The 71,462-nt window shown below is 40.7% G+C and overlaps 2 protein-coding genes across 6 annotated transcripts; one reads left to right on the plus strand and one right to left on the minus strand.

Annotated features, from left to right (window-relative positions):
• The first annotated feature begins 14,968 nt into the window (after nucleotides 1–14,968).
• Nucleotides 14,969–26,723, plus strand: RUNDC3A (RUN domain containing 3A). Of its 2 annotated transcripts, XM_051994831.1 has the most exons (11): nucleotides 14,972–15,174; nucleotides 22,706–22,821; nucleotides 23,233–23,366; nucleotides 23,610–23,695; nucleotides 24,308–24,397; nucleotides 24,498–24,578; nucleotides 24,747–24,912; nucleotides 25,005–25,162; nucleotides 25,563–25,691; nucleotides 25,888–25,994; nucleotides 26,096–26,723. In XM_051994831.1, exons 1-11 carry the CDS (start codon nucleotides 15,068–15,070, stop codon nucleotides 26,236–26,238), a joined length of 1,317 nt encoding a protein of 438 aa, XP_051850791.1. In that variant the 5' UTR covers nucleotides 14,972–15,067; the 3' UTR covers nucleotides 26,239–26,723. The 2 variants fall into 2 exon arrangements, with proteins under 2 accessions (XP_051850793.1, XP_051850791.1); XM_051994833.1 differs by lacking the exon at nucleotides 25,888–25,994 and having other exon boundaries at nucleotides 14,969–15,174.
• A 204-nt stretch (nucleotides 26,724–26,927) lies between these two features.
• Nucleotides 26,928–58,775, minus strand: SLC25A39 (solute carrier family 25 member 39). Of its 4 annotated transcripts, none has more exons than XM_051994837.1 (12): nucleotides 58,757–58,775; nucleotides 30,557–30,656; nucleotides 30,412–30,471; nucleotides 30,172–30,216; nucleotides 29,593–29,702; nucleotides 29,332–29,399; nucleotides 29,017–29,141; nucleotides 28,591–28,764; nucleotides 28,239–28,348; nucleotides 27,907–27,988; nucleotides 27,617–27,697; nucleotides 26,928–27,472 (listed from the first exon to the last, which is right to left on the minus strand). In XM_051994837.1, the coding sequence occupies exons 2-12, from the start codon at nucleotides 30,639–30,641 to the stop codon at nucleotides 27,354–27,356; spliced, it is 1,059 nt and encodes a 352-aa protein (XP_051850797.1). In that variant the 5' UTR covers nucleotides 30,642–30,656; nucleotides 58,757–58,775; the 3' UTR covers nucleotides 26,928–27,353. The 4 variants fall into 4 exon arrangements, with proteins under 4 accessions (XP_051850797.1, XP_051850795.1, XP_051850794.1 ...); XM_051994835.1 differs by lacking the exon at nucleotides 58,757–58,775 and adding an exon at nucleotides 32,517–32,663; XM_051994834.1 differs by lacking the exon at nucleotides 58,757–58,775 and adding an exon at nucleotides 32,209–32,357.
• Nucleotides 58,776–71,462: the final 12,687 nt, after the last annotated feature.

Raw genomic sequence — 71,462 nt, forward strand, 5'->3', positions numbered from 1 at the left:
AAAGTATATGATAAGTCCCACAAGTTGTTTTTAAGTTATTTGGATTGTATTTCCTTCTGAATGCCCTTCTGTTCTTTTCTATGTACTAAAAAAAAATTTCAGTAGTTTTAATTTTTGTGGCATTCATTCAACAAGTATTTATTCATAACTTCAGAAAAATTGCGGATATAAAATAAGCCTGCACAAGTCTTTAACATTTCTGTATATTACTAACAAAACCCAGCAGGAGGAGATAAAAGGAGAAATTCCATTTAAAATAACAACAGACAGCATAAAATATTTAGGAGTCAACCTGCCAAGACCCACATAGCAACTATAAGAACACAATTACATAACACTTCAACAAATAAAGACATTAAATAATTGAAGAAATATTATTTGTTCATGAATAGGCTGCATCAATGTAATAAAAATGACAGAACTACTTAAATAAATTTAATTATTTAATGCCATACCAAACATTGCTTTATAGAGCTAGCAAAACAAAACAAAACCAAAAACCAAAAAACAAAGCATGACAATTCATCTGGAGGAACAAAAGATCAAGAATACCAAGGGAATCAATGGGAAAAAATGTAAAGGAAAGATGTTTAGCAGTGTAGATCTCATATTGTATTACAAAGCAATAATCATTAATATAATCTTGTACTGGCTAAGAAAGAGTGGAGGATCAATGGAATAGAGTATTTTTATATTACATATACATAGTAATCTAATGTTTGACAAACCAAGATTTAGGAACAAGAAGTTATTATTTGACCCCCCCCAAAAAATGCTGGGGAAAACTGTAAAGTTTGGCAGGAATTAGGTTTAGACCACTATCTCACCCTGTTTTCAAAAATAAGATTTAAATGAATAGAGAGCTATCTATGGTAATATGAAAGAATGTTCTAAGTCATTATTGATTAGAGAAATGCAAATAAAAACAATTCTGAGGTACTACCTCACACCTATCATATTGACTAATATGACAAGAAAAATGACAAATGCTGGAAGGGACACTTCCAGCACTATTAGCACTATTAGCAAAGCTCTGAACTAATCCAGTTTATTCTGTAAAGTAATTTGGAACTATGCCCAAAAGGCTGCTAAACTACGCATACCCTTTGGACCAGTATATGAGGTATTCAAGAAAGGCTAGTACCTCTACAGCAAGGGCTTTCTGAGCTTTTTCAGCGCTGGTCAACCATTTTTGGTATTCATCACCTTTGGTATTCACCTTTACCGAAATCTCAACTATGGTTCCAAGAAGCTATAATATGCACAGTGGCCATACCCCAGCAAATCTATCTGAGCAAATGGGCTAAATCAAATTGAGGGTATCTAATAGGGCTCAAACCTGTATATGAGTTAGGGGGATGTGAAGACTTGCCCATGTGAAATGGATGTATGAAAACAATTTCTTACAATGGCCATGAAGGTGAATGAAGCAAGTTTTGTGGAGTGCTTAGAATTTGGTTAGAAGATGCCAAGGTCATCCACTATATCCTGAACCATCACCAGTAGTTCTGATTTTTGTCTTGCTACTGGGACTTTGATTTCCCTGGAAGAGAAAGTGAGGCTTAGTGACTTTATAACTCTAACTCACTTGAATTCTAATCACCCTCCAGAGAAGATATCACCTCATCGTGTTACTGGTCCTCTTCAAAACAAAGGACAAACAAGAACTCTTTGAAACAGCAATATTGGTACTCAGTTTATACTCCAAGAAGATAAAAGAAAGGGAATAAAAACTCATATGTACAAAAATATTTAAGTAACTTTTTTTGGTGGTGGAAATAAATTGGAAACTGAAAGGATGCCCATAAATTGGAGAATAGCTGAAGAAGTTATGGTACCTAAATGTAATAGAATATTATTATAAGAAATTATGAAGAATGATGAAGAAAAATATAGAAAGACATATGAACTGATGCAAAGTGAAAAGAATCAGTACTACAATGTACACAGAACAGTAATATTGTAAAGCTAATCAACCATGAAAGTTAGTAACTCTAATTAACACAATGACCAGTCACATTTCCAAAGAATTCATAATGTAGTAGATAAAAAACTGATGGACTCAGAATGCAAATTGAAGCAATTTTTTTCTCTGTCTTTTTCTTGCATTTGGGATGGGGTGATAGTGATATGGCTAATGCAGAAATTTATTTTGCAGGATGACATATTTATCATAGGTCTTGTTTTTCTTGCCTTCTCATTGAGTAAGGAAGGAGATTTTGAGAGAGGAAGAGAATCTGGAATTGAAAAAAGAATGACTCTATTCTTAAAGACAAACAAGCAAGAGTTTATTCGACAAGTGCTAACTATGCTGATATTCTTTCTCCCCACAAACCCCTCAATTAAAAATCAAGAGGGGAAAAAACATATAACAAATAAGCATAGCCAGCAAAAAGGGTCTAATATGTATGGATATTAGAGTCCATTCCCTCTTTCAAGGAGTAAGATTTTTCATCAGAAGTCTTCTGGAGGCATGGTTAATTACTGCATTCATCAGAGTTCTTAAGTCTTTATATTGTTATTGTCCTTGTCTAAAATGTTCTTTGTACTCTTCTCATTTTATTCTGTATCTGTTCACACCACCTACTATTCTGTGAAGTTAACTCTATCATTTCTTGCAATACAATATTCTATTATATCCATATGCTGAAATTTGCCCAGCTAATCCCCAATTGGTAGGTATTCTCTTTGATTTTTTTCTTTAGTTCTCTTCTCTTGTTTCTTTTCCTTCCTTTTCTTTTATTGCCATTGCAAGTTCAGAAAGTTTATTTTGCTTATGACTGTTCTCTTTCTGGTATTATCCTTCCTCTTCATCCTGCACCTCCACCCTTGCTTGTTTCCCTGTTGAAATTCATACCATCAAACTGTATATATCCATTTCAAATGAGTGGTATTCATCTGAAGCTCACTCTGTTTGTCTCTTTCTCCATGTATTCTTCCCTCACCCCCATGAAACCTAATTATGAGATTGGCTAGTCTTATCTTTTCTCTCCTCTTTCCTATATTTGTGTATTTTGTAACCTGAGTTTTTCTTTCCCCTTTTAAAATCTCATAAGAAAATCCAATCCCAGGTTCTCTGTTTTTCTTCCTTAATTCCTTCAATACTCTATTGAAAATATTAAGGTTTTGAAAGGACATTTGTTTTTTCTTCCCCTATTAGAATGCTTGTACTACATACAATAGTCATTTTCAACCACATCCGAATCTTAAAACGTTCCCCTTTTGGGGTTTTCTTGGCAAAGATTACTGAAGTAATTTGTCATTTCCTTCTTAGTTTATTTTATAGATAAGAAAACTAAAGCTTGGGGTCATTCATGTAGTAAATATCCAAGACTGGATTTGAATTCAGATCTTCTTGATATCGGGTCTGGAACTCAACCCAATGCACCACGAACTTGCCTTCATAATTGCTCAAATTGACCTTTTCAGATTTCTCTTGATTTTCATGTTTATAAGAACGAGATTATAAATAAATTAGAGGAACATAGGATAGTTTATCTCTCAGACTTGTGGAGGAGAAAGAAATTTGTGACCAAAGATGAACTAGAGACCATTACTGATCACAAAATAGAAAATTTTAATTACATCAAATTAAAAAGCCTTTGTACAAATAAAACTAATGCAAACAAGATTAGAAGGGAAGCAACAAACTGGGAAAACATCTTCACAGTTAAAGATTCTGATTTTCATGTTTATATTTCAAACTTCCTGTTCTTATCATTTTATCAGAGATTTTTGAAACTCCTCCATTCTATTAAAAATCTATTTCTCCATCCCTCCCAATCCCATCACCACAGGATTATACTCAGTTTTGCAGGTAAATTATTCCTAATATCACTTGTCTTTTGAAACATTGCATTCCAATATTTCCTTTGATCTTTAGTAGAAGTTGCCAGGTCTTATGTGATCTTGATTGTAATTTCTTGGTACTTGAATTTCTTTTCACTGAATGCTTGCAGCATTTTTTCCTTTAACAAAGCTCTGGATTTTGGCTATGCCATTTCTGGGATTATTCCATTGACGATTTTAGTTTGGAGGTGATTAATAGATCCTTTCTTTCTTTGCCCTCTGGTTCTAATATATCTGGAAAGTTTTCATTAATGATTCCTTGAAATACAGAATATAAGATTTTTTAAATCATAGTTTTAAAAGGAGTCCAATTATTCCTAAATTATTTTTCCTTAGTATCTGCTTGAAACTATCAGTAAGCATTATTTGTAATGGGTATAAGCTAGAAGTCTTCTGAGTAAGACTAGGAGTGAAACAAAGATGCTCGTTATCACCAATATTTATTATTCAGTACTGGATTAGAAATGCTAGCAATAGCAATAAGATAAGAAAAAGAAATTGAAAGAATCAGAATGGACAATGAAGTAATAAAACTATCTCTTTTGTAGACAACATGATAATAATATTTGTAAAATCTTAGATATTCAACTAAAAGACTAATTGACAATTTTAGCAAAATAGCATGTTTACATATCACCACAAAATCCTGCAAGAAGGAATAGTATTGCATTTAAAATAACTACATAAAATATCTGGGAGTATACCTGCTAAGACAAATCTAGGAGCTACATAAACATAATTGTAAAGCACTTTTTATACAAATACAGTCAGACTTAAATAATTGGAGAAATATTAATGAATGAATAGGCAGAGTCAATATAATAAATACATTTATATTTATTATATGTACATATCATATATGGAATATATATAGATATACATATGTATTAGAAATATAAATAAATATCAATATAATAAAAATGACAATCTACTTATTCAATGTCAGTTCAACTAAATTACAAAAAATTATTTTATTCAGCTAGAAAAAATTAGCGAAGTTCATTTAGAACCAAAGATCAAGAATATTAAAGGAATTAACCAAAAAAATTATAAAGGAAGGAATTATAGCAGTACCAGATTTAAACTATATTAGAAGGCAGCAACCACAAAACTATCTGGTACTGGCTAAGAAATAAAAAGATGGATCAGTGGAACAGTAAAAACATACATATAATAGACTGCAATGGTAGTAAATGATTATAGTAACTTTGGTTTTGACAAACATAAAGATTTAAACTTTTGGGAAAATAATTTTCTATTTGGTGCAAATTACTGGGAAAACTGGAAAGCCGTCTAGCAGAAGCTGGATATAGACAAAGAGGCTAGCACTATTTGCCAAGATAAGACCAAAATGACCTAAATATAAAGAGAAATATCACAAGTATATTAGAAAAAACATGGTACACTTTACTTGTCAAACTTATGTTTAGGAGAAGAATTTATGAATAAACAAGAGATAGAGACCATTGTGAAATATAAAATGGATAATTCTAATTGCATTAAAATTAAAATAAAATTTTAAAGGTTTTAAATGAAATCAATGTGGCCAATATTAGAAGGAAAGAGGAAAACTGGAGGAAATTTTTTATAGTTACTCAGATAAAGGTCTCATATCTAAAGTACATAGAAAACTTTTGTCAAATTTATAAAAAGTAATTCTCAATTGATAAATGGTGAAAGGATACTATTACAAACTGATAATTTTTCAATGAAATTAAAGCCAGATATAATATGAAAAATGCTCTAAATTATTATTAGTTAGAGAAACACAAATTAAAACAATTTTGAGATAATAGAAAAGGAAGGGGAAAATGACATGTTGAAGAGGATGTAGAAAAGTTGCGACATTAATATCTATTGGTGGAACTGTGAACTCCAACCATTTTGGAGAGCTGAAAATAAGCTCAAATAGTTATAAAACTGTGTATATGTTTTTCAATATCACTATTAAATCTCTTTCTCAAGGTGATCAAGGAAAAGGGAAAAGAACTTATATGTTCCAAAATATTTATAGCAGCTTTCTTCATGGTGACAAAGAACTAAAAATTGGAGGATGCCCATCAATTGGGTAATGGCTAAACAAATTATGATAGTTGGTTATCATGGAATACTACTATGTTATAAGAAATAATGAGTAGGATGACTTTAGAAAAACATGGACACATTTACATGAAATAACAAAGATTGAAATGAACAGAATCAAGATACAGTAAGGTCTCATATAATATTCAAACAATATTCTTTGAAGAATAACTGTGAATGACTAAGTATACTGAGTATTATACTCAACTCAACTACAAAGGACCTCTGAAGACAGATGCAATTCACCTCCGGAGAAATAACTGATAAACAGAAGTGTGTGTATTGAGGAGTAGAGAGGGAGTAGAGAAGAGTAGGAGAGACAGTTTGGAACATAAAACATAACAGTAAATTAAAAAAAAAACTGTCTTTCCTTGCCACATTTTCTAAGTCACTTATATCACAAATATAGTTCTTTCTTTTTTTTAGATTTTTAATTTTTTTTAATATTTCTGGCTATCTCATGGAATCATTGATTTATGTTTGGTCTGTTTCTAGCTTTCAGGGAGTCTGTTCCTTAGGTAAGGTTTACCACTTTTCCCACTAAGGTAATATTTTTTTTCTTTCTATCAGTGTTTTTATTTCTTTTTGAATCTTTTGTTTAATTTCTTCTAGACATTCATGTGGTAATTATGTAATATCCCTTGCTTCCCCCTTCTCATTTTCTCCTTGCAGTTGTTATGGAGTTAGTCTTTCCTTCTAGACTGGATTTCAGTATTATAGTGAACAACATCATCCTCACAGTCCCTCAAACTTACAATGTAGGAGTTAACCTTGTTTGATTCTTCACTATCTCTCATCCCCATATCCAATCTTGCCTAGTCCTGCTGATGATTTCAGCTTTGCAATATCTCTCAAATATTTCCTTTTCTCTCCTCAGACATTGTCACCACTGTGATACGGACCTTTATCACTTCATTCACGGGCTATTGGAATAGTCTGCTGTTGGGTCTTTCTGCCTCATGTCTCTCCCCACTCCAATCCATCCTCCATTCAGCCACCAAAGTGATTTGCCTAAAGTGCAGGTGTAACTGTGTCACATACTCCCTACTTGATAAATTCTAGTAGTTCCCAATCACCTCAAATACAAATAATAACTTAAATACAAACTTCTCTGCTTAACATTCAAAGCCCTTCATAATCTAGCTCCCTTGTACCTTTCCTGTCTTCTTATACCTTCCTCATCACCATATTCTCTTTGATCCAGGGATATTGGCTTCCTGGCTGTTCCAAGAAGAGCATAAACCTATCTCTCCGCTCCAGGTATTTTCTCTGACTGTTCTCCATACCTCTCCCTTCCCAACTCTGCTTATAACTTTCCTGGTTTCCTTTAAGTGCCAATTAAAATGTCATCTTTTATAGAAAATCTTTCTCAACTCCTCTTAATTCTAGTATCTTTCTGTCTTTTATTGTCCTTTACATACATAGCTTATTTGTATATATTTGCATGTTGTCTCTCCTATTAGATTGTGAGTGTGAGATCCCTGAAGGCAGGGACTGGTTTTTTGCCACTTTCTGAAACACTAGCATTTAGCACAATGTTTGTCACATTTTGGGCAATTAATCATTATTTACTGATTGATTGATGAGTTGGGGGCAACTCACCAATTGATGAGCTTTAGAACTACAAAAATTTTGGTATTGATTGGCATTTTCTTTACCTTTCTTATCTCTTCTGCTTTAGTTCCCAAACTAAGGCTTTGTGCCAGGTGTTAGACTTGTGTTAGACTTTCTTAGTTGTCTGTTGTACTTCTGTCTTCTTATTCTTGTAATTCTTCTTTTCTAGTCCTCCTTCTCCTCCTCCTTTTCTCTCTCTTTCTTCTTGTACTTGTAATTCTCTTTGTTCTCCTTCTCTTCCTACTCCTTTTCTGTTCCTTCTTTTCTTTTCTTTTCCTTCTTTTCTTCTTCTCTTTTCCTCCTCCTTTTTCTTCTTTTTCTTCTTCTCTTCTCTTTTCTTTTCCTTCTTTCCTTCTTCTCTTTTCCTCCCTTTTTTTCTTCTCTTTTTCTCCTCCTCCTCCTCCTTCTCTCACCTGGTTTTTGTACTGACCTTCATCCCCTGGAATTGGGTGCAACAGATCTTTAAAATTCAGAATATTGTTTCTTCTATGGCTTTCTATGACAACTCAGAATAGAGCTCTAAATACCTTGGTGACCTTAAGCTATCGAATTTCCTTACCATAGTGCACTGGGTGTTGCTGCTCCTCACTATGGCTTTCCAACTACCCTGGGGATTTCTCAGGGAAGCCTTTTGCTCTTGCTGCTTTCAGATAGAGAGCCTCATAAGCTGTATGTGTCTCTTGTCCATCTTTGGTTGTGCTGGGAAACTACCAGGGTTTTTTGTCTGTACCAGCTCCTGCTTTGTTGAAGGACTCCTTGCCTATCACCTCTGAGTTTTTGGAGGACTTTTTATGCATTCCTGAAGTAGGAAAAAAACACAGTAGTTCCTCATTGAATTTCTTGATCATTATTTAGTTTGGTGCAAATTTCAAGTGTGGGAGCTCAGCAATCAGCCTTCTGCGAAATAGCTATCTTGTCTAGAAATCCAACCATGATGTTTCCATAGTTGAGTCAGATTTATTTCTTGTGTAGTAATCAACTCTTTTCTATGCAAATTAGGTTAAATTTCATTAGAAGTATTGAGACCATCCTTGAAACACTTTGGGTCTGATTTGACTCAAGAGTCTCAGGCTGTTGACCCCACTAAACAGCCACTTCCCAGCCAGAGGCAGCTTCTAGAATCCTTTCCTCAGCTGAATCAATTCAAGATGTTCTTAATGCCAAAGTTTGTTGAATATCCTTCTCTAACTGTGGCTAATTAGATTTTATTTTCTTTGTTTGTTTGTTTTTTGAGAAGCAATTGGGATTAAGTGACTTGCCCTAGGTCATTCAGCTAGTAAGTGTTAAGGGCGTGTACTCAGTCCACTGCACCACTTAGCTTTCCCTAGCTCTCCTTTTGTTAACTGTTAAATGACCTACAGGGATCATTATAACTACCCGAGGACTGGTCTGAGTCAAGCCCAACCCAGAACAATTAGAATAGTTCTGCAAGATTGGAAGATTGGAAGAAAACTGGAAGAAATAAAAGAACAAAAGAAAAAATTAGGAAAAATATGAATAAAATCATGATAATTTATATCATGATTGACAACTACAGTATAAAAATACCTTTTTAGAATTATGATCAACACAATGACCATTTATGACTAGATTTGCCAATGATTAAATATGCTACCCACCATAGAGAAGTGAAGGATTTAGAGTGTGAAAAGAGACATATTTTTGTATTAAATTGTTGGGAATATTTATTTTGCTTGACCATGAATATTTATTAAGGAGTAGATAAGTGGAATGGAGTTGAAGCCAGGAAGATTCATCTTCCTAAATGGAAATCTGTCCTCAGATACTTATTGGCTGTGTGACTTTGGGTATGTCACTTAATCCTGTTTGCCTCAGTTTCTTCATCTGTAAAAAAGTGAAGGAGAAAAAAATAGCAAACAACTATAGCATCTTTGCCAAGAAAACCTCTAATGGGGTAATGAAAAGATAGGCACAATGTATACAACTGAAGGACAAATGCATATTTGTCCCAATAAATGTCTTTTTTTTTCTTTCAGTAGGACGAAAAGAAAATAGATTTAAAATAGAGGCTGGGGTGCTATAGATGAGAGATATTGTATGTACTTTCTGATGAGTCATTGTCACTGGTTTTACTTAACTTTCTTACTTTATTATAAAGACCTCTAAGTGGGAATAAAGTGTAAGGAATATGTGATGTGTATGTGTACCAGATATAAAAACAAAACATGACAATGAAACTGATATTGACCAGAAAAAAAATGAAGTGAGGATGGGCAATGGAGAGGAAGATAAGCCTGGATTAACTTTCATATTTTTGGTAGTGCCTTTGGAGATAACAGTTGCTTATCATTTCCAATTCCTGGAAAATTAATGATAAACTGTGTGTGGCCATTCCACAAGGAGAGAATAATTTGGGTATGTTCTGGGTCCTTCAGAATTGCACCTGCACTAAATTGTCTTTTAGGTCCATCAACTGTGTTGTTTTAGATCTACATCTTTTCTAGATATTTCTTCACAACTCAGTTCCATTTTGCCTCTTTCTAGACTCTTTTACATCTTCATCCTTCATCACTTTAGCTCTGGAGCTCATACTTCATAAGGATGCTCTGGCCCTGCAGGCCTTTCTTCCCTTGGATTGGAAGGTGGAGAGATCCTCCCTTAATGTCTACTGAAGCAGGGCATCAGGACATCTCTCCATTTCCCATCAGGCTACACTCTTCTGCACTCATCATGTCTCCCACCAATGTTCCTTCTCCCTGCTTTTCAAGCTTCTTTTTATTAGATTATAAGGTCTTTGAGGACAGGAAATATTTTATTTTGAGAACTTTCAAGTATTCCTTTTTTAATTTTTATTTTTTATTAGAGCTTTTTATTTTCAAAATATATACATAAATAATTTTCAACATTCACCCTTGCAAAATCTTGTGTTCCAAAAAATTTTCCCTCCCTTCCCCCATCTTCTCCCCTAAACTGCAAGTAATCCAATATATATTAAACATGTGCAATTCTTTGTTTTTTTATCCTTTTGGTTTTTTAAATTAAAGTTTTTTATTTTCAAAACATATGGATGGATAATTTTTTAATATTGACTCCTGCATAGCCTTGTTCCAAATTTTCCCCTCTTTCCTCCCAGCCCCTCCCTTAGATGGCAAATAATCCAATATATGTTATACATGCTAAAATATATGTTAAATCCAATATATGTATACATATTTATACAATTCTCTTGCTGCATAAGAAAAATCAAATCAAAAAGGAAAGGAAATGAGTAAGAAACCAAAATCCAAGCAAACAACAACAAAAAGAGTGAGAATGCTATGTTGTGGTCTACACTCAGTTCCCACAATTTTCTCTCTGGGTGTAGATGGCTCTCTTCATCACAAGGTCATTGGAACTGGCCTCAATTATTTGGATGTTGAAAAGAAATACATCCATCAGCACTGATCATTGTATATTCTTGATCAATGATCTCCTGGTTCTATTCACTTCATTCAACATCAGTTCATATAAGTCTCTCCAGGCCTCTCTGAAAACATCTTGCTGATCATTTCTTACAGAACAAGAATATTGACAGAAACTAATTTTTGCTTTTCTTTTCTCCCCAGCACTCAGCACAGTGCTTTTTCTGGGACCTGTGTTTTGATACTACTAAAGGCCAATTGTCACCCAATTGCCTCTTGGGAGTTTCACTGAAAGGGAGCCTCTTCCAACTTTTGTTTGTCATTCAGTTAATTCAGTCCTGTTGGACACTTTGGGGGTTTTCTTGGCAAAGATACTGTACTGGTTTGCCATTTCCTTCTCCAGATGGAACTGAGGCAAAAAGGGTTAATTGATTTGCCAGGGTCACACAGCTGATAAGTGTCTGACCCTGAATTTGAACTTTGGTTTTCCTGATCCCAGATGAAGTACTATTCACTCTATCATTTACCTGCTGATTTGTATTTGTATATGAAGGAAGAAATGACTTTGGTTTTGAATTATATATATATATATATTTTTTTTTTTTTTAAATGACAGAGCAGCTGAACCAACAATCCTTAGTCCTATATTTGTAAATAGCCAGTCTGTTGAGGACTAACATGAAGACTCCAACTGTGAGAGCATGCAAAACAGTCAGTTAACAAGTATTTATTAAGTGTACACATACTATGTGCCAGGTACTATGATAATACTGGATATGCAAAGAAAGGAAAAAGATGATCCCAGATCTTGAGGTCTAGTGAAGCAGTCAACATGCAAAAAATCTAGGTCCAAATAAGCTTTATGCATGATAAATTTGGAATAATTAACAGAGGGAAGGCCCTAGAATTAGCAGGAATCAGGAAAGGCTTTCTGTAAAAAGTGGGATTTTAAATAGGTCTTGAGGGAAACTAGGGAATTCAGGAGGTGGAGATGAAGAGAGAAAGCATTTCAGGCCAAAGAAAAGATCCTGAGCCAGGAGATGTATCTTATTCAAAGAGCAGCAAGACTAGTGTGACTGAATTGAAGAATGTGTGTGAATGTGAGTTAGTGAGTGAGTGAGTGTATGTCTACATGTGCTGTCTAAAAACTGCTGAAGGAACTGTTCGGGTTTTATTTTTTACTTTAGTATTTGAAAGGTCCATCAGAATTTTGCCCCATGGATTCTGTTGTGTTTTTTTAGTGCTAGCCATTGGAGGAAGCACATGGAAGGAAAATATTTTAATTTTTTTGAAGAGCCCAGAGATAATTTGGAACTTGGAGATGTGGACAAATATACCAAGTGCATCCCAGTTTCCTGAGGACAGGCAAGGGTCCTATATCAGTCTAAAATATTTCTACTCTCATCCCAAACTGAATTGTAAATCTCTCTCTGTCTCTCTGTCTCTCTCTCTTTCTCTCTCCCTCTTTCTTTCTGTTCAAAATCTTTTGGAGTTACCTGATTCCTCCATTGTGGTAATTCCTGACTTCATCCATTCAGTAGAACAGCTAGAGGTAATGGCATTCTGGCTTATCTGGATCCAGTGTAAGTGGGCAGAGTCTTGACTACATCCGTAGTACTTCTGCCAAGCACAGGGATTTGTGTTGACCAAAAATACTCCTAATATAATTTAATTGATGGACTAAAAGACCTGAAGGACTCTGCCATCAAGCAATAGATGAGCCTAGTTTTTTTTTTCCCCCTTAATGGTAGTGAGATCATCCTTAAGACTTGTGGGAACTAAAAGCTCAACTATTGATACCATGTCCTTGTTGTCTAAAGGAGCAGGACATGGTACAAAATAGCTAGAGGAAGCTCCTGGAATCCTCTTGGATGCCTGGCTGGTGGATCATAAAGAGGAATTCAGACAAGGGAACTTCTATCAGTTGAATCAACCTGAGATATCTTTCCTTGTTGAATGCCCTTCTCCTACAATGACAAATTAAATTTCCTTTTGTTAATTGGTGAATGAACTACAAATATGTTATTTTGATATTAAATCTAGCCCACCAGTAGGTCTGCTTCTCTTCTTGCCCTCTCTCTCTCTCTCTCTCTCTCTCTCTCTCTCTCTCTCTCTCTCTCTCTCTCTCTCTCTCTCTCACAACTTTACCGGCTTGGGATGCCAAGATTTTGTATATGTGTAGAGAAGCAGGAAAGCAGATTAAAAACTCATTCTTTCCAGTATCTGCTGTTGTCAAAAGAGATAAAGTGAGAGGAAATGGATTTATATTTTGGCAAGAGAGAATTAGGTAAGATATGTCAGGTACTATTGGAACTAGAATGGGAGGTCAGAAGAAATGAGTATATTTAATCTTTAAGAATATGATGATAGGGACAGCTATGTGGTACAGTCCATAGAGCACCAGCCCTGAAATCAGGAGGACCTGAGTTCAAATCTGGTCTCAGACACTTAATACTTCCTAGCTGTGTGACCCTGGGCAAGTCACTTAATCCCAATTGCTTCAGCAATATATAGATAGATAGATAGAGATAGATAGATGTAGATGTAGATATAGATATAGATATAGATAGATATATTAGACTCCAGTTGTAAATCTAAAAGCAGAGGTAATCCCTAGAGTGACTTAAGAATTAAGAAAGGTATAGAGAAGTGAATGCTACAGTTTGGAGGCCAGACAGGACCTTGGATTTGAAGCCTGTTGTTGATAGAAAGTAAAATTTAGAACAGATTTTTTTTTTCTGGCCCTAGTCAGAAAATCTTGTGATTTAGAACTAAAAGGGACAGGGTTAGGGGCAGTGCACAAATTGGAGTAGAAAATTGAGATGGAACAGAGAAACCCCTCACTTCTCCCTCAATCTAGGGAAGCTCCTTGGAGTACTGAAATTCCAGGGCAATCGGTGAGCTAGGGGGAAAAAAAAAGAACAAGGTGGGAGGAGGATGCAGTGTCTGAGCCAGCTGAGAAAGCAGAAAGTCGATGGAAACAAGGGCTGTGTGGAAGTAGTTTAGAAAGAAGGTTATGGGGCATGGAAGGAGTGGGGAGGAGGGAGAAGGAAATCAGGTTTGTGAGGGAGACTATGATCAGCTGGCTAGGCCCCATGTGACAGGAAGGGCCCCAGTGGCTCTGTGCCCGGTCAATGGCCTCATTCAGAGCCGGCAGATGGCACGGGAAGGCACACTCTGACATCGGAAGGGTTAATGGCGTTGCCCATCTGGACTATTGGCCCTGCCTTCCATGGAGGATACTGGGGGTGTGGGTGGGGGGGGGGTGTCAGAGAAGCTGATATCTAGTCTGGTACCCTCTGCAGCTGTCTCAACACATAACTAGCTCAAGAATGACCACGACTTCCTACCCCATGTTTCTCTGGCTTTCTCCTGCCGACTGCAGGGACTTGGATCCAGTGCCTTCCTTCACCCAGAGACCGACAAACAGATCCAGGCTCTGCATTACTTTAGGACACACAGGTAGGGAGTCAGATAGACAGACGTGATGAGCAAAAGGGTGTCAGGTCTTTTGGTCATGGGTCAGAGAGGGAGAGATGCCCACGGCCAGGTGATAGAGATTAGAAACACTATAAATAACAATTCGGAGACTGGAGATCAGCGATCGTCCCAGGGTTAGGGTATGGCTGTGGCTATTAGGCTCCTCCCCTTGTCTGCACCCCCTCCCCCCTTGCCCCGGCCCCCGTGAATTGGCAACGTAGCTTTCCAGTCCTTTCAAGGGCCCCCTAGATGCTCGGTCCTGGTCCTTCCCTCTTCCCTAACACCCAACCCCTGCACCCCTCCTTGGATTGGACCCTAGCCTGTTGGAGGGCGGGACCTGGGGCCCTTACGTCACCGAAGGAAGAGGGAGGGGGAGCGAGAAGAGGGAGGGTGGGGGTGGGGAGGGGGAGAAGAGGGCGCAGGCAGGCTCAGCACCACGGAGAGCTCCCTCCCCGGCCCTTGTTTTGCTGCGGAGCTTCAGCTAGTTGGGGAGGGAGGGGATAGGGGCCGGGGGCTTTGAGTGTGGAATCAGGGGAATGGCCAGGGAGGAGAGGGGGGGTTGGGGCCGGCTGAAAGCCCAACCCTGAGCCGGCAGGGCTGCCAGGGAGCGGGGTAAAGGTAGGGGCGGAGGGCCCAGGGAGCAAAGGGGTGGCGGGCAGCGGCGGCAACACCACATCTGGATGGAATCCAGTTGCGTCCAGTCCACCATGGCTCTAGGACTGTCCTCTAAGAAAGCGTCTTCCCGCAACGTAGCCGTGGAACGGAGGAATCTTATCACCGTTTGCAGGTGAGGAAAGGCGGGGGTGAGGAAGGGTGGGTGGCGGTTAGGGCCTGTGGGGAGAAAATTAGACCTCGAAGGGACAAGACAAATGAAAAGAGCTAGGGTGGAGAGAAGTGGCGATGGTGGAAAGCCGGGCCGTTCTATTCTGGGATTTATTCTGAATACAGGCTGAAGTCGTAGGATCAGGGCCATTGTGGGCATAAAGCATTAGACAGAAAACAAGGTACTTAAAATGAATACCAAGCTTGCTTAAATGGTCACCCAAAGTGAGGCAAGAAATCGAAGAGGCCTGTCCCCCACCCTTTTAGATCTTTCTAGGGCCATACCCAGCTTGGGGACAAAGGGAAATTCCTCATTTGGCACTGAAGCTTCCTGTAAAGGCGAGAAAGTGCCATTATAGCTGGAGTGGGGTGAGAACTGGAGGGGGAGGGATGGGAAGGGCAGGCACCTGGGGGAGGGTGGCTATGAGGAGCAGGTACATACTGAGAGTGTCAGCCTGATGGATGGTGCCTATCACACCCTCAGCACAGTCCTTCTCCTCCTACATGACTTCCTTTCACTTCAAGAACAGAAAAAGAGGGAGACACTTTTCCCTGCTGGCCTAGATATTTGAAGCAGATTCATCTCTGGTGGAAGCATGGATTTGCAAACTCCCTTCACTAATACCTCAAAATATGGGGATGCGCCCCCATCATCCCTGTACATTCTACAATCAGAGTCAACTACTTTGAATGACAAGGGAAACTAGGCATTCAAATCTTTCAAGTCCTTAAGGATGTCAAAGGGCACCAGTAAGAACTGCCTTCCTGTGAGACCTAAGCCTAGGGTGGAAGGAAGGTTAGTGTATGCCCATTCTCAGGTCATGAGGCTCTCTCTCAATCTATTTTATGGTGGAAGGAAGGACGAACAAGCTGGCGATTTTGAAAAAAGTATTTCTTCCAAAGATGCTGGGGTTCTGAATATCAGAAGCCTAAGTTGGGGGTGGAAGGTGAGGAGGAAGAGAATGGAGAGTTGAATGGGGCTGGTTACATGGGAAGAGATCCAGAGACATGAAGGCATAGAGGAAGTGCAGCTAGGATCTGCAAAGATGTTACTTCCTCTCAGAGCTTCCCCTCCTGTCCTAATGTCTAAGGAATGCCCCCTGACCAATCCCAGTATTTCAGTGACTCAACTACTTCTGACTCCATGCTCAAAATAAACCTTGCCACCAGCACCAATTTCACACTTTGGGATCCAGAAATGGCTTAGAGATGAGCCACCTTTCCTATCCTCACATTCTACCCCAGTTTTCCTCCTTGGATCTCTTCTTAGCTGTTTCCCCATGCCACTTATGCCTGCAAGAAGACTCAAGGTACCATTCTGGGGAAAGAAGCATATCTGAGAAGAGATGTGGCTGCCCTAAGGAAAATCTATCACCATGTTCAGGAATCAAGTCTGTCACTTACCACATACACTATGGACACATTCTTTCTAAACACAAGCTTTGTTTCTAGTATCTCCCTCATTAGAACTCATGGCTTACTGGACTTTAGTTTCTGATGACACTGTCCAGGGGCCTTGGAATTTATGCAGATTCACTCATAAGCTCCAAAATATAAGCCCCAACCCAAATACTTTCTGCTTCTCTCATCTGCTTTGTCCCTATATTTCATAGTGTCTTCATCTACTTTCTATGTCCCTTTCTCATTCCTTTCCTCTGTCATTTGTCTCTCCACATTTAATTTTCTTTTCCCCCTACTCTACATCTCAAAACCTGTCTTCACGATTCCATTCTCTTCATTTTTGTGAATGAAGTGGACTTTCTCCTTGCTAAGACCAAAACCTGTACTCTTGCTTTTGATGCCCTATTATGTCCCAAAGGTAGCTCAACACCTCAGACATCCTTCTATCTCTCATCTTTAATTTCTCTATCCACTAGATACTTCTTTCCCACCTACAGACATATCCACTTCTCCCTCTCCTCAAAAATCCTTTACTTGACTGTGTCATCTCTTCAAATCAATGTCTTTTCCATTTCAGAGCCAAACTCCTAGGATTTGCCTACATTCCTGTTTCCACGTTCTCACCTTTTCCTTGCTCCCTTCTTTCCTTCTCCCTGTCTTCTGATTCCACTATTCTCCCAAAGGTTGCCATTGATCTACCACTTCTAAATGACTTTAGACTATTAAATCCCATACTTGACCTCTCTGGAATTTTTAATACTGCCCACCACTCCCTTCTCCTGACTGCTCTTTTCTCTTTGGGTTTTCATGATGCTGTTCACTCATAGTTCTCCTACTTGTTTGATCATATTTTTTCCCCCTCAGTTTCCTTTGCTGGATCATCCTATACCTTTCAAACACTAAACATGGCCATCCCTCAAGGCTATGTTTGGTTCTCTTCTCTCCCTAAACTCTCTCAGTGATCTCATCAGCTCCCAAGGGTTCAATTACTATAGCTGCAAATGACTCAGAAATCTAGGTATCCAGATCTAATCTCCCTCTTGAACCACTCCCTCATTGCTTCCTGGACTTTTTGACCTGGATGTCCCATAGGCATCTCAAATTCAACAGATAGAAAACAACTCAATTTCTATTCCTCTTCCCCAAACCTATCCTTCCTTCAAACTTCCCTGTTTCTATTGAGGGTACCACCATCCTTTCTAGTCACCCATTTTATTCTCCCCTTTCCATTATGGTTCCTACCCAGCTATATCCAATCAGTTGCCAAGGTTTGTAATTTTTACTTTGACAATGTTTTTCACATCAATCTCCTCCTTTCTCTAAACACATCAAACCCTCTGCCCAGTTCAGACGGGCTCTCATCACCTCTCACTTGGACTATTATAACAGACTCCAAATTGACCTGTCTTCTAAACCCCTCTGTTATACTTCTGCCAAATTGATATTCCTAAAACATAGGTCTCTAACCACCTCATTCCTACACTCAAAAATCTTCACTGGCTCCTGACTGCCTCTAAAATAAGATGTAAAATCCTCAGCTTAACATTTGAAACTATCCACAATCTGGCTCCCACCTCTCTTTCCTGTCTCATTTCATATTATACATTCTGTTCTAGTAAAACTAGCCTGCCAACTGTTCTTCTTGCATGAAATTCCAGTTCTCACCTCTACCTTTGCATGGGCTGTCCTCTATTTCTGGAAATTCCTCCCTTCTCATTTTTTCCTTTTAGACTCTGTAATTTTCTTCAAATCATAACTCAAGCGCAACTTCCTGATCCATTTGGTTGCTAGTACTCTTTGCCCAAACCCTCTTCCCCCAAATTATTGCATTTTTATGTTGTTGTTGAGCTGGTTTCAACTATGGCCAACTCTTTGTGACCTCATTTAGGATTTTTGTGGCAAAGATATTGGAGTAGCTTGTCATTTCCTTCTCTAGCTTATTTTACAGATGATGAAACTGGGGCGAGTTAAGTGATAGACCCAGGGTCACACAACTAGCAAATGTCTGAAGCTGGATTTGACTTCCTGATCCTAGGCTCAACATTTAGTTGCCCTCTTTCATCTGTTTATATGTTGTATTTCTCCTCTCCTCTTAAAGAACACAATTTCCTTGAGAGCAACAACTTTTTTCCATTTTTGTTTTTGTATTCTTAGTACTGAGTTGGATGTGGACAAAAATTACAAGAGGTGGGGATTGGGTGGGGTCCTATTAGAATTGAAATTTCTAATCGTCAGAGATAATAAGGATGAAGACTTGGGGAAATGGGGTGGGGAGACTAGTAAATACTGAGTATATGAGTTTGGAAACTAATATGATTTTGAAACTCCAATATTGTCATGGAGTTAATTTGTACTCTTAACAGCTCTTGGGAGAGTTTCATTTTCCCTAAGACCTTAGGTGCTCCACTATCTCAGAAGCTACCATTTTATTTAAGATTATTAAAGAGAATCTATTATGGTGTCTTTTGTAGGTAGAAGTCATTCTGTTTAAACCTTGGGCCTGGTGGTTCACCTGGGAATTTATGTGCTTGGGAGAAATGTATTACTAGGGCTGCCATATTGATCCTAACCTTAATTGTATACTCAATCACATTTATTCAGTTTCAACTAAGACCTTTTCACTTCAACCAGAATTCCTTTCTTTTTCATTCAAGAAATCCAGTCCCATAAAAAGTAAGAGAATATCTAGAAAAGAAGGGGACATGAAGATCTAAATGTATAACTCTAGCCCCCAAACCAGTTCCAACAATGTAAAATCAACTCCCAAGAGAGGGAACACCCCTCAAATGGACTTCCAAAAAAAAAAAATCAACCCCAATCAATTTTCAGAGAAAAAGCAGGGGATAGTGCATAGAAAGCCTGACTGTGTGATCTTGTGACTGTATGATCTTTACCTGGAAGCTCCTTATTCTGATGAAACCACAAACCCAGTCCTTCTATATCCCTAATAAAGCATCAATCAGAAAACCCCCAGTTCTAACACCATCTGCTTTCCCCAGGAGGATTACTTGCAGAATTTGGGACACTGAAGTGTAGTGGAAAGTATATTATGTCTAGAGTCAGAGAACCTGCCTTCCAATCCCACCTTTGACAGTTACCACCTAAAGCCAGCAAAACTCCTGAGTGAGCTCAGAACCAGATTAAAATGTAATCCGGACATGTTTAATAAATACAAAATGCAACATAGTTAATGCTAAATCAGTCAATTAATCTCCTTAGACTTTGGTTTTCTAATCCACAAAATAAAAGGTTGGACTTTGTGACCTCACAGGTCCTTCTAGTTCTAAATCTAAATCAGAATTGGCTTTGAATCCTGGCTCTGTTCCTTATTAGCTGGGCAAACTTAGAAAACTCATGTGACTGTTCAGATCCTCGATTTTCTTTTCCTAAAATCAGGATTTAAACTAGAGAATTTCTAAGCTCTGATATTCTATGATTCCCTGAAAGTCCTGATCCAATCCCAATGATAATGTTCACTCAATTGTGCTCTCAGTCTAGAGCTTAACTATAAAACCAACCCAAACCCTAAGTCAGCTTCACCCTCAATGCCACCCTTACTTGCATTTGTGCCAGTTGTGATTGCAACTTCAATCTTAATCAACTGAAATGCAACTTTTACCCAATTCAATGCTTTATCTCAACCTCAAATTGTAACTTTACCCCAGCTAACCCTACTCTATGTAAGCAATGATACTCTTATGCAACAATGTTATCAGCCATGTGACTCTTGTGGGCTCCATAAAATTAGGCACAGTATAATTATGATACAGAAATCGGGTATTGGGAAACTACAGATTCACTCAATTTAATTCGTTATAATTCAATTCAACTAATTCTCAAGGAAGTGGGAACTCAAGTGCTGTGGACACAAAAGGAATATTTTAGCACCTACCCTAAGTCTTTACACAAGTTATACACAATGTCTGGCGGGCATTTCCTTATCTCTACCACTTAAGAGTCCCCCACATCTTCCTTCAAAACACTTTGGCTGGAGTCACTTTAGACAAGACTTTCCTGATCCACCTATTTGCCCACTTTCCCCATCTTAAAATTTATTTTGGTTGTCATTCAACAAAGCAACTATTAAGTACCTATTGTTTGACAGTCACTCTATTAGGCATTGATAATACAAAGAGAAAAATGAAAGTCTCTTGCCTTAAGAAACCTACATATTAGGAGAGACTTGAAAGGAGGCTTGCCCTTAAATCCAGGAAGCCCCTAATTCAAGACCTCCCTTGGGGGACTATACCAAGTCAAATCACTTAACCTCACAGTTCTCTAGGCCAGTTGAACCAAGAATCTCTGCAGGCTGTACCCAGAAAATCACAAATTATCATTATCTATGTTGCATTTTATATTTATTTTGTTAAACATTTCCCGATTACATTTTAATCTGGTTCCAGGCTCAGGACTTTTGCTGGCTGCAGGAGGTTGACAGGTCTACTCTGTTACTAAGACAAAAAATTTCAGGAAAGGCATTCCTATACATCAGTAAAGGGTTTTCCCTTAGCTGGGAGTTCACTCTACCAAGGAAAGAACATGTCTAGTTCCTATCCCTGTGCACATATGTAAGCATATAGCTATAGATAATTGAAGAGGAGTAGGCATTAGTGTCTGGCAGGAGGGGATATTTGAGTTGGACTTTGAAGGAATCTAGGGGTTCTAAGAGGCAGAAGTGTGACTGCTTTATGTTTTACTTTTCCACCCATATTATATATTGCATATATTGCATTGCCACAGAAAAAGTCAGAGAAGGAATTACTTAATTTTTTCTTTTTGCATTCCCAACAACTAGCACAGTACTAGACATATAGTAAGTACTTAATGGTTGAACTGAACTGACTGGGGAAGAGAGGTGTTATGGACACCTACATATATACCGTGTGGTAAATGGAAAATCACAGCAATGAGAAATAATGAGGTGGGATGGGAATGGGAAGGGGTCTAGAAATCAGAAAAGCGTCTTGAAGAGGGGAACGATGAGTTGGATCTTCAAGGAGTTGCTCAGGAAGAGACGAGGCATTCTAGGTATGAGATGGATAGGCAAGGCACTGAGACAAGACAGGGAAGACTAGAATGAAGGCCATATTTGGCTGGCTAGAAAGTTGAGTATGTGAAGGGGAAGATGGAAAGATAAAGATCATGGAATCCTAGATTCAGATTGAGAAGATTAAATCCAATGGAATCTCAGAGAGATTAAGCTGCTTGCCAGGGTCCCTAAATTAGGACGTATCCTCCGCAGGACCTAACCATAGGTCTCACTCCAAGTCCAGTGCCTTATTCACTATTCCATTCTGCTTAAGGCAGGAAAGTTAGCTTGGGGAAGGATTGTAGAGGGTCTTGAGTGCCAGGATAATGTAACATGTACTTTATTTAATGGGTGGGAGGCTCCACTGGAAAAGCCACCTAGTGCTCAAAGGCTCCCAGCTGAGTGTAGTAGGCTGACCCCAATAACTCATGCTCTGGGTCCGGCCCACCGGGAACATCCCTGCAAGCACCAACTGGTGGACAATGGTCCATCCCCTTCACCCGGTCCCAACTTTGACCCAAGGGAGGATGGAGGGATGGTCTAAGCCTATGTTCCCGCCTACCTTCCCCTTCCCAGAGGAACCAAGTGCCCCTTCTCCCAACTCTCACTCCGGCGGGTCCTCAGCACAGCCCACCTCCCTTCTTTTCTCGTCACACCCCCTCCCCCATCCAAATTGGCACCATTGGGGTGCAGGGCAGCTGGTGAGTGGGTGGCTGGAGCAGCTCCCAGAAAGAAAAACAAGTGGATGGGGGGAGGAAGGAGAAAGAGGCGCCTCTGAGGAAAGGTGGGGGCTGTGCAACTGAGCTCCCTGCCCTCTGCCCTTGGAATGGAACATTGAGAAGGAAGGAGTTAATGCGGGCAGTGGCTCTATCCATGTCTGGTCTCAATGCCCCCTCTTGCCAGCTTCCACCTGCCGCCCCACCCTCCTCTCAGCTGGATACCCCGTCTTGCCGTCCTCTCGTCACTCCCCTCACCCCATACGCCCAATTACCGGTCTCCATCGCAGGACTTGCTGCTCCAAGCTTGGTCTGGCTTCCCACCTTACACTGTCACCCTGTCTGTCTAGGTTCTCCGTGAAAACTCTGCTGGAGAAATACACGGCGGAACCTATCGACGACTCCTCGGAGGAGTTTGTTAACTTTGCAGCCATTTTAGAACAGATCCTCAGTCACCGTTTCAAAGGTGTGCACCCCCCCCCCCCACAGCTTCCCCTTCTCCAGGTCCCAAGCCACAAGCCTCCTGCCACCTTTCGCCCTGAACACAACAGCCGTGGGGGCTCCTCCTAACTCCCTGCCCCCCTCAGCCTACGTTCCCCCACCTCACTCCCTGCCCCCAGCCCCCCGGTCCTGGGCAGATGGAGGGGAATGTGGGCTGCACGCTCCAATGGCCAAGTAGGTTTTATTCATCCTGCCCAGCTCTGCAGAGCATCAAGCTACTTAGTAACTCCCCCGTGTGCAGTCCGATCCTGTGTCCAAACCGACAGGGACAATTTGTAGGTGTCTGTTTCATGCCCGGTGCGGTGCCCGTTTCTGTGCCCGCCTTGCTGGGCCTTCCCCAGGGCCCCGGCCCAGCCTCGGCTCCCTTTGCCCCCAGGCCCTGTCAGCTGGTTCAGCTCCGATGGGCAGCGGGGCTTCTGGGACTACATCCGGCTGGCCTGCAGCAAGGTGCCCAACAACTGTGTGAGCAGCATTGAGAACATGGAGAACATCAGTACGGCCCGGGCCAAGGTGAGCGGGGAGGAGCCCATCAGGCCCCCAGGGCAGGGAGGGAGGGGCGGAGGCCTGTCCTTGGTGCCAGGTGTGGAGGAGGCCGTGGCTGAGGGGTGAGGGCCCACACGCCCGGATTTCCCCTAGTCCTCCCTCCCACGGGCCTCAGCCTCTCCAGCCCCCCAGTCCCCATGGAGAGCCACCCAGAGATGGGGACCGTGTATGTGCCACTGGGGGCAGCGCGTGACGAGCTGTGGGTTGTAGGGCCGAGCTTGGATCCGGGTGGCACTGATGGAGAAACGGATGTCAGAGTATATCTCCACAGCCCTTCGGGACACCAGGACCACCAGGTCAGAGCTTCGCTGGGCCCTCCCACCCTTGGGACTACAAACCCCAGCATGCACTGCTCCACTCTGCACTCCCAGCTCTTGCTCTTCTCCAGGAAGAGCATTTATTCCCCAGCTGCTTTGACACACCCTGGGAGGACAAGTCTTGGGGTGCACTGATTTTTCTAAGGCTTCTCCGGCCGAGGCTGCTCCAGGGCAGAAAGGGGGCGTGGCTGAGGATGGGGGAGGAAGCTGATCTGTTATGGCAGCCCCTCCATCTGTCCAACCCTCTCAGGAGCCTCTGAGCCCCAGGGGTCCCCACCTTCTGGGACCTCCCAGGCTGCGGGGGTGGGAAGGGGAGACCCATCCTCTGTTGCCCCGCAGTGAGGACTGTACTTGTTTTCAGGGCAGCCAGACAGGAAAGGCATCCTCAGCAGGGGAGTGGGTTCTGGGGAAGGGGAGGAGCTGCCCAAGGCCCATTTCATGGGCAGCCCACTGCAGCAGCGTGGTGAGAAAAGTCCTTTGCAAACCTTAAGAGCTATTATCAGTCTGAGGTGGAAGAATCTTGAGGGGACCAATAGGGAGGGAAGAGCCCCTGGGAAGGGCTGGGGACATCATAGTGGCTTCCCACCCCAGAAGGTTCTATGATGCTGGGGCCATCATGCTTCGAGAGGAGTCCGCAGTACTCACAGGGATGCTGATTGGGCTCAGTGCCATCGATTTCAGGTGGGTCTGGATTTCCCCTTTCCTGGCAACCCCCTTCCTCCTTGTCCATCCCCCTCCTGTAGTCAGCCCCCCCACCCACCCTGGGCTTTCTTTGTCTCAGCTTCTGTCTGAAGGGCGAGGTGATGGATGGGAAGACTCCGGTTGTGATTGATTACACCCCCTACTTGAAATTCACCCAGAGGTGAGATTCCTCCCTGCCACCTGCCGGGATCCCGCCCATCCAGCCTCGGGCTTGGGGCCGCCTGCCCTTCCTCGGGGGGCGAAGTTGCCAAGAACGCCCCCGTCCTGGGGAAAGGGCTGGGGTGGGGGTGCGGATGTGGGGGGACACAACTTGGGCCTGTGCTCCCAGCTACGATTACTTGACCGATGAAGAGGAGAGACACAGCGTGGAGAGCAGCACCAGTGAGGATAACTCCCCTGAGCACCCCTACATGCCCCTGGTGACAGACGAGGACAGCTGGTACAGCAAGTGGCACAAAATGGAGCAGAAGTTTCGAATTGTTTACGCCCAGAAGGTGCCCACCCATCGGGATGGGGCTGGGCAAAGGGCTGGCCCGGGGGATGCCCCCTTTGGGCCCAAACTAAGTCTTCCCGGTGTCTTCTCCAGGGTTACCTGGAGGAGCTAGTTCGACTGAGGGAATCGCAGCTCAAAGACTTGGAAGCAGAAAACAAACGGCTGCAGCTGCAGCTGGAGGAGGCAACTGTGCAGAACCAGCTGGAGAAGCGGGAGCTGGAAGGGGTCATCCTGGAGCTGCAGGAGCAACTGTGAGTGTTCTCTCACCTCCGGTGTTCCGGGAAAGCCTAGTCTTCCAGCTCCTCCGCTAATCCCTTCTGCCTCCAACTCAGCTCCAGACCGTCATTCTTTACCCCATTGAAGACTTCTACCCACCAGTCCAGCATCCTCAACTGCTGTCTCCTGTGCACCTCAGGCCTTCCGATGACAGGGGATTGGACTCGAGAGCTCCCCCCATCACCACTCTTCATCCCTGTCCTTCCCAAATCTCTTCGCAACACACTAACCTCAAGTATCACGCCCAGTCCTTTCCCCTCAAACCTATTTCTTTTAAGTCTCAGCACCTTCCTGGTTTATCTAGTAAACAATCCCCTCAATCTGCTTACTCCTAACCTAACTGCCCTCCCAAGTCTGGCTTCCTTTCTCCCCCAGGACAGGCCTGATCCCTTGTGAAAACGCTCCCCTTGTCCAAGTCTCCAAGGAGCTCACTTCACCACAGTGGCCATCACTGGGGACACTCAATGGGAACGAGGCAGGGAACGACCCCAAGATCTACCGGAGGTAACAGTTAATAGAGCAGGGCTTTCTCCCGACCTCTGGGCTTCTGGGGAAGACTTCCTTCTTAGAGCACAGGCCTGAGCACTTAGAGCAGCTGGGGGTGGGGACCGCAGCAGGCAGCTGCTCCTGGATGCCCCTCGGTAGGGAGAGGTGGAGGTTCCTGGGTGTGAATCCTATCCACCTATCTGCCACCCGACAGACACAGCTTTATGAGCACTGAGCAGCTGTCTGCCGAGGCCAGCCTGAGTTCTGATTCCCAACGGCTAGGAGAGGGCAAACGGGACCGGGAACCCTGGGGTCCCATTGGTGAGTCCCCTCTAAATCCCCCACCCCTGATGAGCACCGGCCTCCACCCCTTCTTCCCTTAAAGGCACTGAGTCTGCCACTTCATCTGCCTTTCTCCCCAGGGAAGGATCCAACACCCTCCATGCTGGGCCTCTGTGGCTCCCTGGCTTCCATTCCCAGCTGCAAATCCCTGGCAAGCTTCAAATCCAACGAGTGCCTCGTGAGTGACAGTCCAGAGGGCAGCCCAGCCTTGAGCCCGAGCTGAGCCCAGCACTGCCCCACCGGACTGGACACGCGGCCCTCCCCTCAGTTCTTGTGGATGAGGTTACCTTTCCCAACCTCCACCCATCATCACTCCTCCCTTCCCACTTGAAGAGCCACTGCTGATCTGGCAGTCTGGGAGGAGGGGGCCACTGTGGGACTGGATGGAAAGCACCCTGGGCTGGGGAAGGCCCTGGGATACTACTGGAAAGAAGGGAAGGGAGGAGGGGAAAAGGCCCCAGATGACCACTCTGCTCCCTCATCCTTCCATCAGGCTCTTGGGAAGGGGGAGAAGGCAAGGCTTGGACAGTTTCCTGGCAGTCTTCTTCCCCCTTTGAAACCTGAGGAGTTGGGTTAACAGCAGCCACTCCTTAACCACTTGTCTCTTGTCTGTTTCTGTGGAAACCCCTCAGGCCATCCACCCTCTTCCCCAGTCCCTTTGGCGGGTCAGTGGAGGGTAAGAGGCAAAAATAAAAGTTGAAGAAATGATGTGACTGCTCTGTGGGCCTGAGATGTGCACACCAAGCTGTGTATGGAGGCTGGGTCTGCCCAAGCCAAGCCAGCCATTATGCAACCCAGAGAGAAAAAGATTCTCTCCCAAGGAGAGCCTTTTGGGACCCAAGAACTTCCTTGTCCACTTGTTAGAGATCCTGCCCCTCATGAACCCCAAGCATCAAGAGTCAAAGCCAAGAGTACAGCAAAGCATCATCTTTGGATCTAAAGGATTCAACAAGGAGGAAATTAAGACAACGCAGGACCAGGGGCTGGGATGGACATTCAGAGGGAAAAACAAAGGGACAACAGCAGATTCTGTTTTTGAGGAAGAAGGGGCGAACCAAGAGCTGGGGGCATTTGGTCTGTAGGAAAGTAGGGAGAAAACACAGAGGAAGAGAGGAGTTTTGTTCCCTGCATGGTGCCCTAGTATTGCCAGGTAGGAGGGAAGGTGAGTGGGCATCTCACTCACCCTCAGCCATACAGAGCAAAGGATGACACTCTGCCCCATAACCCCCATGATAAGGAAAGTTTGTATAAGTCCCCTCTTCCTGCTGAGGGCCATAGTTGGTCTCCTCAGGAGACCCTGGATGTTGGTATCTTCCATCTATCTCTGTCAGTCTCCCCTCAGGGTCCCCGAGGGCGTTTTTCCAGGTTCAGTCTCTGGAAAAAATTTTTGCTAAATTCATAGGTGCTGATCATGATGGCACAAGAGGGGGCTGCTTTAATGATCCGTGGGAGGAAACCTTGGGGAAAAAGCAGAGTAAATCTGGAGTTAAATCACAAGAGAGAGCTCCAAGAACCCCACCTCTAACACAGACCTACATCCCCTTCCTCTCCCTGAAGATTCCCCCATTTCCAAGGTGCCTGCCTTAGCCCCCAATGCCCACCTGCAAAGAGTCCTCGGGCCCCAGACTCAGCTTGGATCCGTCGAAGCAGCAGCCAGGTAGAAGGGGACCGTGGGGATGTCACTGCAAGGGGAATGGAGGGAAGAGCACAGTGAGCTCAGCAGGAAATCCCAAGGCACGGATGACAAACACCAGTGTCTGAGGGCCTGGTTACCAACACAACTTATTTCCCCCTGCCACGGGTCTGTGCTGGGTCTCTCTGGGATGCCCAGGCCTTTCCCAGCACTGTGCCTAGCACATAAAAGGTATTAAAGAGATGTTTTCTAACTGACCTCTCAAGGCTCCCACACTTCCCAGCTCCATCTGACGCTGAGTTTTCACCACATCAAAAGGCAGTGTGAGCACAGCAGCCACCTGGGATGGGAAGAAGAAAGGCATCACCCTTTCTACCAGCCCCATGCCCATCTGCAGGCCCCAGACCAGCTCCCCTAACTCCCTCCCTCCCTGGTCCATCTTTTCCGGCTTAGCCCCACCCCCGCAAAGGTCTGAGAAGCTGGAGATTGGGGAGCTGGGTGGGCCTCCCAGTCTCTCTGGGCCTGAGGTTTTTCACCATCTTTCCCATATAAAACCCCTGCTAGGGTCCTCTCAGCTGTCCCCCACTCACAGTTCCTGAGAAAGCTCCAGCCACAAAGCTGATACTGACTGAAGTCTGGTCCTTGGCTGCCATCTTACAGAGCCATGTCTTCACTAACTCATAGTTAAACCAGTACAGGGCTAGAAGAGAGTGGGGATGGGATTCAGCAAGGGTTTGCGAAGACCACCAAGAGCTTCCTTGGTGGGCAAAAATAGGCTCACAGCAAAGTCCTGACATCTCTCCCATCCACCCCAGGATCAGCTGTTCCACCAAGTCCCTTATGCCCAGGCTCCCTCCATTTTCTTTGTACCCCAATCCTGCCCTAGTCTTTAGTCCTAATCCTTCTGTTACCCCCAACCTCACCCTCCAGAACCCCACACACCTGAAAAAGGAACATCCCTCAATGCAGTGGCACCCCAGCCAAGCCATAGAGAGCGCCAGCCACCCTGGGACACAGCTGCCCTGACGCAGGCCCCCAGCTCACGATAGGACAGATGCTGAGTCTGGAGCTTTGTTCTCACCAGCTCCAGGGGGCTGATCACAGTCACGGTGCCCACTGCAGAACGGTGGGAAAAGGGTGTCAGGGCACTGAGGGTCAGAGGAAAAGAGGCAGGCAGCCGCTGGACAGCGGCCAGGGAAGTTGAGACTCTGAGGGACCAGGTACTTAAGAACCACTGGCTAAAGGCCTGGGAATGAGAGGCTGGAGCCAAGAAAGTCAGTCTCACAGCAGAGAAACAGTGGGTATAAAGTGATGCTCGTGCCTCCCTGCTCCCTCTCCCCACCGTGGCCTGGGAGTCAGAACACTCACGTCGGGCCAACGCTCCTGCTACCATGGGGGCATAGAGGTCAGAAGTCATGGCTCGGCTGCATAAGAAAGCCTTGAGCTGGTCATAGGTGGTAAAATAAATGGCGGTAGCAGGCACTGTCATCACTCTGTCGGAAAGTTACAGGAGAGCTGCTGTGGCAAGGCCCGCACCCCCGCTCCCTTCCCCACCCCTTCCCACTATGGAGGTGGCGAGTGGGAGGTTTCAACTCTCCCCAGCCTGCATCCTGCCCTCCCAGCGCCCTCCCACCCCCCCAGAAGTCAGGAAGGAGCCAAGGCAAATCCCAAGAAAATCCTCACAGAGTTGCAGGGAGGCCACTCCACAGGGTCCTGGCACCCTCGTGTCGAGTAATCTTCACAAAGGCGTCCTGGGCAGGGGAGAAGCAGAGGGAGAGAGGGGTTATCAAGGCTCTGGCCCCCTCAGACACACAGATAACGGAAAAGAGAAGTAAACAGGAATTACTCCTGGGAACACAGACTTGCCAGGAGTCCCTGAGGTAGACCTCTAGAGCCCAAGAGACCACCCCAGAGACTCCAAAGATCTGCTGTGCAGAGACTCACCATGGTGCCTGTGAAGTAGGTGGGCTGGTGGTACCAGACGGCACATCGAGAACCATTCTGACACAGATAGAGGGGCTCAAGAATGCCATTGCAGTAAAGCATACACTTCCCTGGAGGTGGAGAGAGAGAGCAGAGGCAGCCATGGGAGTCATAAGGAGGATGACTTCCTCCTTCCCATCAGGCCCAGGACAGAGGTTGGGGTAGGGAGATAAAATCAGGTGGTTGATCATGGGATGAGATTGAGGATAGGAATGGGAGACATTTTTCTTTTTTCCGGAACTAAGATTTTCTGGAGTGGGGTAGGGGAATTCCTGGTATAGAAATGCCTTCCACCAATACAGACTGGCAACCTTGTAACTTGTAGTCCTAAAACAGGTTCCACGGAATGATTTTCCCAAAGTCACAAAAACAATAACTGACAGAGGCAGAACTAAAGCCCAAGGCCCACGACGACATTCACTGTGCTATGGTGTCTCTCAAACCCTCTTAGTGACTGAACCTCCAATTTTCACCAGCTCGAACCCTAGACCTAACTTGCTGGTTGGACAACGATTTATGAAGGAACCAAAATGGACTTACATTTAGTATAGGGGATGCTCCAGGATCCCTGAGACTGTGCCAGCCCTAGAATATAAAACCCACCACCTTTGGGCAACTTCTTCCAATGTTCACCAGTCCCTAGGATTCCCATACCCAGGTGTTCCCTTCCACACCATCCCCATTCAGAATTAAGAGTTGGGGGGAAGGGCACTTGGAAGAAGAGTTCTCCTAGGCCTCAACCCCCCACCTCCCTCCCACCCAGTCCAAGTTGGCACTCACCACTGATGGGAGAAGGACGCTGGGACTGTAGTCGGACCTTTACCACATCCAGCGGGGTCACTGAGGGAACAGGAACAACTTTGAAGACATCTACAAGACCCCAAGCCCACAACCCTGACCTCTGGCCTTCCCCCAAAGTCCTTACTGAAAATGGAGGTAACAAGGGCCCCTGTGCCTGATGCCACCATCTGCTGCAGGGGGCTAATGCCCCCAGGTGCCTTCTCTGCCATTATACTGTCTCTTGCCTGTAAAACATCATTGAGAACATTAGGGTCATCACCAAGAGTCCACAGCTTTGGGAAATTGTATGAACTCCAGTTAAAGCCTGTTGCTGCTTCCTCCTAGGCCCAGTAAGCCTCACCTACAACCCTGATACCATCAGGGTCTGCCAGATGTTCATTCCTTCTCCCCCAAACACATGCATTTATATTGTAGCAAAGGGGGTGGAAGATACAAATGAGATAGGAAGAATAAAATAATGCTAAGTATTTGCTTTTGCTTAGCAATAATCTCCTGCCTTGGACCCATAGTATTCTCTCCCCTGCCCCATACCCTGTCACGTTTCTGGGGTTGAAGTAAAAGATGGGGAGAAGTCCAGAAAAAAAAGATCATAAATTTATAACTGAGACTTCAGAGATCACGAAGACCAACACACTTCATTCTACAGAATAGAAACCGAGGCTCAGATAGTAAATAACTTGTCCAAAGTCACGGAAGTGTCTGTAAGCAAGGGAACAAGTAATTATCAGGCACTTACTATGTACCAGGCTCAGCGCCAAGCACTTTACATATATATCTGGTGTCATCCTCACAAAAACGCTAGTTATCAAGCAGGTGCTCTTATCATCCCCATTTCACATGGAGGAAACTGAGGCAGAAAGCTTCCCGCTGGAATGGGAAGGGACCTAAATGGAGGGGCCACACTGCGCCCCCTGGCTGCCTTCGGCACTAAGTGCAAACAGAGGAGGGACGTAAACACTGCTTGGGCTCCTCCCCGGTACCACGGGGTTCAGAGGTAGAAGCCCCCCAGTCTCCCTTGGGCTCCTCCCCGGTATCACGGGGTTCAGAGGTAGAGGTCCCCCAGTCTCCCTTGGGCTCCTCCCCGGTATCACGGGGTCCAGAGGTAGAGGCCCCCCAGTCTCCCTTGGGCTCCTCCCCGGTACCACGGGGTCCAGAGGTAGAGGCCCCCCAGTCTCCCTTGGGCTCCTCCCCGGTACCACGGGGTTCAGAGGTAGAGGCGCCCCCAGTCTCCTAGCTGAATTCAGCCCGACCACCCCTGGGTCCAGGCTGGGAGGGGACTGACAGGACAAGCCAGGATTTCTCTGCCTTAAGGACAGGAGCCTGGGATGGGGCATTACCCTGCTCTGTCCCAGGAGGAGGTGGGGCACAGGGCTTTTTGGGGAATATCCACAGCCAGAAGTAAGGTGAGGGGAAAGGTGGGAAAAGCCGTCTCCGTCCCCTCCTCGCCGAGCCCTGGGCTGCAGAGGTGCCCCCCACTCCTAGAATTCCCCCTCCCCCGCAGATAACTACTCACCGAGTAGACAGTGAGCTAGAGTTTACAACGGCTAACCCCATAGTATAGAGGAGGAAACTGAGGCGCCGCAGGGCCCGGCTGGGGGCGGGGAGGATTGGCCCCGGGGCAGGGCCAGCCGGGCCCCGACCAGGTTTAAGTGAAGCCTCTGACCCCGGCCCCTCCCCCACGCCGGGCCTGGGCTCCACCACCAGCCGCGACTCACTCCCACGCCCACTCCCACGGGCTGCCTTCTCCCCCGGCTCTCTCCCCACCTCCGCCCCCACCTGCCCGAGGCCTCGTGGGGGATCCGCGTCCTCGAGCAGCCGCCACGGCCGGGCGAGCCCATCGCCGCTCTGCGAGGGGGGATCCGCGGCTCTAGGCCCCCATTTCCACGCTCTAGCTCTAGCTCTGGCTCCCGGCTCCCGGCTCCCGGTTTCCGACTGCGGAGCCCCCGCCCCTTCCGCGGCCCCGCCCCTAGCCCTTCCCCCACCCCCCCACCCCCGCGTGGCGCTGGCCGAACGGCCGCGAACCCAGAGGGACGGCGGCCCCGCCCCCAGCCCTCAGGAGGCCTTGGGGCGCACGCGCTCCTCACTTCACGCGTGGCTGGACGGTGGTGAAGCGCCGGGTCCCGGGGGCGACGAGGGTCCTCCAGAGACCATCCCGTCCTCCCCCGGACTCGGGCCCATCGCCCGGCGCCCGCCGCTTTCGAAAGAGGAGCTCGGGTTCCTGCTCCTCCCAGCTCCGGGGATGGGCGGAGCCGTAACCCTGCAGTCTAGAACTCCCCCTTCCTCAAGGTCACAGGAAGTCCCGGCCCAGGCAGGGGAAGGGGAAGGAAGAGTGGGGGAGGAGGAAGAGCGCCGAGGGTTCTCCTCCTCCTCACCCGCCCCCCTCCCACCCTCCTCTTCCTCTCCCTCTCCTTTTCTTCCTTTCCCATTCTTCCCTCTCCTCCCCTTTCTCTTCCTCCCTCTTTCAATCCCCTTCACACCCACGATGGGAGGATGGGGATCTTCACCCCGAGGAGGGTCAGAATTAGGAGACCCCGAGAGCCCTTTTTCGAGGTCAGGAAGACCTGAATTCAAGTTCTGTCCCTGACTGAAACTCAGACACTCAATATCTCCCCCGGCCACTCTCTAGGGCTGAATGGCCGGTAGTGGTTAGCTCGGGATCAGTGGGGATAGTGTGCTCCCTGGGAGGTCCTGGTTCGTACACGGAGGCAATCACAAATCTCCAAAAACCAAAACTCCGTGAAGGGCAGCAAGCTGGTCCCGTGGATAGATATAGTCCAGAAGACTCATCAGTCACTTCCTAGCTGTGTGACCCTGTCCAAGTCACCAGCCAGTTTGCCTCCTTTCCTCATCCGTAAAGTGAAGTGGGGAAGGAATTGGCAAACCGCTCCAGTATTTCAACTCAGGCAACAGGAGGGGGGCCAAACGGTCGGCCAGAGAAGTGACACTTCGCCCAAGGTCACTCAGCTGATAAGTGAACCTTGTATATAATTTGTATTTACTTATAATAATAAAACCTAAAACCTTTAAGATTTGCAAAACATCTTACATATCTCATTTGACTCCACAACACTCATGAACTAGGTACTATTGTTATTCTCTTCCGGAGGAGGAAACTAAGTCTTTCCAGCTCATGGCTGATGCAGCATTTGAAATAAGGTCTTCAGCTTCTGAGTTGTCCATTAAACCAGCTTTGCAAAGACTCGGGAGTGAGGTTGTGCACCACTTTAATAAATTTTTGTTTAATAATAGCTAACATTTATAGCACTTTGCATATATTAGTTTGTTTGATTCTTACAGCCCTACCTTGAATGTAGGTAATAATTTATCTCCATTTAACAGATGAGGAATCTCAAGCTTAGGATCAGGTTAAGTGTTGTGCAGTAGATGGGGGCTGAATGAAATGAGGTCCTCCTCCCTTTAAGTTTCCCCCCATACAAGCAATTCTGCCTCCAAATCCCAGGGCTATTCTCCACAGTACTAGAAAGAATCCTTGCTCTGCAAAGCCTGGATTCCAGTTCCCTGGTCTTAGTATTTCCTTCCCTGTGATGTTCCAGAGCCGAGACTCATTGCTTTTTCAGAGGAAAACAAATCAACTTCTCAGTCAACCTTGGGGTAGCGTATGTGTCTTTAAGAGAATAAGGATGGTAGTTTGGCTTTCTGACATCACATATCTATATACAGAGATTGCCCTTTGAGCCTACTTGGAAGCTAGACCCATCCTCTTATGGGTAGGCTGCCAGGGAAGCATGTGGACTTGGAGGGACCAAGAGGGAGCTTAAAGGAGAAAAGTACTCTACCCTTCCAGCTAGCCCAATACCAGACTCTCTTACTCTGTCTTGGGGAAATAGGCAGTATTCTCTGGAGTTGACTTTATGGGAGAAACAAACCTTGATGTACTTGTAGGAGTTTAGTAATAATTATAATAACTGATAACACAAAACCCTATTCTGTTGTTTCTCCTTGGCATGGAATTTACCTTGAGTCCTCACAGACTATGGCAGGTTTTACCACAAAGGAAATGTTTCCAATGTGATTCCAATAATATTTTCCAAGGACCAAAACAAGTAATTATGGAGATAACCACTGAGCCTAAAATCAAAAAAATTTGGGTTCTGACTCAGCTACATTTACTAGTTAGTGACCCTGGGCAGGTCACAACCTCTGTCTCAGTTTCCTCATCTGTAAAATGAGCTGATCATAGTGAAGGGGGAACAGGAAAACTGTGTTCCCTTTACTGAAACTGTGTTCCCTTTTGATCTGTGATCCCTTTTGGAGTTTCAGGCCTTCCATCTCCCCAGATGTCTTTTGAGGATGTCAGACTTTGAATTCCAATGGGAGATCTGGGCCAGATACTAATAAGCATCTAGGCTTGGGAACTTTAGCTTCCTTTTCGACCTGAAACCTGAGCCTCAAGACTCCTTTTAAAGGGCAGTTTCTGAATTTACTTTTTGCAGAAGGTCCAAAACATCTTACTCTGCTTCTAGGACCCTGCCCCTTGAGAAGGCATTCTCTTCTCAGTGCCAACCTCCATTTCCCTAATAGGACCTTGTTACTAAAGAAATCAGTCTCTTAGCAAAATTGGCTTCCTATCCAAAAATAAACTTCCATTTTTGCCAATTAATATTTCAGGTTTCATGAATTCTTCCAGGAAGTACCTGCGACTAAAAGGGGATTTTAACAACTCTGACTGTCACTAACCTCATCACCACTAGCCTCATCAATAGCACCTTCCAGGGTTGTGAGGATTAAATGGGATGACAATTGTAAGGTGCTTAGCACATAATAAGCACTATATAAATATTAGTAATTATTATTACTAGAAGGCTGACCACATGGTGATGATTATATATTATAAAAGTACGTTGTTGGAATCTTTACAAACTGCTAACTAATTAGAGTTGATCTGATCTTACAAGAAGATGTTTTGGGCCAGAACGTGAAACAAGGTACTAAGTAGAACTAATTAGTACAATGCTTGTGTTTACACCTTTACTCATCGGAGTTCACAAGTATGCCAGCTTCACAAAGTAAACTTTGTAACTTTGTGAATTCACACCTTCCTTAAAGCTCTTAGGGCCAGAGAGCACTATGGGAGAAAACCCATAATCCCTCTCTCTCGTATCCCACAATTCCTCCCTCTTGTATAAAAGAAACAGACAGGATCTCGGGGAGATTTCACGCCAGAAGCCCTCTCTCCGAGGCAAGACAGATTCAACTTGGTGCTGGCTCTGGAGGCTGAAGAAAGCAGAGGCAGAAGCAAAGGACAAAGCAGCAAGAGCTCTTGGAACCAAGCAGAGAGAGAGGCCTCTAAGCTAACCAGGCTATATTGGAGATAATAAAAGATCTGAACTTTTATCACCTGGCTGCGTTTTGAGGTGATTATTACTTTCAACTGATACTAAAGCTGCCTCCAAGAAAAACCTCCCCGAGAAACCTACCCTCTCCCCCAGAGAGAACTATTCTACTTATTTCAAAAGAAGAAGATCCCCACAGTACCTAATATATATTAATATACATACAATGCATTTTTAAAATAATGTCATCTATTGATATATACACATAGATATGTGTATACATTTTCACTGTCTCCTATGTCTAGAATATTCTCCCTCTTCATCTCTGTCTCCCATTTTCTCTGTCTTCAGCTATCAACTAAAGTTCCACCTTCTTTGAAAAGCTAAGTAAAGGCATTGGGGTGAAGTGGAGTGGGGTGGGATAAGAATGAACTCTTAATAAAATAGAGGAATAGATATTTTGCAATGAAAATTCAGGAACCAACATAAATATAAAGTCTTAATCTTAGTACCTTCTCTCTGAGATTACTAGTCCTAATCTATGGCGAGTGTCTTCTTCGTATATCTCCCTTAAACTTTGAGTTCCTCAACAACAGGAATTTTTTGCCTTTCTTTGTATCCCAATGATTAGCATAGTGCTAATAAATGTTACTTAGGTGTTTAATAAATGCTACTTAGGGGCTTAATAAATGCTACTTGGCTGATTGACTTAATGGAATACCTGATCATATCAATCATGCTTAATATAAGTAAAACCAGAAGAAAGAAGTTGCAAAGAATAGAGTTTGCTAAAGTAGATTTTCTCCTAGACCCATTAGGATAATGTTTTTAAAGGCATAAACTCTGGCAGGAGAAAAAAAAAAATGATGGAATTAAGAGACCTTAGCTAGAGGAGGAAAACCAGTATGAATGCCTCAAAGAAAGCTGAATTCAGTCAACTGTCTGAATAGTATGGGACCTAAGCTGACAAAAAGTTTAAAAAGACTTGAAATAATGAGGTCCTGGCTAGCTAGGTGGGCATTAATAGAGAAAGCTTGAAGCTCGGATAAGATTACTAACACTTCCTAAGACAAGTAGTGAAGGACATAGATAGGACCTTTTCTTTCTTTCTTTTTTTCTTTCTTTTTTTCTTTCTTTCTTTCTTTCTTTCTTTCTTTCTTTCTTTCTTTCTTTCTTTCTTTCTTTCTTTCTTTCTTTCTTTCTTTCTTTCTTTCTTTTTTTTTTAATAACTTTTTATTGACAGAACCCATGCCAGGGTAATTTTTTTTTACAACATCATCCCTTTTTTTAAATTTAATTTTATTTTATAATAACTTTATATTGACAGAATCCATGCCAGGGTAATTTTTTACATCATTATCCCTTGCACTCGCTTCTGTTCCGATTTTTCCCCTCCCTCCCTTCATCCCCTCCCCCAGATGGCAAGCAGTCCTTTACATGTTAAATAGATTACAGTATATCCTAAATACAATATATGTGTGCAGAACCGAACAGTTCTCTTGTTGCACAGGAAGAGTTGGATTCAGAAGGTATAAATAACCCGGGAAGAAAAACAAAAATGCAAAGAGTTTATATTCATTTCCCAGTGTTCTTTCTTTGGGTGTAGCTGCTTCTGTCCATCCTTGATCAATTGAAACTGAATTAGAGATCCACTTCCATCAGAATACATTAGATAGGACCTTTTCAAGTAAGTAAGCTTTTTGTTCTTAAGTAGGCCTTTTGTTCAAATGGAGTTTCTTTATTGTCCCACATCTCTGGGAGTCTTTGGAAAACCCATTTTATTGTATCCAATCATAAAGTCAAATTATGATGTCAAGCCTCCCTCCCCCAAGGTTAGATTTCCCCTATAAATATGCCCAAGGCCTATGCCATCTCTGCTAAAAATTCTTTTTTTTTTTTTTTTTTTAGCCTACCATCATCCTCATGGTATCTTTCTTCCCATCCCCTTCTCCATGTCTTTCTCCTTGTTACAGCTAACTCTTTTAGGGTGTTAAGTCCCAGTTTTTGTTTTGTTTTTTTGAAAAACAAAAACACAACGATAGAATAAATATATAGGGAAGAAAACAATTTAGCCTCCAAGTCCCAAGATAAATTGGAAAATATAAGCAATCAAAATTTATGTTCCTTTGGATAGAGCAATGGGCATGGCTCTCCAACATGAACTGAGAGAAAAAAGGAGGAGGAATACAGAATTACCTAATTGAAACTGGCCAGTTTAGGAGGGCAGCCGGGGTAGCTACTGCTACGAACAGATTGTTGTGAACTGAAACTTTAATCAAAAACTGAATGCCAGTCCTGAAAATTATAATGGACCAAAGAGAAATTAAAAACAATGATAATAGTAAGAACTATTAAGGCATTATCCAAAGATTTTTAAAAATTTTCAGTTATAATTTCTTAAACTATGGTATTCAATTCTTTTTTTTTAATAATAAGATAATTCTTAGTTAATCTATCCTTAATCTCTTTTCAGGTCTTTCTTATATTATATTTCTTATTCTTTGATCCATTTTTTAAAAATCCCCATTTATTATGGGGATTGGAAATAAGGTTAGAAATCCTGACAGAGAGGCATAAAGTCTGATTAGGGAAATAGGTGAGGATAGAGAGAGGATGGCACTGGAAAAAGTATTCCAGTGAAATATCAGCTTCAGCTCCCAGTCTAACAGAACTTCAACCATGGGCAAACTCATAGATGTGTTTGTCAGACCCAAACCTAGGTCAGAAAGTTGCAGAGCTCAGACCATGTGGACAGCAATTAGACTTTGCCCTGGATCAATTCATTTTGGGAGCAGTGAGAGTTTGCAAATTTCTAGCCTAAATTTCTCTGGAAAGCCCTATATTAATATAACACACAAAACTTCAAGAAAACAGTAATAGGCACCTAAATGACACAAGCTCAGCCCAGACATTCCCTCCAGAATTGTACAGAGCCTTCCCCTAATTTAAAGTCCAAAGTCATCAAGCAGGCAGGAAGAATGAGGGAAAAAAAATCCCATCATAAAAACTATTATGGTGACAAGAATACGTAAGGCAAACCAGGAAGGAAGAATAACTCCAAAGCATCTACAAGTAAAATTCTAAAGCAATGTAAAGTTAGGCACAAATTCAACTAAAATTCCTGGGTGAGATGAAATAAAAGTTTTTTAAAACATTTTTTTAAATAAATGAACAAAAATACTAGAAAGGCAATTAAAGTTATAGAAGAGAGAACTAGAATAGGAACCAATAGCCTAGCACAAGCAGAATACTACTTTACCCAAGCAACTAACTCCCTAAAAATTAGAATGGATCCAACAGAAGGTAATGAATACATAGGACAACAACAGCAACAACAACAACAAAGTTAAAAGGCTAAAAAAAGAAAGAAAAAAAAAAAAGAAAAAATGCAAAATATCTCATTGCAAAAACTATTGACCTAGGAAACAAAGGAGAGATAATTTAAGAATCATAGAACTACCTCAAAGGTATGACCAAAAAAGTCTAGTCATCCTATTTCAAGAAGTCATATAAACTGTCCAGACCTCCTTTTTAGAGGTAAAAGTAAAAATTGACTCAGCCTTCTGAAAAAACCCCAAAATGAAAACTTATAGGAGCATTATGGTCAAAATCTAGAGCTTATAAGTCAAAGAAAAAAAATCAAATATTTAAGAGCCACAGTCAAAATCATATACTATTTACCAGTCACCACTATAAAGGATCAGAAAGCTTAAAATATATTTCAGAAGGCAAAGAATATAGGCCTATAACCAAGCATGGTTGTAAGTGTAGGTTGCAAAACTGAGTATAATCCTATCAGGAAAAATTTACTTTTAAGAAATAAGAGAACCTCTAAGCATTCCAAATGAAAAGACCAGAGCTAAATAGAAATTGTAAAGAGCAAACATTGGATTCAAGAGAAAGATAAAAAGGAAGGGGATGAGAAACATTGGCAGGGGGAGGGGAGAATGATAAGAGGAAGAGCAGCATAAGGAAGGTAGTGATCAGAAGCAAAACAGATTTTTGAGGAAAGAAGGAAAAGAGAAGGATAAATAGAAGAAAGTGAGATAGAGGAAAATTACAGTAATTGTAATTATGAACACGAAGGGGATGAACTCACCCATAAAATGGAAGCAGATTAGAAACCAGAATCCAACAATATATTATATACAAAAGTGACACTCAAAACAGACATTGACAAGAGTTAAAGGACTGAAGCAAAATTCCCTATGCTTCAGCTGAAGTAAAAAAGACAAGGCAACAATCATGATCTCAGACAAAACAAAAGCAAAAACAGACATAATTTTAAAAGGGGCAGCTAGATGTAGCAGTTGGTAGAGCACCAGCCTTGAAGTCAGGAGGACCTGAGTTCAAACCTGATCCCAGACACTTAACACTTCCTGGCTGTGTGATCCCAGGCAAGTCACTTAACCCTAATTGCTACACACACACAAAAGAAATTTTTAAAAAATACTTCATTGAAAATGAAGTAAAATAAATAAATAAATGAATGAAAAATTAAAAAAAATAAAAGAAAATGAAGTAAAATAAAAAAATTTTACAGCAAGTTACTCTGATTAAGATCTCATATCTGAAATATCTGAGTATAGAACTGAGTCTATTTTATAAAAATAAGAGCTCTTATAAACGTTTGATTCTACTTCATTGTCACTAGTCATTAGAAAAAGGCAAATTAAAACAACTCTGAGTTACCACTTTATACTTCTCAGAAATGACAAATGTTGGCAGGAATTAGGGGAAAATAAGTACATTAATGAACTTCTGGTGGAATAGTAAAGTAGTCTAACTATTCTGAATAATGTTTGGAACTATACAAAAAGAGCTATCAAATCATACATAACCTTTGATCCAGTAATACAATTTACTAGATCTATATCCCAAAGAGATCAAAGGAATAAGAAAAGAAACTATATATGTAAAAAATATTTGTAGTAGCTCTTTTTTTTTTTTTTTTTTTTGGTGGTGGCAAAGAATTAGAAATTGAAGGAATAGTCATCAATTTGTGAATGACTGAACTAGTTGTGGCAATTGTGATGGAATATTATTGTGCTATAAGAAAAGCTGAAAGAGTGATTTTAGGAAAAATGGCAAGAACTATATGAAAAGAACTGGGAGATCACTGTGAATATTAACAGCAATGTTGTTATGATGATCAATTGTGAAAGACAACTCCTGACCAATACAATGATCCAAGACAAATCCAAAAGACTCAAAATGAAAAAAATGCTATCCATCTCTAGAGAATTTGAAAACTGATGAGTTCTGAGTACAAATTAAAATATAGTGTTCTCTATTTTTCTTGCTTTTAAAAATATGGCAAATACAGAAATGTTTTGCATGATTTCATCCATATATGCTATAAATTCTTGCCATCTCAGTGAGTATGGGAGAGAGGGAGGAATTTGGAACTCAAAATTTAAAAAGAAAACTGTTAAAAAATATAATTTTTTTGAAAAAAAATGAAGCATTGGGTCAGATTAGTGTCTTCCAGACATTTTGAAATTTTATCCCAACAAGGAACTGGAAATTCAGTGGTTGCCCTTTAGTTGAGGAATGGCTGAATAAGTTATGGTATATGAAAGTAATGGAATATTATTGTTCTATAAGAAATGATGAGCAGGGTGATTTCAGAAAGACCTGGAAAGACCGACATGAACTGATTCTGAGTGAAGTGAGAAGAACCAAGAAAATATTGCATACAACTTGACTCTTCTCAGCAATGTAGTGATTCAAGGCAATTCCAATAGACTTAGGATAGAAAATGCTATCCCCATCAAGAGAAAGAAGAATGGAGACTGAACATGAATAGAAGCACAATATTTTCACTTTTTTTTTTCTTTCTTGTAGTTTTCCCCTTTTGGTCTGATTTTTCTTACAGAACCTGACAAATATGAAAATATGTTTTAAAAGACTGCACATATTTAACCTTAGGGAGGGGGAGATAATAGAGAGAAATAAAAACATTTTGGAACTCAAAATCTTACAAAAATGAGTGTTAAAAATTATCTTTATATATATTTGGAAAATCAAAATATTATTTAAAAAAAAAGAAATTTTGTCCTAAGTCAAATATCAGTAAAGACATTTCTACCTTAAATACTAAAAGGAGGGGCAGCTAGGTGGTGCAGTGGATAGAGCACTAGCCCTGAAGTCAGGGAAATACACTATATTTGTAATTATGAGTATGAAGGGGATGAACTCACCCATAAAATGGAAGCAGATTAGAAACCAGAATCCAACGATGTTACATACAAAAGACACACTCAAAACAGAAAGACATTGACAAGAATTAAAGGACTGAAGCAAAATTTCCTATGCTTCAGCTGAAGTAAAAAAGACAAGGCAACACAAATTATCTCAAACAAAACAAAAGCAAAAACAGACATAATTTTAAAAGGGGCAGCTAGATGTAGCAGTTGGTAGAGCACCATACTTGAAGTCAGGAGGACCTGAGTTCAAATCTGATCTCAGATACGTAACACTTTCTAGCTGTGTGAGACCCTGGGCAAGTCACTTAACCCCAATTGCTTCAGCAAAAAACAAGCAAACAAATAAAATTTAAAAGTCCTAAAAGGAAATAACAATGGATGGATCAATGTTCTTATTGATGTGGATACTTGCCACATTACCACTTGTCTGCAATGTTCACATGTGTGATTTCTGTTCATGTCCATTGGTCAAGAAATTCCATCTTCAGGACTAGGATTCCTTCCTTAAGATCCCTTGACATCATGTTCAGATCAGCAGCATATTCCAGTCATTTATCAGTTTTCAGTCATATGGCTGGACTGCTTTTTTTTCCCTGATGATATCCTTTAGCTTCTCAGACACAATTTTTAATTGACAATATACTGCAGCCTACTTATTCCCATCACATATTTATTCATTGTCCATTGAGTGACCTTCAGTTTAATTATTCAGACATTGTAGTATTCTATGACTGGTAGTCCTACAGCATTGTCAGGAGAATACTATTAAAATGATGGATCTCTGCTTTATTATTTCTCAAAGGCAATGCAACTGCTTTCTTCCTACTGTTCTCTTCTGGTTTTGAAAGATGTATTTCTCAACAACCTTCTGATTATTAACATCAATCAAGATTTAAAGCTGGAAGATGTAGACTCACCAAATGTGTTAACAATCTTCATGGAGGATATCTATAAGGAAGAGGAATTCCTATAGATATAGAGACTCTCCAAATTCTCCTGTTGTTAAATGGATTATGCTGGTTGCATTAACCCCTAAACCAGTTGTTTATATTCATCAACAATAAATTCTCAAGAATTGTGCATATATTTCCATATATGAAAAACCAAGTGGGCAAAAACTCCCTTTCTTCTATATTATGAAGTTCAACAGACAATCTATCCTGATCCATTAATACATATATCTTGCAGAGATACTAAAGGTAGACAATAAGCAGACTTGTTCAGTCATTTCAGTAATGTCCAACTCTTTGTGATATCATTTGGGGTTTTCTTGGCAAAGATATTGGAATCCTTTGCCATTTTCTTCAGTTTATTTTACAGATGTTGAAACTGAGATAGGCTGAAGTGAATTTCTCAGGATCACATAGCTAGTTGGTATATGAGGCTGGATTTGAACTCATAGTGAATCTTTCTGACTCCAAATGTGGCACGCTATCCACTGCCATCACCTAGCTGCTCCAATATGCTGGGACCAGAAATGAAAATAAGTTTTTAAAAAATAGACAAAAATTCAAGGGTAAGAATCACAGAAGCAGCTTTGAGATGGTGAAAATAATTCTGGATAATGAAAGAGAGGCTGTCCTAGACTAGAACTCATATGGAAGTGTTCATGGTTGCCTCATATTAAAGATCCCTTTCTTAGGTAAGAGTCTCTACCCTTCCCCTGCCCCCACACTATCATTAAGTGGATATAGAAAGGGAAGAGGCCAGCTTTAAACATTTCCTTTCCTCCTTCCCTTTTCTTTCACCACTTCCCCCTGCCTTCTCTTACCTCCTCAGTCCATGAAATTTATATTTAATTAGGAAGAGGGGAATCTTATCCTTTTGAAGCTCTTCCCATGGTTCATTGTGGATCTTAGTTTGAAGACTTGTGTATCAATAGTTATCAAAGTAGGATATAGGAAAATTCAGGTATGACTTCAAAGTATTGGTAAACAACCAATTAATGGATCACCTTAAAATGGTCCATTGTGAGTTTGTCTTCAAAACAATGATACCATCCCTACATCTTTTTAAACTCGATCTTCTTCCACCCTTCCTGATCCAAGTGCTGCATTCATTTGACTTCAGCAGATGTCTGATGTCAGGCAAGTACCCTGAAAGTTCAGTTAGTATGAAGGCAAGATACCTTGACTCTACTTTTGCATCACTCACATCATCTAGCACGTGGACTATTAATTTGGAGTCTGTGAACTAATTTCAATTTTTAAATAATGACATTTCAATATAATTAGCTTAATTTATAATACCATGCATTTTATCTCTCTATTTATTTATTAATCATTTTTAAAAGTTCTAAGAGGACCCTGAAATCTTTTACCTAGAGGAAATGAGGGAGAGACTTAAGAGAATTTTCTAACACCTCCCTTTCTCTCCTCAGGGCAATGCTTTATGATTCTTGCCAGATTTGAACTCAGGTTCTTTTGACTTCAGGACTGGTGCTCTATCCACTGAGCCACCTAGCTGCCCCATATCAGTTACTTTTTAATTGTCATTTTTTTTATTCTCATGCTTTTTAATCCCTCAGTATATTTGATATCACTTTCCACCCTCCTTTCCTCCTGAATACTTTCCTCTTTGTTTTCATGACTTTATTCTTACATGATTTTCTTTATGCTTGGATGATTATTCTTCAAATTCTTCACATTCCCTAACTATGGGTAGACTCCCAAGCCTCTCCTATGCCCTCTTCTCCTTTCTTTTTATATTCTGTCAGTTGATGATCTCATTAGCTTTCATTCAATTTTTTCTCCCTAGTAAGATGACTTATATTTCCATATCTTTCTCTCTCCTAAACTTTAGTCCATAAACTGCCTATTGGAAGATTTTAATTGGATGGCTTACTAATAGCTAGATGTAGCTAGTCAGTTGGCCTAGAGTCAGGAAGACCTGAGTTCAAATTTGACCTCAGACATTTACTAGCTATGTGACCTTGGACAAGTCACATAATCTCAATTTGCTCATGTATAAAATGGGGAAAACAAGAGCACCTACTTCCCAGGATTATTGTGAAGATCAAATGGGATAATAATTGTAAAGAACTCAGTACATAGTAAATGCTGGTACATAGTAAGTGCTATTTAAATGTTAGTTATTAGCTTTCTAATCTTATTTAATATTTTACTTTTTCCCAGTTACATGTAAAAACAATTTAAACATTATTTTTTCAAATTTTGAGATCCAGATACTACAAGCTATTTTTCTACAAGCATTTCAAATTCAATATATAAAACACAATCCATCATCTTTTCTCCAAAACTCCACTCTGAGACCTTTTAAATTTTTGCTGAAGGCATCCTTTTATTTCCCCTAACTCAAGTTTGCAATTTCAGAATCTCTCTCAATTCCTCACCCTATTAACTCATTAAATTGACAAATCTTGACATTTATGCTTCCTTTTTTGGTTAACTGTGCTCCTTTGTTTTTGTTATACGAGTGCAACACTTTTAGTGACAGCTAGGTGGTGCCATAATGCATAGAGCATTGGACTTGGAGTGAGAAAGACCTGAGTTCAAATATGACAGACTAGCAAGGTGAATCCCAAGCAAGGCATTTAATTGCTATCTATCTCAGTTTCCTTATCTATTAAATAGTGAAAATAATAATAATAATGTAATTGTGAGGATAAAATGAGATAGTAATTGTACTATCTCCTCACCTCTGTCTTTTAGAATGATTAGTTTTCTGATTTTTTATTTTTATTTTGATCCAGCAGTGTCTCTACTGGGTCTGTATCCCAAAGAGATCATAAAAAAAGGAAAAGGATCCACAAGTACAAAAATATTTGTAGCAGACCTTTTTGAGGCAGCATGGAACTGGAAACTGAGAGAATGTCCATCATTTGGGGAATGGCTGAATAAAGTATAGTATATGAACATTATGGAATATTATTGTTCTATAAGAAAGGATCAACAGGATGATTTCAGAAAGGCCTGGAGAATTTTACATGAACTGATACTAAGTGAAGTGAGTAGAACCAAGAGAATACTGTACATAGCAACAAGATTATGTGTGATTAATTGTGACAGACTTGGCTCTTTTCAACAATGAGGTAATTCAGGTCAATTACAATAGATTTCTGATGGAGCAAGACATCTGCATCCAGAAAGAGAACTATGGGGATTGAATGTGGATCATCACACAGTATTTTCATCTTTTTTGATTTTCCTCTCTTAATTTTTCCCCTTTTTGATCTATTTTTCTTGTGCAGCATGATAAATGTGGAAATATAAATATAGAAGAATTGTACATGTTTAACCTGTATTGGATTACTTGCTTTTTAGGGGAGAGGGGAAAAGGGAGAAGGGGAAGAAAAATTTGGAACACAAAGTTTTACAAGAGTTAATATTGAAAACTATCTTTGCATGTATTTTGAAAATAAGTTATTATTAAAAATTTTTAAAGAAATTATAAGAGGGAAAAAAAGAACCACTAGTTTCTTTCAAAACTTACCTCAGATGCAATCTTCTACCTAAAATATTTGCTGATTCTCCCATCAGGCAGTGTTTTCCTCTTCAAATAATCTTGTGTGTGTGTACACACATGCAGGCACACACACATACATATACATGTGTGCATACATGCCTGTTTACATTCATATATGTATATGCACACAAACATAATATACTCACATATGTATACATTGTCTTTCCAGATAGTACCTAAACTCCTCATGGGTAGTTTTTATCTTTGATCCCTAGAGTTTCACTATTTACCTTGTGCTCAATTACATCATTATTGCTTGATTGACCAAATCACAAAGCTACTCCTCCAAGCAGGAGCCAAAGCTTTCCTTTAAGACTCCAGAGGTATTTATCAATGGCTCTTCACATTCAATCACCTCATATGGACAAGCGTACAACTTACAAGAGAAAAACACTTTACCTGTGGGAACCATCCAAAGGAAGGTGTATAGAATAGAGAGAAGGTGGAGAACTTACAGGATTGTATGCATTCTTTTTCTGTATTTTATTTTCATTACTGCTGGGTTTCCCCTATGACCTGTATAATATGTGCAGGCTCATATTTACTTGAGCCTTGGCCAGCTATAAATACACTGACTTATCCTGAGCTGATGATATTTATCAGTATTTGACATTTATCGATATTTATTATTATTATTAGCTTGACCACTATCTGCTTGATTAAGCCTGAGGGCCTGATTTTCTGTTTCTAGAAATCAGGAGATTTCGGGGAAACAGAACCCTTCCATTTCAATCTCTTGGAATAGCAACAACCAATTAGATGCTTCCCCCTTCCCTTCTCAATGCTTTCTTACTTGTGATGTAATCTCTAGTATAAAGCTATGTATCTTTAATACTTCTTTAGCTCTCCTATTATGAGCTTTCTCTTTCTTATCTCATGATCCTCTGGAGGTTTTCAATATACAGCTTTTCTGCTTTTTACTGAAAGATCTCTGAGTAGTCATTTTGGGTAAGGGTCTTCTACAGCCTTCACAAAAGGAACATGAAAACAATTCCTGCTCATTTGTTTTACAAGTAATTGTTGCGAAAGAAAGAAAGAAAGAAAGAAAGAAAGAAAGAAAGAAAGAAAGAAAGAAAGAAAGAAAGAAAGAAAGAAAAACAACTCAAAAAATTTTTGCTTAAAAAAAAACTCTGGAAAATTTTTTTTAGGCTTTCTAGGTTTTCAGGATATGACTCTCTAATGGTTCTTCTACTTTTCTGATTACTTCTTCTCAATCTCCTTTTGTGGATTCTCATTCATATAATACTGTCTAACTTGAGATATCTCCCAGCAATCTGTCCTGGGCCTTCTCCTCTCTTCCCTCTATCCACTTCTCTTGGTATGCTCTGTAACATGACTCTAATATAGGGATGCCCATTTTAGTCCTTTTTTGAGAAGAAAGGACAACAACTTCTTGGTGATCTCATCAGGTCCCATGGATTTAATTACTATTACTATCAGGGATGATGGTCTGAGATTTGGGAAAAAAGAAAAAGAAAAACAACAACAAAAAAGAAACCTTTGGACTTTGCTCCTCTTACCCTTCATGGTTATCTTCCCCCTTAAGAATGTAAGCTCCTTGGTGACAGGGACTAGCTATGTAAAGAAGGGTGGAGATTCACGTTCTGTAATTTTATAACAATCAATGGAGAATGGGAGGAGAGACTTGCCCTTCAGGATAGGAAATAAAACACTGCCTTTGTGGTTTCAAAAGTGTGTCTGCTAACTTAGGCACCCATTCTTGCAAGAATGTAAAATAAATCTTTCTTGGAACCATCAGGGAATCAGTGAAGCTCTTGGTAAGATATTTTGTATCTCATACCCTATATCCAAGTTTTGCCAAAACCTGTTAATTTCACTCTTGCAACATCTGTAGAAAACACCCCCTTATCTCTTCTGTCACTGCCATCACCCTAATCTTGGCCCTCATCACCTCACTCCTGGATTGTTACAATATCTGCTGGAGAGAGTGCAGCCTTTTCTCTCCCCATCCCCAGGCATTCTCCATTCAGCTACTAAAGTGATTTTCAGAAAACACAGGTCCAATCATGTTACCCCTATATTCAATAAACTCTAATGATGACGTCCTAGATAACTAAGTGGCTGTTAGCCGAGAAAGTTAGTTCAGTGAGTCCAGAAGATAGATCCAGAAAGGGGCCCAATTCCTGATGGGATGGGTGAAAAAAAAAGTGTGGAACTAGAGAAAGACTTGGTGAAGTAGGAGGTAGGGAGAGTAGGGAAGAAAATAAAGTATCAAGGATAGGATAAAAAGAGAGACTAAGAAAGAAAATAGTGAATAAAAATAAGATGGAGGGAAATTAACAAATAATAATTATAACTTTCACTGTGAATGGGATGTTTATAACAACTACTTTCGTAATGACAAAAAACTGGAAATTGTAGGGATGCCTATAATTGGGGAATGACTGAACAAGTTTTAGTGTATGGTTATGATGGAATACTACTGTGCTATGAGAAAGATGAGCTCATTTTTCTTAGATAGGTGGAAAGACTTAAACCAAATGATGAAGAGTGAAGTGAGCCAAACTAAGGCAATATTGAATATAAAGACAATATAGTTTTAAGAACAACTTTGAGCAATTAAATCATTTTGACTATTTAAATACACAAATTAAAAATAAAGGCCATATGAAGAGATGCTGTCTGCATAATATAATATGTATAGAAATATGTATAGAAGGATTTTACATATGAGAAAGATGAGCTCATTTTTCTTAGATAGGTGGAAAGACTTAAACCAAATGATGAAGAGTGAAGTGAGCCAAACTAAGGCAATATTGAATATAAAGACAATATAGTTTTAAGAACAACTTTGAGCAATTAAATCATTTTGACTATTTAAATACACAAATTAAAAATAAAGGCCATATGAAGAGATGCTGTCTGCATAATATAATATGTATAGAAATATGTATAGAAGGATTTTACATATAATTATGTGTGTGTACCTATTTGTGTCTAATGGTAGCCATCTCTAGGGCATGGAGGGGGAAGGGGAAAAGGAGGAAAAAAAATAAATTTATATAACTTTGTTGTCCATTTGGAGAGAATAGCATGTTGTAATAGTAGATTTGCAATCTCATGTGCAAGCATCTTTTTTTTTTAATTGTGCTATGTTATGAAAATGCTTGTTTTGTTCCCCGAATCAAAATTAAACAAACAAATAAATAAAAAAAACATGGATCTCAGTGTGGCAACAAAGATATAGGCAAGAGGAGTCAGGGCAGAGGATTCGTCAATAAAGCACAAGATATACGTGGAGAGAAATGTTAGTGAAACATTGCTTGCTCCTCACCTTTTATGAGCCCTGAGGCAATAATTCTGTACTTTCTTTCTCAAATCAACAAGCATTTATTAAGAACTCACTATGTTCGAGGCACTATGTTTAGTGATCTTTTTCCCTTCAAATTCCTTCATGGGAGTCTAAAGCTTTTCCCAATGAGCACTGTTGACCGTTTTTTAGTTAAAATGTGTATTTTGTTTTTATACATGGTGTTAACCTGCATTTGTTAGTATAGTGTACTTATTGGGAATATAGCTGGGAATCAATTCTGATTGGCAATTGAGGAGGAAGTATTCATTCCCAGAGAAGAGACAGAGAAAAGACCTCTATTGGAGGTATTTGGGCAGAAGCACTGACTCTGTCTGGGATCAGGGATAACAAAAGAATAACAAAAGGAACATTTATAGTGGGTAATTTCTGGGCAAGAGACAGTAGGAGTGGTGAAATAGATTCAATCATCACCCCAGTCCACCCTACTAGTGCTATCAAAACTTATGATTCTATGTAGTTTGAAGATTTTAAGTGTTCCATATGGCAGTATCTATTAAAATGTTATCCTTCGGTATTTACTGACCAATGTTATATCCAGGCAGTTGTGGCCAATAATTCTGTCTGGTATATAGCTCTGCTTCCAATAATGTTTAACAATGTTAACATTTATGTGAACATTAACATTATGTGAACATTTAACAATGAAGATTAAATTTTCAAAGATATCTGGGGGGTTGTCCTTCTAATGCAGGGTCTGTCATATATTTATAAAGGATGGTAAACTTCTGGGTTGCTGCTGAATGCTAAATGTTTGCAACTCACAGTGATAGGTTGAACAGTTTCTACTCTTTCTCAGTATAATCTACATTGATCAATGAAGCCCAGCTTTTTTTTAGGATAACATTTGCGTTGTTTTTGAGGCAATGATCTGCTGCTTAATGATTATCATAAACTCCTTTTCCTTAAACAAATCTACATGAAAGCCATTTGTTTGATTTTTTCGTTCATACTTTACTGGTTGAGTTCAGGCAGATTTGTTGCTATTGTCCAGTTCATAACCATAATGCAAAGATACTAGAGTGATTTGCTATTTCCTTCTTCAGTTCATTTTACAGATGAGGAGGCTGAAGCAAACAGAGTTAAGTGACTTGTCTGATGTCAACATAGGCCAAATACACGGATTTTCAAAAGAAGGAAGAGAACAGAGACTACAAACTATAGGCCAGGGAGCTTGACTTCAATTCCTGGGAAAATTCTCAAACAGATCATTAATGATATGGATGTTAAATATACAGAAAGAGAAGTGGTGATTAATGACTCCATTAAGAACAGGTCATTCTAGACTAACCTCATTCCCAAACTAGTAAATGACTCAATCAGTCAAGTGAACAGTTCCTGACACATAGTAGGTGCTATTTAAAAACTTATTCCCTTCCTTTCGCCTTCAATAGGATGACTTGATAATCAAGTATTTTTAAGCTGGGAATATGAAGAAGTACAAAAATAGTTCCTGAACTCAAGTAGCTCCCAATCTAATAGAGGAAGCAATATGTAACTACATACATGCAAGATACAAAAATATAAATTGATATAAATTATCAAATTATATAAAACAAATTAAATTATTTTATAAATTTATTTTAAAAATTTTAATTTAATAATTTAAACTATCATATTAAATAACTTAATGAATTAATTTAATACATTTATTTTCAAAATAAATATGTCTATGGTAAACTGGAAGTAATCTCAGAGGGAAAGCATTCACAGTGAGGGGAGCCTGGAAAAGGTTCTTGCGGAAGGTAGGATCTGAGCAGAGGCTTGAAGGAAGCCAGAAGGTAGACATAGGGAGGAAAGCTCAAGGGGCAGGCAGTGATAACATGTAGAAACTGGAAATAATGTGTCTTTTTGAGGAACAGCAAGAAGATCTGTGTCACTGGATCATAAGAATATGTGTAAGAAATTATAGTTGACTAATACTGAGCAGACACCAACAGATGATGAGTTTATGTCTTTTGACATGAGCAAAAACTGGATTTAAATGAGATAGAGTTGTGTAAGAAGACTAAAAAGGTGATGGAGATGTAGGGAACATTTTATAAAGGGTTTTAAAATCCAAATGAGATTTTTATATTTGATCTGGAAATAGGAGCCACCAGAGTGTAAGGAGTGAGGAAAATGACATGGTCAGACTTGTGTTATGGGAAGATCACTTTGTGGGCTGAATGGAGAATGAACTGGAGGAATGAGTGACTTGAAGCAAGGAGATCACCCTATTGCAACTAGAGTAAACTATTGCTTTATCATTCAGATGGTAGGTATGAGAGAATTTTGTGAAAATAGTTTATCTAGATTCTAGTAAAGCCTTTTTTTTCCCTTAATAGTATTATATTTTTCCAAATACATATATAATTTTCAACATTCATTTTTGTAAGATTTCAAGTGCTAAATTTTTCTCCCTTCCTCCATTATCTCCATCCCCCACCCCTTGCTAACATAGCAAGCAATCTGTTATAGGTTAAATATGTGCAATTCTTTTAAATATATTTCCATTTTCTGACCATATTGGTCAGATTTCCTTCCCTGAAAAATCCCCAAAGTTGTATTTCCCCTATAAAAGATGTGCTCATGATAAAAATCTTTGCTAAGTCTTTTTCAAGTCTAAGCTGTTTTGAGGTACTCTTTCTCTCTCTTCCTTTAATGGCATTCTCTATGGATTTAACGTTTTAGTCAATGGCATATACTCAGGTCTCATGGGATATTCCTTTAATGGATTCTTCCTAACTCCTTTTCTTGGTAACTCTATTGCTCTTCCTTATTTGTTTCATATTTACCACTCCTAGTGCCTACTTTACCTCTTTATTTTGTTGTAATTTCTTTTCCTAAACAAATACCCTTTTTGGCAAAGAGAATGGCCATTGTGAATTTGTCACATGTTTATCTCAAACTAGAAACTGCTATCCTGACCTCATCAATAACAGAAGATCTCCAGTGAAATTCACTAGATATTTGTGCTTGGTCAGATCCTGTTTTTCATTATTATCAATGACTTAAATAAAAGCATAGGTTGTGTATACTCCACAGATTTACAGATGACACAAAACTGGAAGATATATGTATCTATACAATGGTTAAAAGTCAGATTTCAACAGGATCTTGATGGGTTTAAGTGCTAAGCTGAATCTAACTAGTTAAGAAGAGGAACAGCTAGATGTTGCAGTGAATAGAACACTGGGCTTGGAATCAGGAAGACTCATCTTCATGAGTTCACATGTTATTACCTACCTATGTTATTCTAGGCAAGTCACTAAAGTGTGGTTGCCTCAGTTTCCTCATCTGTAAAATGAGCTGGAGAGGGAAATGGAAAATGACCTCAAGATTTTTGCAAAAAAAACCCCCAAAAACCACAAAACACCCAGAAAACCCAAACATGGACATGAAGAGCCAGACATGACTAAAACTAAACAAAAAAAGTTAAGAAGAAATCGAATAGATAGCTATATAAAAATTTTGTACTTGAGGGATTTAAAAAACAACTCCATGGGTATAATAGGGAGGAGGTAGAATGAGAAAGCAATTGTTCTGAAAAAAAGATCTAGGGATTATTAAGAGGAGCAGAGCTCCCAGGAATAGGGAGGTGGTGGTTCTATTCTTTTCCTGTTGTTCTCAAATCTCAACTATGTTATCATTTTAAGTTCTGGCCACAATAGCAGAGAGCCAGTGCCAGGATAGCTGGTTTTTAAGTATGTGAGAGGCTGTTATATTAAGAAGAGACTAAATGTCCCTAGGAGGCAAAACTTAAAACAATGGACAGAAATTACAAAGAGGAAATTTAGGTTTGAAGAAAAACCGTGGTGACTGCCTTACCAGGTGATGGATTCCCCTTCCTTGGAGGTCTTCAGAAAGAGTCTAGACAACTATTAACTATGTGAGAAAAATTGATAAGGTCCTAAGGAACTAGGTGGCTGGCAAAGACTGAAATATTAATGGAATTACTCCCTGAGGCAAGCAGGAAAGGGCACTGACGAGAATCAATTTAGCCTTGGTCCTCCCTCTGTGGAGGGATGGGTAACCCTACCTTGCCATGTTGCAGTTTTTTTAAATCAAGCCTAATTTTCTCTTTGTAATTCTCAGAAATCTGAATTATGTCAAACCCTTGAGGTTCAATTTCCCCTATAAATCTGTCCAGGGCTCATGCCATCTTTTCTGAACTCCTTTGGGTCACACCTGCTACAATCCTCTGTCTTATGGTATCTTTCTCCTCACCTCTCTCATGCCATGTAGTGTCTCTCTTCTCATCCTCCACCATGCCTCTATTTTTTTCCTTCTTATAGCTAATTGACTCTTTTTGGGTACTTACCAGCTAAGGGCATATTCCAACCTTCTGGGACGTTCCCTTTCTCCTGGTTAATTGTGAATGTCACTAGGGAACATGTCTTTTCTACCATTAATTGTTAAAACCCCTTTCCTTGTTAACATTATGCTCTCCTGATACTACTTCATATTTACCACTGCTGGTGTCTATTGTGTCTCTTCATTTTATCTGTAATCTCTTCTCCTAAATAAATCTACTTTTAGCCAAAGAGAAGGCCATTGCAAGTTTTTCACATGACCAAACCCTCACATTTGGTGCCTACATCAATATCATTTGATGCTGAACCCTAAATACATTATTTGGAATTAGAAATTGCTCTCCTAAATCACATCAGAATGAAAAGCCCAAGAGACAGTTTTTGAGTAACTGATAATCGATTTATGAATGAGGCTAGCAAGTAATTAAAAAATTGATGGTCAGTGGTATCTCTATAAGCAAAGACAAAGATCATGGAGATCATCCAATAAAAGTTTTGGAAAAGTGGGTGCCCTTGACAGCAGAGATCAACCCTGCTTGGTGAAAAATCAATGAGGGAGTGGACATTATTAAGGAAGAAGTAGGTTAAAAGTTTTTAGCTCCTCCTGCTGAGAACATAACTTGATCATGAGACTCAGCTGCCTCCAAGAACTGTGGACCTAAGGGATCTATCTCCATCCAGACCACATTGAATAATAAAGGGTTTCAGGAGTTTGAGTCTTATGCTTTTAGAGCTGGAATTCATTCAGATAATCCTGATGTGAATCCTGAAATCAGCTTATTCTCTCCCTTTTCCAGGAAAAGCTTTAAAATACTCACTTTGGGAACTTAGTTTTCCACAATCTTATTTATCATAGTTAAGGAACCAAGATGTGCTCAAACTGCTTTAAGATACCTACAATGGAAAGCTAGGCTTTCCCAGACTGCCTTTATTATAATCTTCAAGGCAAACTCTGTTCTCACCTTTATTTCTCTTCCTCCCCTGAGAAACCCCCAAAGTTACCTTTCCTCTACAAAACACATGCTTATAATGAAGATTTTTGTAAGAACTTTTCAGAACTAAGCTAGCTATAAACTACTCTCTCATTCATCATAGCATCTTCTCTTTAATGACATCTTTCTTCTTACTATAGTTTACTCTAGGTTAGTTTGCCAAACTCCTCTATGAATTTATCCTGTCAAATTCACTCCCCATATCATATTCCTTTTAATGACTTTTTCCAAACTCCTTTCCTTGGTAACCTTATTGCTCTCCCAAATCCATTTCATATTTACCATTCTGGTGCCTATTTTGCCTCTTCATTTTTGTCTGTATGTTCTTCTCCTAAATAAATGTACCTTTTGTCTAAGAGAAAATCAAAAAAGAATTTGTCACTTGTGCATTTTGAACTAGGAATTGTATACTGACCTCTTCAATCCTAACCTTCCCAACTCTAACCCTACTTATACTTTAGAGTAAACTCTTCTAGTTGGATGGAGAATATCTTTCAAAGACTACCTGTAAGGAGTGGTTCCTGAATGAGTAAATAAAAAGAAAAAAAAAAAACTCACAAGAAATTTAAGTCTCAATTTGATTATTAATACAAGAGAAAAAAATCATTTCTCTCATGTTATGGTGGAGATGCCTTCCTTTCACTGTGAGTTGGATCATAAAGCCTCTGAGGTCCCTTATAACTTCCAAATACTGTGATTCTGATTTGAAACCTACTCTTACTACATGTATGACCTTGGGCAATTATTCAAGAATTTAGTAAGCACCTATCCTTTTATATGCTCTAAGGCTCTATGCTATTCCAAAGATACAAAATAATCCCTGTCTAAGCTAACTTTCTCTCTGGAGAGATCACACATACACACACACACACACACACACACACACACACACACACTTTTTTGTAAGAAACCACTCCATGTGAAGAAGAGGACTAGGAATCAGGAAAAGCTTGCCACCCTGCTCTCTACTCCTCCCAAAAAAGGCCCTGCCTCCAAGGAGTTTATATTCTATCTGGAGAGATAGTATATAAAAGACAGTGTGTGTGTGTGTGTGTGTGTGTGTGTGTGTGTGTGTGTGTGTAGGCATATGCAAAAGTATAGATTTAAAACATGATTAAGGAAGGCAGAAATCAAGGAAGACCTGACAAAAGCAAAAACAGTGTGTGCCCTCAAGTATTTTTTCTTTTTTAAACATTAAAACATGATTAAGGAAGGCAGAAATCAAGGAAGACCTGACAAAAGCAAAAACAGTGTGTGCCCTCAAGTATTTTTTCTTTTTTAAGTCATTTTTCAGTCCTGTCTGACTTGTCATATACCCCCACTCCCCCCACCACCCTTTTTGGGTTTTTCTTAGTAAAGATATTGGAGTGGTTTGCCATTTCCTTCTTCAACTCATTTTTACAAGTGAGGAAACTGAGGAAAACAGGGCTAAATGACTAGTTATTTAGACAATAACCAGAGGCCAGATTTGAAGTCAGAAAAATGAGTCTTCCTGATTTCACTGCCCTACATTTTATCAATAAGTGATTTTACTTTTTTTTTGAGCCTCAATTTCTGCATCTGTAAGAGGTTGAACTAAATAATATCTGAGATTCTTTCCAACTCTGATTATGATTTTGTGATGCTCTAAAAGGGCCGCTTCTTTAGCGGTATTTTCATTTTGTCAAAGGGCTAGAGTTGTCTCCTAGGGGAGCTTTCTACATGAACCACAAACATCTTCTTTTGCTGGATTCTTTTTATTTTTCTTTTTTGTTTGTTTCATATATGCTTAAACTTGAAATTTTGGCTCTGCTAGTTACCACCTAAGAGACTTTTCCTCTCCTTTTTCTAGGATTCATCTTCCTCTTTTGTAATATATAATGGTCCAAGGTCTTTTCTAGTTCTAAATACACGGAACCTTTAAAAAGTTGATCTTTGGATTGTAAACTGAGTAGATGCCCATCACTTGGGGAATGGCTGAATAACAGTATATGAATGTAACAGAATGTTAGTGTTCTATAACAAATGACCAGCAGGTTGATTAGAAGAACTTAGATGAATTTATGGCTAAGTAAAATAGAAAAGAACATTGTACATAGTAACAACAATCTTGTGATGACTAATTATGACAGACTTGGCTCTTTTCAAAAGTGAGATTATTCAAGGCAATTCTAACAGAATGATAGAAAGATCCAACTGCATCCAGACAGAAAATTATGGAGATTGAATATGGATCAAAGAATAGTATTTTCAGCTTTTTTCTTATTGTTGTTGGTTTGCTTGCTTTTTTTTTTCTCATTTTTTTCCTTTTTGATTTGATTTTTCTTGTGTAGCATAATGGAAGTATGTTTAAAAGAATTGCACATATACCCTTTGATCCAGCAGTGTTTCTACTGGACCTTGTATCCCAAAGAGATTATAAAAAAGGGAAAAGGACCCACATGTGCAAAAATGTTTGTGGCAGTCCACTTTGTGGTGGTCAGAAACTAGAAACTGAGTAGCTACCCATCAGTTGGAGAATGGCTGAATAAGTTATGGTATATGAATGTTATGGAATATTATTGTTCTGTAAGAAATGGCCAGCAGGATGATTTCAGAGAAACCTGGAGAGACTTCCAGGAACTGATGCTAAGTGAAATGATCAAAACCATCATTGTACACGGTAACAACATTATATACAAAGATCAATTTTGATGGACGTGACTTTTATGTAACAATGAGATTAAGTCCAGTTTTAGTTATCTTATGAAGGAGAGAGCCATCTATACCCAGAGAGAGGACTGTGGGAACTGAATGTGGATCACCACAATATTCTCACTCTTTTTGTTGTTTGTTTGTATTTTGTTTTCTTATTCATTTTCTTTCCTTTTTGATCTGATCTTTCTTGTGCAGCAAGATAATTGTACAAATATATTTACATATATTGGATTTAACATACATTTTTAACATGTATAACATATATTGTATTATTTGCCATCTAGGGTAGGGGGTAGAGGGAAGGAGGGGAAAATATGGAACACAAGGCTATGCAAGGATTAATATTGAAAAATTATCTGTACATATGTTTTGAAAATAAAAAGCTTAAAAAAAAAGAATTGCACATGTTTAACCTACATTGAATTGTTTGCTAGATAGGGGAGTGAGGAAGGGAGAAGAGAGGGAGAAAAATTTGGAATACAAGATTTTGAGAAGATGACTATTTTTGCATGTATTTAGAAAAACAAAAAACTATTTTTTAAAAAAGTTGGCCTTTGATCCTATGGAGGATGGAGTGAGTCATTGATGAATCAGGCAGACTTGAGGCACCGCTCATTATCAAAACAGGAGTGTACGGGAATGGATATACATCTTTAATTTGTGGAGCCTGGCCGTATGCAGACAGAGATGAGGAAAAACTTGCTAAGAGAACTGAATGGTCATCCCAATTTTTTTTTTTACTCCTAGAGTAGACCAGAGCTTCCCAGACATTATTATCTCATTTATCGATAGACTGTTTCTCTTGACATAAAGTAGGTATGTGAACTTCAGTTTAACTGAACTAAGGGCTGACAGGTAGATATCCCAGGTGAGAGAAGCTTCACTTTGATCTGCCAAAGGGCAGAGATCTTAATAAGGCTCTGGGGGAGTGGAAGCTATAAAAAGAGAATCAAAAAACACAAAATGGAAAGAAGACTGGCAGAATTGTGGGAGAGACTGGCGAAAGCCAGATGAGTTGGGGGTAATCATCTCTGGCTTTTACCTGTTGGGATCCTTCCACTTGGATATGGCTTCTACTTTAGCAGTCAGGCTTTGGGCAGGCCCTCATCACCTTGAGTCTTCCCCCAAGGTGCTCTGCCCTGTCCTATGGGCCGGTGTGAGGCTCTCAGGATCCACCGTCATGGTAACCATATTTGGACTCTTTCTCCTGGATGTTGGTGTTCTAAGATCTGGATGTCAGGTGCCTGGAGTTTGATAACAATGCTTTCAGATTCTATATACTTGGTGGGGGGAGGGTAGTGTGAAGAAGGGGAGCAGTTAGAGAAGAAAAGAAATCTGTTTTCTTTCCCCTAGGAACAGATTGTTTTTCCCTGTGGTCCTTCTTTCCTGTAAAGTGGTTTGAAAATATTTGTGGAGTAGGAGAAAACATTGATTGAATGTCTCCTAGTATAAATAGATTCCACAAATCAAGACAAGGTTTCAGTTGGACTCAGGGCTAGAGGATGAAGCAAATAGGTGACTAAATTAGGGAGGCGTTCTGGAGGAGGGCCAGAATGGAAAAGACTCAGAAATGGGAAGAGAGAGATGAAAAGGGAAGTGGTGTCAAGATTCAGAGATTAGGAGGGAAAGCTGTCATGAAGAGCTTTAAGAATTATTGATAGAGAAGCAAAAGGTCAGAATGAGAGCAAATAGTTAAACTTCTGCCCCAATATAAGTTTATACTGAGAATTCCCAAAGTGATAAAAATTCACAGTCCAAGGTGGTGGCCCTGACACTGTTCAGGGGTTTCCTCTCCCTCCTTTCTGAATGGAGTGCTAAATGAAGATGGAGCCCAGATTCATTCCTGCTCCAGTTGCCATATCTCCAGCAAAGCCATTGAGCTCATAGAATTTAGAAGTAAAGAAGACTTCACAAATCATCTTGATGAGGTTTAGGTTTTGGGGTTCCCGTTTGTCAGGAAACCAAATGATGAGGTCTAGATTTAGGGAACCAAAATGAGATTAGGGTTTCTGGTGGTCAGGGAGTTAAATGATATGGTGTAGTGGCAGGTTTGGAATTCAGGGAACCAAATGGAGACGTTTGGCTCCCCTACAGCCCCTTGGGATTTGGCACAAGGGTAGGGAATTTTGGGAAACCCCCTTCTGTCAGCGCAGAGATTCTTTGTAAAAGAATTTACAAACCTGAAAAGGCTCTAGACTGATAAAAGAGGTTTATCATAGGCATTGGGAAGTCAAACTTTACTATGAAAGAATAGAAAGGCTGAATTCCTCAGTGGAGGAGTTCTGACAGAAGGCATAAAGTCTCATTAGGGAAATAGGTGAACATAAAGAGAGGGTAGCACTGGAAGAGAATATTATTCCAGTGGGCAGAGTTTCCTTGGCATAGCATAGCATAACATAGCATGGCATGGAAGTCACTTATCTAGGATCACACAGATAAGTAAGCAGAAGATGGAGCTTTCAAATCCGAAATCTCTGATTCCAAATTAGATGTTCTTAATATTGTAGAATCCACACCAAACACTTCTTCCTTGCATGGACCTTATGCTTCTATTTGCAAGTGAATTTGGAGGGGTATGTGAGAGGGCCATCTGTTTGGTCTCTTAAGCTCCAAACTCTAAGTGCCTAGAAAGAAGAGGATTTCATAAGAATGATTCATTTTTATATGATGCTTGAAAGACAACAAAAACTCTAGCCTTATAACTCAGAAGGGGACTAAGGCAGATATTAAATCCTTCTTATTTTGTATGTACTGTAATTATTTACATGTCTTTAGAATATGAATTTCCTGGAGGCAGAAATTCTTTTTTGCCTTTTTTGGAATCCCTGAGACTAGGCAAATATTGGATACACAGTAAGTATTTGATGTTTGTTGACATATCCCTAAGAAGAGAAAGCTGGGGCTCCTGGAGAACGAAAGTATTTCATTTAAGGTTACAAAGTTTTCAATTCAATCAACCTAAATGATGAGGTCTGCAATGTTAGCTGTGGTGAGCAGAGGATTTGATAAAAAATTGATTTAAAAAAAAATCCATTAGGCAAGCAGGAATAGTTCCTTGGTCCCACCCTCTAAAGATAATCCAATTAGAAATCAAAGTTTTGTCAAGACTCTGAGGCTGAATTTTCCCTATAAAACAATTTATGGCTCATAGCTTTGCTGCTATCTTCCTTGGGTCAGGCGACCACAGCACTCTACCTTGTGCCATGTGGTATCTCCCCTAACTCCACTGTGCTTCCCAACCGCACTTCTCCTCCCTACAGTTAACTAACTCTTTTAGGATGCTAAGTTCCTTTCAGGATTTAGTCTGCCAGCTAAGGGCATGCTTCAACCTCATGGGGTTCTCCCTTTCTACTGGGTAATTGTGAGTTCTTCTGAGGAACTTGTCTTTCATATGCCCTCCCAACTCTATTTCATATTGACCATTCCTGGTGTCTTTGTACATTTTGTCTGTAATCTGTTCCCCTAAATAAATCTACATTTTGCCAAAGAGAATGGCATTGTGAATTCTTTGTGACCAAACCCCAACTTTTGGTGCCAAACCCCACTTAAGAGCCTGCTGCAGTTGTGGCACTGTGTAAGTGACTTTAGGCAAGGATGTATAGATTTAGAACTGTCATCTAGACAGGAAAAGACAAGGACAAATGTTAGAGGGGATGTTGTTGTTCACTTGCATTTTGTTTGCTTACTCATTTACTTTCTTTTTTTGATCTGATTTATTTTTGTTTTACAAAGAAGAATATGAGGTCAGAAAAGTAAAATAACTCCAGAGTAAGTGTAGAGGGTCACAGACAATGGGGAAACTCTGGATGAGGTATAAGACCCTTCAGCCCAGAGGGAACCTGCTGACGATGTCTAGTTCGGCTCCCCATCTCCCCTAAGGGCTCTCGGCCTTCCTGAGTAGTCAGGGGCAGTGAAAACCTGTGTTGTGATTGAAGCAGAGTGATACCAGGTAGCAAGCTACACACAATAGCAAGTTGTTTATGTGGTCCCATGTGCCCTATAATTTGGTGCATGTTTTTGTTACTTAAGGGTATGAGGGTATAAAAGGGGAAAAGACCTTGTAATAAATGGACTCCATTTTTCCACCATCCTCAGGAGTCCTGCCTCATCACTTCTCCACTGGGAAGGTATATTTTAATCACCCCAACACAGGGGCTCTAGAAAGCAGGACACAAGTAAGCCTCTGACATAGGTTTCTAGGAGAGGTTTCCTGAGCTTCCCAACTCTTAAGACCAGAGTTCTTTCTACATTAACTATGATACCTTTTGTAGTATCTAGGGCAAGGTTTGAGGGTCCCGGCAATCCCTTTTTTCTTGTTTTTCAGAGTTCTTGAGATGCCAGAAGGGCGTTTACCTGACCTACCTAACCTTCCAGCATGCCCCATTGAATTACCAAATAGCCAAGGCTCAGCTTTGCTTTTCAGAGTTCCCTGGGAGCTTTCTTCTTTATCCATTCAAATATTCCATTTGGATGTATGTGTAGGAGTAAGTTGAATTGCTGGAAGCTGGGACAGGATTGGTATATTTCAGGGATACAAAGAATTTTAGATATGGATATGAATCCCTTTCCTTTACATCTAAGTTTTGCCAGATCTTCAAGGGAATAGCCACAATTTGACAAAGTAGGATTTGGGGACAGAGAGCAGAGAGGGGGGAAATAGTTATGTTTCAGGAGACAGAGAGAGAAACTCATATATGAATAATATTTATAGCAGTGCTTTTCCTTATAGCAAAAAACTGGAAACGACAAACTATGGTCTATGAATACAATAGATATTGCACCATAAAAAAATGATGAAAGGGACAGTTTGAGAGACATCTAGTGATGACGCCCTAGGTAACCAGGTGGCCAGTAGAACTGGCTTCTTCCTCCTGATTAATGGTGAGTTCTACTAGTGAACTTGTCTTTCCCCTTGTAAATTGTTAAAAACTTCTTTTCTTGTTAACTCCTGTGTGCTATTAACATAATAAAATAGCAAAATCTTAGTAATCTGTGATGGATATTTTGTTATGGTTGCTCCATGTCTCAAACCTTTAAGAATGTCTTAAACATTCTTTTATAATTATGCTCTCCCAAATCTCTTGCTCTCCTAAAACCATTGTGGGTGTCTATTTGACCTCTTCACTAAGAAGACTTGTATGAACTGATTCAATAACAACACTGGAAAGAAGAACAACTTTGAAAAACTTAAGAATTCTGATCAATGCAGTGCCCAGCCATGACTCCAGAGGACAGATGTTGACTTATGTTTGTAACTCACCTCCTGATAGAGAGAGGTAATGGATTCAGGATGAAGAATGAGTCACATGGTCAATATGGGGATTTATTTTGACTATGCTTATTTATGATAAGAAGTTTGTTGTTGTTTTTTAAAAATTTCTTTCCTAATAGAATGACAGAGAAAGGGACACTGGAAATAGGATACACAAAAAATAGGAAGGAAGAAAAAAAGAAGAAGAAGGAAGGAAGGAGGGATAAAGAGAGGGAGGAAGAAAAGGGAAGAAAGTAAAGAAAAAGCATAGAAGGAAGAGAGCTATTAAAATACTTTTAAATGAATGCATAGAAGGAAGGGCCAGAATCACAAACAAGCAGAAAACTTTGCTTACTTGTTACATAAATTTATATTAAATTTTAAAAGAAAAGTAATTTGTACAAAATAGATATTTGTTGTTTCATATACAATCTTTTTCTGTTCTACGTATGTAGAAATTTCAAATTTATTTGGTGTCTAAGTTCAGAATTTTATTATTTGGGGGAAAGAGGGGGCAATCAGGATTAAGTGACTCACCCAAAGTCACACAGCTAATAAGTATCTGAGGACAGATTTGAAAAGTTTAGAATTTTAAAAAAAGATGGTCAATGCAAATAAAAATCAAGACAGGGAAAAACTAATAAGAGAAAAGAATTCTAGCTTCAAAACAATTTTTAGAATAAGTTTGTAGAAAAGAAAGTTTGATTAGATTGCAGAAAAACTGGGTTCAAATTATGTTTCTGATGCTTAATTCAATAGCATCCTCCTTGTGCCTTTTGAAAATTTCTAGAACTCAGCAGATGTTCAAAGTAGTTCCCCTATGGTATTCAAATAATCAGTCCTTATTTATAGGAAACCACCTATCCCCACCCACAGTAGATTTCTTGTTGGAGGATATTTACTACTGTTTGTGTGACTTTGAGTAAGTGAATTTCCTCATCTATGAAATGAGGATTACACAAAGTGCTCTGTCTCAACTCTAAGTCTGATGATTAGTATTTTTTTCCCTCAATAGTATTTTTCCCAAAATATATGCGAAGATAGTTTTCAATATTCCTTTTTGTAAGACTTGGTGTTCCAAATTTTTCTCCCTCTCCCCTTTACCTCTCCCCACCCAAAAACAGCAAGCAATCTGATATAGATTAAATATGTGTAATCCTTTTAAACATAGTTCCATATCTGTCATGTTGTACAAGAAAAATCAGACCAAAAGGGGAAAAGCCATGAAAAAGAAAAAACAAACACACAAACAAAAAAGATGAAAATATTATGCTTTGAACACATGCAGTCTCCAAAGTTCTTTCTCTGGATCCAGATGGCATTTTCCATCCCAAGTCTATTGGAATTGCCTTGAATCATCACATTGTTGAGAAGAGCCAAGTCTATCATAGTTGATCATCACATAATGCTGTTGTTACTGTTTACAATGTTCTCTTGGTTCTACTAACTTCACTCAGCATCAGTTCATATAAATCATCCTGCTGATTGTTTCTTATACAACAATAATATTCCATGACATTCATATACTTATTCAGTTATTCATAACTTATTCAATCATTCCATGACTGATGGGCATCTACTCCATACCCAGTTCCTTGACACTACAAAAAGGGCTGCTACAAACATTTTTGCAAAAATGGGCCCTTTTCCCTCTTTTATGATCTCTTTGGGATATAGGCCCAGTAGTGACATCGATGGATCAAAGGAAATGCTCAGTTTTATAGCCCTTTGGTATAGATCCAAATTACTCTCCAGATTGCTGAATCATTTCACAATTCCACCAACAATCCATTAGTGTCCCAATTTTCCCATATCCTTTCCAACATTTATCATTATATGATCATTTCTATGATATTTCTAAGGTCACTTTCAGCTATAACAGATTCTATTAAAAAACCTGAGGTTTCCTAAGAATCTTTTCTCCCACACCCCATTAACATACCTAGCCCCTCCCCAAAGTAGAACCATGAGATGAACTCCAACTCTTCCAGAGCACCTGCTTTACTTTTCTAAGGGAGACAAGTTATTTTCTTCTGTCTCTATTCTCCCCTTCTGAGATGATCACCAAAGTTTCTTTAAGCTCTAAACATTCTTTTTAAAAACATTTATTTTGTGTTTGTGACAGCCCTTTTTGTAGTGGCAAGAAACTAGAAACTGAGTGGATGCCCATCAGTTGGAGAATGGCTGAGTAAGTTATGGCATATGAATGCTATGGAATATTAATGTTCTATAAGAAATGATCAGGAGGATGATTTTAGAGAGGCCTGGAGAGACTTAAATGAAATGAACAGAAGCAGGAGATCATTATACATGGCAACATATCAATATTATAAGACAGTCATTTTTGATGAATGTGACTCTTTCCAACAATGAGATGATTGATGCTAGTTCCACTGATCTTGTGATGAAGCGAGCCATCTACCCCCAGAAAGGGGACTATGGGAAATGAATATGGATCACAACGTCATTTTCTCACTCTTTTTGTTGTTTGTTTGCATTTTGTTTTCTTAATCATTTACTTTTTTTTAATCTGATTTCTCTTGTGCAGCAAGAGAATTATATAAATATATTTATACATATTGGATTTGACATATATTTTAATATGTATAACATATATTGGATTGCTTGCCATCTAGGAGAGAGGGTTGGGGGAAGAAGGAGAAAATTTGAAACAAAAGGCTATGCAAGGGTCAATGTTATCAAATTAACTGTACATATGTTTTGAAAATAAAAAGCCTTAAAATTAAAAAAAAATCCATTTTGTTACATATTTTTCAGTTACATGTAAATTTTTTTTAAACATTCTCTTTTGAATTTTGAGTTCCAAATTCTTTCCTTCCCCCATCCTTCGAGAAGGCAACCAATAGACTGGATAGAGCACTGGGCCTGGATGGAGTTCAAAGTCAGCCTAAGATACTAGCTGAATAAACTTAAACAAGTCACTTAACCCCTTTTTGTCTAGGAGGCAGCCAGATGGCGTAGAGGCAGGAAGACCTGATTTTAAATAATGCCTCAAATATTTATTAGGTATATGAACCTGGGCTAATCACATGATCGCCCTCTGCCTAATTCCACTAGAAAAGAAATTGGCAAACTTTGCTAAGAAAACCCCTCTGACAATAGCAGCCTTATTGCAATCATAATGCACAGACTTCTGACCATATGAAGTCTTCTGAGTTTTCTTGGTTGGCTACTTGGTCTGTCCTCTCCAATTGTAAAGATGGGCAAAGGTAGACACGGCAGATAGGAGGGTTGAAGTCTTGTCCCAGGTTAGGAAGTTGGCAGTCTGAGCAGAGCCAAGAGCATGGTTGAGACTGAGTTACCTATAATTGGCTGCAGTGATTGTTTATAGCAAACTGGAAGATTGAAAGGGGAGGAAGGGAAAATGAGGGGAGATGTAGCCAATACAGATGTCTCCCTGATGCCAGGAAGAACAGCCACTAAGCCCTGGTGCCTGAAGAGCATAAGTTCTGTGGAGGAGAAAGATATAGACAAAAGTAGAAACAGAAAGAGAAACAATTAGGAGAAGAAAGGAACTGGGGGCATTTAGCTTTAGGCTGGAAACTATCAAATAAGCATCTGATGTCATCTCTGTTTTTTTTTTTTTCAGTATATTTAAAGCAGGGAAGCAAGAGAACAAGATTTCTTTGACTTTCTCCTTGGAGGGACCAGTGGTAATAGTGGATTTCAACACAGGTTCTCCCCTGGGCCAATCCATCCACACCAAAACATGCCATTCCAGAGTTTCCAAGGCAGAATGATAAGGCCTGAGAAAGGCTAGAGTCTTCTGCCTAACAGGTTCTCCAGCTTCAGCAAGAAGGAGGAACAAGCTCTTAGTAAACCAAACACTGGATTTTAAGTGGCTAGGAGGCTTTCCAGTTAAGATACCAGCCCATTTCTGCCCACCCTCTAAAGTAGCTGTGCTGCTGTCACTATATCAAGAGACACAACAGCCAGATTCCAGGGACTCTGAGAAAGATGACAAGCAGCCAAGGCATATATCTGAGCTAGCTGACAAGTCTCCCAGGGAGAGGCCACTAAGATGAGCAGGGAAGCAGATGGCCACAGCAGTGTCCTCATAGGAGATGCCCACATCAAAGGTGGAACAGTGAAGGGGACAGGCGATAGGGGAAAGGGACACAGAAATGCCAGTTGGGCCATAGTGAAGTGGTGGCAACCTTGCCTGCCAGGGACCTAAAAACCTGAGATTAGGTCGGGTAAGAGAAGAAAGGGGACACAGAAGAGATTGCTTTGCCAGGTTGATACTTTTTGCTCAGTACATCTCTTAAATTGCTGCTTCTAATCAGCAGTGGAAAAGATTATCATCTAATTTAAAATAAATTAAATATACAAGTATATTAAAGATTTAAAGTAAAAATAATTGATTTTTCTTAATAAAAGCCTAGAAGCAAAGAGTACTTACTGACTGGTGTCAGAGGACCAGGGTTAAAGACTTGACTCTGCCACTTAGCAGTTCTATGACTTTAAACAAGTCATTTCTCTTTGAACTGCAGTTCTCATCAGGATAATGAGATGAATTGGCCTGGATCTCTAAGGGCTCTTACAACTCTAGACTGTGTTTCCTAAAATCCAGGGGCATCTATTTTGGTCTGTCAGGAGTTTCTTTTTGTTTTCTTTCTAGTTTTTGGTTATGTACTGAAAAGTCTTCCCTCACTGTCTCTTCCCCCCCTCCCCCCCTGCCAAAAAAAAAAAAAAAAAAAAGAGCTGGAGTCTAAATGGTCTCCTCATGCCAAGTGAATTCTTGTTCATGGGCCTCTATTCATGCTGTTTGAACATTTCTTCTCTCCTCTCCAAATCTTCCCCATCCTTCAAAGTCCAGCTCAAATGCCAGGAAGCACTCTCTGATCTCTTGGATAAACACCAAAAGCTTCTAGCCTAACCCTCCCCCTCCTCCTGGAGCTCTTGCTCTCGTGCCAAAACATTTATTGCATCTCCATTTACTCCAGTGGATGCTTGGATTATGACCCAAACCTAAAGTCTGGGCACCTTGAATTTGGAGTCATTGTTTTAGTGTTGAACCACAGAGGCTAATTTGGTGGAACTTCTTCATTTACAGATGAGGAAACTGATGCTAAGAGAAATTAAATGATAGTTTCATAGAGAAAGAAGTGGATTTTGTTCTTAGGTCTCTCCAATTCTAAATTCAGTAATCTTGGATTCTAACTCTAGAATTTATAGTTGAGATGGGAAGAAAATGCTATCATAATGAACAGTACAAACAATTCTTCAGGCACAGAAGACCTTTTGGAGGGAAGTGTACACAAAAGCGCACAGGGTTTTTGGTTGTGTGTAATGGGGGTGGAAGGGGAAAAGGAAGATGAAGAGGAAAAGGAAGGGACTAGAACAAAGATTTATAATCAGGAACAGCCCAAAGTATGCCTAGAGCTAGAGAGTAATACTGGGTAGGGGGGAAGAGATATCCAGAGGCTAAGACCAAACTGAAATGCCTTGATTGATAAGCTAAATAGTTTTGTCAAATTCAAATAGAAATAGATAACCCATGGACCACATATTGACTCAGAAAACCACCAAGTAATATTATCTATGTGATACACACATACATATACATGTATTTTTATAATTTTATTATATTTTAATCTGGTTCAGGCCTTGAATTTGACACCTATTAGTCTTTATCCTTTAGGCACTTTGGAGAGCAGCTAGATGGGAGCAGCTAGGTGGCTGAAGTAGAGAAATCATTGACCTTGAAATCAGGAGAACCTGAATTTTTTTTTTTTTTTAGATTGATAAAAGAGGTTTATTATTGGGTAAGCAAAGTTAAAGTATAGGGGAAGGTAGAGATAAGGAGGACACTGGACAGAGGGTCCAGTGGACAGAGGGTCCTCACATGGTAGCCATGTTTGGAATCTCTGCAAAGAGGGGTTCCCAGCGTGGCCTTTTTATAATAGGAGACTTAGCTCGAGGGGCTTTCGGGTGTAGCCCCAAAGTTGGCTCAGATCCAGGTGGGGCTGGGAACAGGTCAGATCTTCTATTGGAATTCAAAGGGACCAGGATTTGTGAGTTAGAGGGCAATTTACATTATTAACTAGGAGAGGGTGGGAATCTAGAAAGGAAACTTTCCCACATCATTCCCCCCTCAAGCAGTTGGAACTTAAATTCATTTAAGGAAAAAGACATGGGGCAAAGTCTCTTATTGAGACAGAATTGAAGATTTTCTCCTTCCAGGATTTTCCAAGTTTGGGGATCCCCTCTTCATCCCCCCCTCAAGCAGTCACCTCCAAAAGGCATGTGGGAAAAAGGGCACGATCTCCTCTTAACTGCTTCGAGCTGGCAAGGGTCGTAGAGATTTGGGGTTTCATGCTAGGAGGTGAGGCGTGAGGTGTGGGGTTTGGGGATGGCAGCAGTGCATCTAAGGGGTGTCCCGGTCAGTTATTCCCAGTCAATTGTCCCATGTTCTCCAGGCTGAAGGGCGGTTGAGAGTCCAAAGGTTGAAGCCCAGATCTCGGGAGCAGGTTAAAACCGGGGTGTCATCCAGGGTGGAGATGACGACAGCAGGAGATGCATCAGGTCCCTTCTGTGGGCTGCCTGTAAAAATGCTGATGGCCCATCTAACAAGGAGAAGTAGGAGAAAATGCTGGGAGCAAAAGATTATTTGTCTATAGTAAAAAGTGTTAAGTAGCCTAGAATTTAGCCCTTTCACTCTTAATTTCCAGGAAAGCTAATTTCTCCTGGTGTTGGTCCAGGGTATAGACTAAGAAGTCAGGGGAAACTGGAGGACTATATATGTAATCAAGATAAGAATGCAATTTAAGCTCTTAGAAATCTTTTAACTGTGCTACCTTTCTTTAAAAAGAGTTGGTTCCTCAATAAGCAAAGATCCTAAGCCTTCCCCCCACTTTCCCCACTCTTATGGGGGAGGGGTAGAAGGGGTCAGAGGGAGTGCAAAGTATCTCAGCACTGCCGACCCAGCTTACCGGGCCCTGAGGTATTGGGACTATCCTGGGATAAAAAGGGAAACAGGGCCAGACCCCAATTCCCTACCGGGGAGCAGGACCCCGGGGGCCAATTCAGCCCCTGTGGTGTGACGCAGTTTCTCCATTGTTCCTCCTGCTCGAACTCAGGACAGAGACTAGGGTCTCCTTGGACAGTTTCCAGGGCACCTTCGGGCCTAAGTCTGGGAGAGATTTGTATTAAACGGCGCTTCTGCTCCAAATGTTTTTCAGGAGGCAGAAGTTGCCCTGAGAAAAAAAGAGCTCAGTGTCTCAGGTTAGAGTTAAAGGGAAACCAACAGCTGTTAGCAGCAGAGTGTAAGAAACATTGAGGTTTTGGACTCCGAAAAAGTTGAGATGGTGGGTTGGCCCTAGGTTTCACTAGGTTGAGTCTTTCAGCTTTTAAAGAGACAAGTGTGCTAGGTGTGTTTTGGCTCGCCGCTTTTGCCTGAGGGCATAAGTGTTAATCAGTCCCAGGATTAGAAAGAAAAAAACTTTAAAGGATGTACTTGTCCAGAGAGATTGGGAATTCAGCTAATCTATTCAGAGTTCAGGTGTTGAGAATGAGGCATTTTTCTCAAGCCCAGTGTTTGTCTCTGCATTAAGAGACAGCTTAAAATCTCCATAGGGATGGGGTGTGGACAGGTAAAAACTTTTATTCCTCCAAATCCTTGCAGCATCCCTGTATCTCTTAGAGATAGAGCCGGCAAAAGAAGGCCTTTTGTCAATCCGCAGCAATTCCTAAAGAATTGTGCCAGAGCTTAGAGCTCCCAACGACGACCCAAGCCCGACCCGAGGGCTTTGGGTGTCCACTGCAAGATAAGGAAAGAAAAAAAAGTCTTTTACCTTGTCCAGAGTTAAGAAAGCTAATTCATGGCAAAACCCGAAAACTTTCGCATTCTATAACGTAACCTTCCTAGATGTCTCTAGGTGGTGTCACAAAGGGCCCTCCCAGAGGACTGTTTGCCAAAAAAAATAACAGGATTTCGTCCTCACAGCGTCCTATGAGCGACAAATCCCCCCAAGACTGCAGGAGTCTCCCAGGGAGCTCAAATTAGCCCAGGCATTTGAGCCGCCCCCGTTATAGAAGCATGACATGGTGGGTTTGCCTCAGTGGAAACCTCCTAAGAGGCCACCAACATTGAGGGCAAGGTAGCAAAGGAGAGATGTGGTAGGAGTGGGCATGTTCTCCTTTCAATAGCTCCTCTCTAAACACTAGACAGTCTGCATATTCTATAGCCCTGGGCTCCTGGAGCAGCAAGTCAGGGGCCTAGCTCTGCCTTCCAGCAGCAAGTCAGGGGCCTAGCCCTGCCTTCCATCAACATACAGTGTAAAAGGCTCTAGGCCTAAGCCTATTCAGGGCGATGAGATTCCCAACTTTCTCAAAAGACAAGGTGGGAGTAGCCCCAAGTACTTGGGCAAAGCAAACCTTTAAATAAAGAAACTCTAGCCCCAGAAAGTAAAAAGCTTAGCAGCAACCATAGTGTGGCCACAAATTACAATAGCTACTTAAGGCAGTTTTACTT

Source organism: Antechinus flavipes, chromosome 4 (assembly GCF_016432865.1).
Source record: "Antechinus flavipes isolate AdamAnt ecotype Samford, QLD, Australia chromosome 4, AdamAnt_v2, whole genome shotgun sequence".
NCBI lineage: Eukaryota > Metazoa > Chordata > Mammalia > Dasyuromorphia > Dasyuridae > Antechinus > Antechinus flavipes.

Bases quoted from the DNA above. Each gene is read 5' to 3' on its own strand.
- RUNDC3A (XM_051994831.1), top strand. From the start codon at position 15,068: ATGGAATCCAGTTGCGTCCAGTCCACCATGGCTCTAGGACTGTCCTCT. The intron at 24,913-25,004 runs GTGCCCACCCAT...TGTCTTCTCCAG, and splicing joins GAATTGTTTACGCCCAGAAG to GGTTACCTGGAGGAGCTAGT. The intron at 25,692-25,887 runs GTAACAGTTAAT...GCCACCCGACAG, and splicing joins GACCCCAAGATCTACCGGAG to ACACAGCTTTATGAGCACTG.
- SLC25A39 (XM_051994837.1), bottom strand. From the start codon at position 30,641: ATGGCAGAGAAGGCACCTGGGGGCATTAGCCCCCTGCAGCAGATGGTG. The intron at 28,765-29,016 runs GTGAGTGTTCTG...ACCGTTCTGCAG, and splicing joins AGCAGGAGCGTTGGCCCGAC to TGGGCACCGTGACTGTGATC. The intron at 27,473-27,616 runs GTGGGCATTGGG...TTTTTCCCCAAG, and splicing joins GGCCCGAGGACTCTTTGCAG to GTTTCCTCCCACGGATCATT.